Source organism: Magnolia sinica, chromosome 1, assembly GCF_029962835.1.
Source record: "Magnolia sinica isolate HGM2019 chromosome 1, MsV1, whole genome shotgun sequence".
In the NCBI taxonomy this organism is placed as follows: Eukaryota; Viridiplantae; Streptophyta; class Magnoliopsida; order Magnoliales; family Magnoliaceae; genus Magnolia; species Magnolia sinica.
Genome location: NC_080573.1, coordinates 123052387 through 123124475, shown reverse-complemented (window position 1 = coordinate 123124475; position 72089 = coordinate 123052387). Strand labels below are relative to the sequence as shown.

At 40.5% G+C, this 72089-nt stretch overlaps 2 protein-coding genes across 3 annotated transcripts in view; both read right to left on the bottom strand.

Moving 5' to 3' along the window:
• LOC131256583 (glucan endo-1,3-beta-glucosidase 14-like) overlaps positions 1–1721 on the bottom strand; it is an 11186-nt gene extending 9465 nt beyond the window's left edge. The window contains exon 1 of the mRNA XM_058257490.1: positions 1191–1721. Within this exon, the coding sequence (XP_058113473.1) occupies positions 1191–1470 (280 nt within the window). The 5' untranslated portion in view covers positions 1471–1721. The remainder of the gene's footprint in view (positions 1–1190) is intronic.
• Positions 1722–21744: 20023 nt separating this feature from the next.
• Positions 21745–56657, bottom strand: LOC131256573 (methyl-CpG-binding domain-containing protein 11-like). 2 transcript variants are annotated; one of them, XM_058257480.1, is made up of 3 exons: positions 56477–56593; positions 22750–22969; positions 21745–22588 (listed from the first exon to the last, which is right to left on the bottom strand). In XM_058257480.1, the coding sequence occupies exon 3, from the start codon at positions 22583–22585 to the stop codon at positions 21938–21940; it is 648 nt and encodes a 215-aa protein (XP_058113463.1). In that variant the 5' UTR covers positions 22586–22588; positions 22750–22969; positions 56477–56593; the 3' UTR covers positions 21745–21937. The 2 variants fall into 2 exon arrangements, with proteins under 2 accessions (XP_058113463.1, XP_058113454.1); XM_058257471.1 differs by lacking the exon at positions 22750–22969 and having other exon boundaries at positions 56477–56657.
• Positions 56658–72089: the final 15432 nt, after the last annotated feature.

Sequence of the window (72089 nt, the reverse complement as noted above, 5' to 3'; positions counted from 1 at the left end):
ATCCTTCAACCAAGATAAGACTCTAGGATAATGCATTAAACGAAATCGCTATTTAAACATACCATCAAAACAAGGGAATATCATATAAATGTTCCAAAATGAACCCTCCTAATACTTCAAAGTGGCCTGGATTAGAACAAGAAAAGATTTCTCCAAGTGCACTTTTAATTGTTCCAAAAGTATTCATCATGTTTATATGTATTCATGATGCTTAAATGATCAAGTATTTAAAAAATAAAAAATAAAATAAAATAATCCAAAGAGAACATCCATAGGAAGAGACCATAAATGATGGAATGGGGAAAATAAAGCCCTGAATCCTCACGGAATTATTTTATAGCATAAAAAGAGAGAGTTAAAAATGACTCTTTGGGGGTTCTGTTTGGTTATTTTTGGTTTCCATTTCTTTTTGTTCTTTTTCCTTTTAGAAATTGAGTAATGTGAGAACGGTGGTTAGTTTATTCACATCAGCTGATCAATTTGAAAGGGCAAGTTGGAAAGAAGGAATAATCTTTTTTGAAATGATCATACAAGATACAGACTCCTTATCTCTTTCCATCGAATATCAAACTAATCATAGATTCCAAAAAAAAAAAAAAAAAACAATCCCTTATCATAACAGATGCCAGACGCTGAATTGAATCGAAAATTCAGAAATCGGAACTAAATTGATTCCCAATTCGCATATTTCTCTGTTTGTACAAGACGAACAAGATAAAGAACTTACAGCCCACCTCAATTTAGAGACAAGGAGAAATAGAAGAAAAAATTTCCAACATGTGTAACGATGTGTTTCAATTTTCCCAATGGAATCCAACAAAGGCATCAGAACAATTGCCGATCAACAATCCTATTATCAAAATTCAGAGAAAGATCTTTACAGCTATTCTATAAGTCGATCATATGAAGCATCAGATCCACCCATCCATTCAAATTGAAAAACACAAAAACCCGAGGCCAATCAATGCGAGATTCCACAATGATATGTGACAAAGAAAAAGCTACAGAACTACAGACAGCACGAAAAAGAAGGGTGAAAAAGAAAATGAAAGCACACGCATCCAAACACGACTCAAGAAGAAAAAAAATAAATAAATAAATAAAACCCAAAGCAGAATCAAAGCAATCGTAGTTCAAAGCAGAAGCACTGAAGCAACAAGAACGAAGTTAAAAAAAAAAAAAGTAGGTACCTTCGGAGAAGATGATGCAGAGGATAAGGAGAGAGACGGATGCGAAAAGAGAGGGAATTCCCATCCGTTGTAGTTGCAAGGAAAGAGAAAGGGAGGATTCCATCTGTAATAGGGATTCGGGGCCGTAGTAGTTTCGTCGATGCCGGTACAAAGCTTCTTCCATGCCATAGACCAGATTCCAAACTCCAAAAGCAAAGAAAGACAAGTTATTGTACAAAGAAGAGAAGAAGTTGGAAGAAGAGAGAATCGATTCTTTCAAAGATTGAAGAGTACGGCCCATTTTCCTCTTCTTCTTCCATTCCTATTTTATATTTCTACAGTCTCTCACTCTCTGACTTGCGATTGGTGATATGCTTTTCTTGGCTTTGGTGTAGCTAGCGACTGGAAATGAAGAATCGGCAACCGTGTGAGGAAGGAAGAGATCCGACCGCGTTTCGCTGTCCTCTCTGTCGGAGAGAATGAGTTTGAAGTCTGCCGGAGCGTTTGGGGGAATTTCCGGTTATTATTCGCTCGTGGGGGGTTAGCGTTTTGTTTTTTTTCTTTTCAAAAGTGTAATTGTATCATATTCATATATACGGACACTGCCAGTAGCGACTCGCTACTGGATTTGTGGGCCTCACCATGATTTATATGTTTTATCCACACCGTCCATCAATTTTTCCAGCTCATTTTAGAGGACACAATGAAAAATATGTAAAAAAATCTCAAATGGACCACACCAAAGGAAACAGTTTTAATTGAACGCCCACCATTAAAATTTTCTTGAGGGCCACAAAAGTTTTGGATCAAGATTATATTTGTGTTTTTTTTTTCATCCAGGTCTTTGTCACATAATCAACAGGCCGGATGGAAAATAAAGATTACATTGAACCCTGGAAAGTTTGTAATGGTTACCATTCAATCATCACTGTTTTATTATGGTGTGGTCCAATTGAAATTTTTATTTATCTAATTTTTGTAATATTGCCTTAAAATAATGATCCAAAATGGATGGACGGCGTGGATAAAATACATACATCATTTTTGGGTCCACAGAGCACCATGCCAGTACGCAATGTGCCTCCATAGACCAGCAACGATACTGTACCCGTCCCTTGCCTGATTCTGGTGCAGATTCCCAGGTGGGCCAACTAACTATCATGATCACGCTTTTTGGATTTGCATGGATTTCTGATTAAGAGCCTGAAAAATAGACAGCCAGATTCAATCCGATGGCTTTGATCATCCGATCATGATTATTATCGATTCATGTGCAATTGTTTCGGTGGACCACCTATCCAGCGATTGTTGATCGTCACAGGTGGGTCCACCTGGGATCCAAAATCGCACCACAGTACTGGATCACTCGTGGAGTCTTGAGTTCCTACTGTACAAACTCGGAGCTCTGTTAATCCCACACGAGCCTCTAAAAGTGACCGTTTGTCACACGTGTAAGGTATCCCAGCGGTGTAGGAGGTGGGGAAGCACTGTCATTTGGCCCAAAATCAGCGTGGTCAACTCATTAGTTTGACCCATATGAATGTTCGGACCGGATTAGGTGCGGCGCCGGCCTCACCCAACATGTTGTGACCCTGACCACGGGGCCCACCTTGATGTATAGGTAGTATACCCAAGCCGTCCATCCGTTTAGGGCATGAGACAAAAAAAAAAAAAATGAGGGAATTCAAAACTCTGGTGTACCACACTACAGCAGACGGTGGTGATTGAACGCTCACCATTAAAAACTTAGTAAGGCCCACCGTAATGTTTATTTGCCATCCAACCTGTTGATAATGTCATATATACCTAAATGCAGATATAAAATAAATATCACCTTAATCCAAAACTTTGTTGGTCTACAAAAAGTTTTTAATGATCAGCCACCACTTTTTCATGTAGTGTGATCAGCATAAGATTTGGATCTTCTCAATTTTTTTCTTTACCTTAAAATGATCTGGAAAAACGGATGAACGGCGTGGATATATTACATATACATCAAGGTGGGTTCCATCTCAGGGCCGCACTGTGTTGGGTGAAGCCGGGGTCGCACCTAATCCGCTCCCGTTGAGAGTCGGTACGATGGACTAAGACGGACATTCAGCGGTTCACGTCACTGTATGTCCGAAGGTTTGCCAATCCACGCGTACGTAGATCCATCAACGCGCTGCCACGGATGTAAATATTCTGTGACGTCAGGACTTTTCATGGGACGCGGATTGAGTACTAGCCTACTAAACCTAGCTAGAGATAGAGCTGGGCATCGAGTCAGTTGGCCCAGATTGGTCCAACTTGACCCAGTCCGAAATTTTTATAACCTGCCCCGAAATCGGTTCCATTGAGACCTTGTCCTGCTGGCCTGATTTCAACCGAGTCCGACTTAGCCGGGAAACTGAGTTGGATCGGATTGGGGACGGTTCAGATCGGTCCTAATGTTTTTTTACCTCCATTCTTTAGATGGACACTCTTGTAGATGGGATGTCACGTCTTACGGAATTTCGTCTGGCCAGCCTGCCCCTTAGAAAGACTGGTCTCAACGGTAGTGATCGCATGCTCATCCAAGATACCCTGAAGAGTGCCACTGTAGGACAGTGATGAGTATTTTGGTAGGCTACATGCTCGGAAATTAAAGCTGTAACTAGGAGCCTACATAGGGAAAGTCAGAGTAGAAAGAAATTGTAGCATACAGTTCATGGAATTTGTAACTTTTCCCGTGAAAAAAAAAAAAGAAGTAAAAAGGACTTTATATGAGGCGAGGGCCATCGAAAATGCTTCATATACAAACTCGGATAATGGCCGAGTCTACTTAGACGTGTGAATGAAGGTTTATGACCCTATAGCAAACGTATCTAAAGAAGAGGGGCAGCTAGGTTTGAACTCTGCCCGTTCCTTAGAGTTTAAGGATTTAGGGTTTGGGTGAGGGAAGGGCAGCCACTTGGCGAGTACGTAAAAAGTAAAAAATAATAATAGTAATAATAAATCTAAAAAATTATTTATATATACCCGACCGGATCGGATCGGATCAATCTGGATTGACCACTAATTCGAACTCGATCCAATCTACGGTCGGATCTAACTAGGCCAACTCGATCCGACCCAATCCTGACCTTCGATTCAGATAAATCGCTCCGATTTCTGCCCAGCAATAGCCAGAGACCGACAGTCCTGGACAAGGCCTTGCAGAAGGATTCAAAAGTGAGTGTTATTGTCACCACTGTTTTTAATACTGTGGTCCACTCAAGCTTTTGATCAGTCTTCTTTTTAAGCTTATGCATTAAAATGATCTGTCAAACTAGATAAACGGTGTGATTAAAATACATACATCATGGTGGGCTCCTGAGAGCCTCTGCTAGGACCATCCCGTCTCTACCTAGTGTCCAGGTGAAATAATGTTTAGATCAATTTCAAACGACGATTGTCTCGTAACCAGGAACTTTGTACCTTCCAATAAGTTTTGGATTTTAGTAGTTTAATTTTTACTGTTTTCTGTGGATACTAGTCTGGTTTACTTAAGATTTGAATCTACCTCCATTTTAGTAGCATACTTTGATACAATCTTTTAAAATGGATGGATGGCACAGATAAAACATACACTATAGTAAGCCCCACATAGACGGGGTAAGACGCAATCCGCGTCCATCAATTCCAGTCTTCAGGTGGGCCACAGCGTATCAATTCCACTGTTCGTTTTTCTCTACCGTTGTGGCTCACATGGGGTGTGAAATTTCGTGATTTTTATGACAGAAGACCTAAACGGTGTAATCAACCAGATGGAAATTTCATATCTCACACGTGTTGCATTTGGACACATGTGTCTTGGATGTGGGAGCGGATTGCATGTCACTCGGCCCATCTGTTTTGAAAGACCACAAGAAGACAGATCAAAAACATGTGTGGGCCATACCATACGCAGTGGGGATTGAACGCATGTCGGTGATAGAAGTTTTGTATCAGGATGATATTTGGTCCTACAGTTTATCTGATTGTTAATAATTCCATGAACGGTTTGGATGGCATATAAAGATCACGTTCAGCTACGGGAAGGTTTTGACGGTGGACCTTGCTGTTCCCACTCTTTTGTTTGTGTGGCCTACCTGAGTATTGGATCTTCCTGAATTTTATAGTTTTGTCCTATTGAGATATTTCAAAACATATGGACGGAGTGGATTTGTCACGCACATCTCTGTGGACCCACACAGCCCCAGGCACAGAGATATTTCTCTGCCCCGGGTGACAGGCAATCCGCTCGCGGTGGATGCGTACTGCTCCCACGCATGTAGAATTAACGAACCTGGGAGGTTCCGTACAACTCCCTCTTCAAGCGACAAGCCGCCAACGTGCTGTGGTGGTATTAATGTGGTGGGCCAGTTGGTTGACGGACTGGATCCCAAAAGTAAGGTGGCGTATAAAAAAAAATACAAAACAGAGGAACAATCCGATTTTTGAGAATGAAAAAAATCATTCCAAATGAATGGTCAGAGCTGTACACTTGCTTGCACTTCGGTTTGTAGCTTATCTCTGCGATGGCCCGCCTGATCAACAGTCCCCATCACTTCATTTTTGCCATGTGTATGTGAAGAAGAAGCTGCATATAACTCTACAAAACCGACCTCCATACGAGCGTTTTCATATATTACGGCCGCAGAAAACAACGTTCCAGGCCGTTTAATCTGACCAGCAAACAGATGTACCATGCCCTAGATCAGATGCACAATTCTATATCCTCATGTTACACATGGCAAACGGAGGTCGTGATCGGGACTGTTGATTTGGTGGGTCAACGTATGGATAGGCCATATTTCAAAACATATGTAGATTGGACGGGTGTATGCAACGCATATATAACCACAAAGGGAACGTTAGAGCATAATTCATTGACTGAAAAGACTTGCAAGCAGACGTTCTCGCCTACAGACGCCGTAAGTAGCCAGTGACTACTAAACGAACGGTGATCTATGGGCCCCACCATAATGTATGCGTTTTTATCCACGCCGTCCATCCATTTTTTCAGATCATTTTAGGGCATGCGCCCAAAAATGAGGCAGCTCCAAATCTCGTGTGGACTACACCAAAGGAAACAGTAACGAATGATGACCCCCCACTAAAACTTCTAGGGGAAGGCGAGTTTTGTATGAAGCTCGGATTTGTTTTTTTCCTTTTACTAGGTCTATGTGACCTAATTAATATATAGGTTAAATGGTAAATGAACATTACATTGGGCCTTAAAAAAGTTGTTAATGTTGGACATTCAATCGCCACTATTTTCTCGTAGCATGGTGATATTTAGAGCTGGACATAGGACAACTCCACTCGGTGGACTTGACTCGGTTAGACCCAACTCGACCCGAACCAAATAGATGAGTTGGTTTGAACCAAATAGGCTTAGCCAATGCGAAAGCAAACCGAGTCAAGTTCAAGTTACGCAGTAACTCAACTCAACTCAACCCAAAACTCGATCTAGTCAGACTCAACCCGATCCGAAACCCGCCTCGACTCAGGATGTCGAGTATATTAAAAAAAAAAAACCCTAATTCCTAAGTCTTCTTTACCTCTACCCCTACCCGTCGCACGCCCGCACCCGACCAAACCCACCCAATCCAAAAACTCATGCGGTAACTCTCTCTCTCTCTCTCTCTCTCTCTCTCTCTCTCTCTCTCAAGCTCGGGCCCCATCAGCCGCTCGATAGACAATCGTCACAATCCCATCCACCCGACCACCCACCCACAGCAGCTCGATCAGCTGTCCGAACCTTTTATTGTCTTTTAAAGGTAATTTTTAAGTCATTATTTTTAATTCTTAATTGTTAATTTGGTCGGACTGGCTCTGGTGCGGCTTAGGCTCGCTATGATGCATTTGGGATGGCTCAAGTGCTGCCTGGGCCCGCTGTGGTGCACCCGAACTGAACCCTAAACCCTAAACATAACCCTAAGCCTAACCCTAATCCCTAATCCCTAAACCCTAAAACCTAATCCATAAAATGTAAACCTTAACCCTAAACCTAACCTTAAACCCTAATCCCTAAACATAAACCATAAATTCTAAAACTTAACCCTAACCCTAATCCCTAAACCCTAAAACCTAACCCTAAACCCCAAAACTTAATCCATAAAATCTAAAACCTAATCCCTAAACCTAAACCTAAACCTAAACCCTAATCCCTAATCCCTAAACCCTAAAACCTAAAACCTAAACCCTAAACCTAAACTCTAAACCCTAAATGGTTAATTCTAATTCATAAACCCTAAATCTTAAACGGCTAATGTGTTTTATTTATTTGAATTAAATAACTAGTTGATTGTTTTTGTGAATTATGGATTACATTGCATATTGCTTAGCTTATTATTGTGCATTAGATAGTTAACTTCATATGTATGGATTACATTGCTTATTCATTAGCTTATTATTGCAAGTTAGATAATTAATTGTCCATTTTAGAATTTTTATGTGGCCAAACATAAATATAGTGTGTTTTTGATGGCATATAAATTGCTCGAATTGTCTCATTTTGAATAGTTCAAGGTTAGATAGATAATATGCTTTCATGTAATATATTTAAATGCTCACGCCTGATCTGCGCTCCATCTTTCAATTTTTCTCTGGATACGTTTCTTCCTTTTCATTTTTCATGTCAAATATCTTCACATTACTTAGATATTTGGCATCGGAATAAATGGAATATCAACTTATTTGGAGAGACATGGGGAGATGCTGCCGAATTTTCGGCGTGAATGTTTAAATAGGAATATGAAAATATTACAATCTATCTATCCTTAGATGGGTGATTAATTTAGGGTTTAGTATAAACTTTTAAGGCATTATAGTGTTAATTTGATTTAATATCTTTCAATTAGTAGATTACTAGTGATGAAATTTTCAATACCCCTGGCGATTTATCACATCGCTGATGATCTTGGATGAAGGATTAATTATAGAATATGAAGAGGTGCCCATTGATATTAATACCTCATAGTCATGCATAGATTTCAGGAAAAACAAGCATACATACATACATACATATATATATATATATATATATATATATATATATATATATATGTATGTATGTATGTATGTATGTATATAATATGAGAAGATATTGAAGAAGTAACCCTGAAAAACGGCACGGTGAAGATACAATATTGCAAGTACTGCAAGGCTCAATATGTTTAACAAGTAGATGAGTCGATCACAACTCTGAAAAAACACATTTTAAAGTGTCATAAAAAAGTGAGAAGTCAGACCTCAGGCTAACAGATACTTTCATTTATCCAATCTTTGGTGGGTCCGTCGTAAGGTACATTGTCCTTCTATAAGTATAACAAAGACCATGTGAATGAGTTGTTGGACAGATTTATTATTGCCAATGAAAGACCATTTCAGATGGTAGAAAGTCATTCTTTTGTCGAATTATCAAGAGGCCTTAACCCTAGATATGAAAAGGTCTCCCATACAACAATAAAGAGAGTGTACATGAATATGTATGCAAGTGAGAAGGTAAAGTTGAAAGGACAGTTGGTGGTTTCTCGAATCAGCTTAAAATTAGATTTATAGATGACATCTAATCAACGAAAGGGGTATATGTCACTAATTGCCCATTACATTGATGCCGAATGGAGAGGCTCTATAAAAGAGTTATAAACTTTTGTTATCTTGCGCTTCCTCACACTAGATTGATAATTTCATAATATATCTACAGATGCCTTGTGAAGTGGGGCATTGAGAAGAAAATCTCCTTAATAACTTTAGACAATGTCTCTGCAAACAATAGCGTGTAATTGTTCACACCCCAAGTATAGGGTTACGATGCAGTAATAATCTCAGTAAGACCGAGGTCGAATCCACAAGAACTGAACTAGAACTAGAACTAGGCAAAAATGTAATCTAAATTAGGGAGAATTAAGAGAATAATGATGAAATCTTAAACTAAAACTTGTAAAATTCAAAGGTAGGAAACTAGGGTGCCAAGGATCCACTTGTAGCAATTAGGGAGATCTATGCTCGATTCATAAACACAACTGGATTTAAAGTCCCCTCTTCATCCAATTGAAAGATAATTCATTAAAATCCATAGCTGAACTTCCTTCGATCCAGTTTTCAAGAGATGAGAGGTACGGGAATTAGAATTGATTCCATCACAAAACCATACTCATGAGACAAAGTAAACAACAGAATTTAACCAATCTACATCCAATCTAAGGGAATTATGAACGTTAGGAAAGGTTCCACCACCCAACCATGCCCGTGAGACGATGGTGAACAACAAGGCTCCCACGTTCATAATCCTTATAATGATCAAAACATGCTCAGATCCATCGCAGATCCATTGTAACTTAAGTCACAATAAACCATTAAAGACTAAAAACATTCCATATAATCAAACTATAATCAAAGAGAGTTCATAAACATGAATCAAAGTCATAGAAACTACCCCATCACGCTACAAGCTTACCTCTTAGCCCTAGCTAAGAGGTTTAACTGATCATAGATATGATCAAACTAAAATATCTTAGAAAAATCATAAAAACAATTAGAAAAGGGAAGAAAACTCTTAGCCGACCGACGTTCTCTTTCTTTCTCCTCTTCCTATGCCCTACATGCCTCCACGACTGCACTGGATCTGATTTGATGCCCTTCTCCACGCTCTCTCCTCCTTTTTATAGACTAAGGTGGTCAGTGGAGTGGCTGTTTACGCACAGCAGTGTGCGCAACCGCGAAAATGAAAGTCGAGTTGCGTTCTGACGAAATTTTCAGACGGTGGACGATCCAAGAATCAATTTTGCCTCTATAGTTAGGGTAAATACCCCCCTCTGAAGATTCTGGATGTTTCAGATCATCCAACAGACCACAAACGGTGGTCCACAATGCCCCACAACGTTTGAAAAAATTGGACGTGCGTACGGTGCGAAATTTCCCGCACTAAGATGCTCAGTGGGCCCCATAGTAATGTTTTAAGCGAAATCCACCTGGTAATTGGATTCCTAACGAAATTTAAGTTGGAAACGAGTGGTTTTGGTCGAGTTTTAGTGCAGTCCACAGTATTAAATCAACTCGCCATTTATCGTACATTTTTCGACGATCCACGTGTATAAGAGAAGCTAAAGCTACACTCTTACTTCTGTCACTGCCAGAAGAGAAGCTAAAGTTGCTGACAAACACGACCATAATTACAATACAATATGAAGAACAGTTCTTTTCAATGGGCACCCAGCGAGCTGAAAAACTATATTGGGAAAGTGTCTTCAGAATTTCTTTTGGAGGCCGTTGATATTCAGGAAGATCGTCAACATCCCTGAGGAAAGAGAATGGATCACCCATAAAGGAAGAACGCGAGAAGGACTTGATTGGCTTGTGAAAGTAATTTGAAACCCAAGTACCACTTTTATAAGCTGGTCAAACATTTTGAAGGGTCGCGCTGATTCTGAAGGGATTATGGGGAAGTAGCGACATTAATACGATTTCCTGAAAGAGTGTGGCATCGTGCTCATTCCGAAGGGAAGGGTCGTAGATATGACGAACAATGGGTCGTGTTTGTCATACACATGGGGTCGTGGTTCCCAACCACGACCTAATGTGTATGACAACTACGACCCTGTCATGTGATCGTGGTTTTTATCTACATTGGATCGTGGTTGTCATCCAATGTTGGATCGTGGATTGGGGGAAAATGGAATGGCAACCATGACCCGTGTAACATGAAAATCATGACCCATATCACATTACAACCACGACCCTCGTGGTTGTCATGTTATATGGGTCATGGTTCTCATTTTCTGCTCATAGATTCCATCATGTTATATGGGTCGTGGTTCTCATGTTATATGGGTCGTGGTTTGCATGGGTCGTAGTTGCCATGTTGCATGGGTCGTGGTTATCATGTTATATGGGTCGTGGTTCTCATTTCCTGCTCCCAGATTGCATCATATTATATGGGTCGTGGTTCTCATTTATTTCTCCCAAATTGCATGACAACCTCAACCCACACATGCACATAAGATCTTTACCATCCATCAAAGTTAGAAAAGTAACGTGCCCTTCCATACCAAAGCTAGCCTGCCATTTTTCGAATATAAGTTGTCATGTTATATGGACAGCATGAATTATGGACAGCATGGATGGGTGACATGAATTATGAACGACAAAAAGGATGGGCAGCATGAATTATAGATGGCATAATCCATTGGTCGTGGTTATCATGTTATATGGGTCGTAGTTGTTATGTTATATGGGTCATGGTGTCATGGATCGTAGTTCTCATGTGATATGGGTCGTGGTTGTCATGTTATATAGGTCGTAGTTGTTATCTTATGGGTTGTGGTGTCATGAATCGTAGTTCTCATGTGATATGAGTCGTGGTTATCATATGATATGGGTCGTGGTTGTTATATTATATAGGTTGTGGTTGTGATTATGGACGGCGTGAATTATGGATGGCATGGATGGGTGGCATGACCCATTGTTAGCCTTAGGGTATTATACCAATGGCTATCCTGTCATTTGGTAACTGCGGCCCATATCACGTGAGAACCACGACCCATATAACATGATAACTACGACCCATGACAACCATGACTCATATAACATGACAACCACGACCCGTATAATATGATCATCACAACCCATATAGTGTGCATTTTCTACTCCTGTAGTCTATCAATAGTCATCTCATATTTGAAAACGTTAGGCTAGCTTTGGTACAGATGGACACGTTACTTTTTTAACTTTGTACGGTATAACTTCATGAGGATAAGATCCACACCGCCTGTTAGATGCCTCACCTTATATTTAGATTGAGACCCAAAGACGAGAATGATTCAACGGGCAGGTGGGCTATTCCATGGGAAACAATTGAGATTGGAATTTTATTCAGAATTCTACTCCATTTTCTACATTATGGTCCATTTAAGATTTATATTTGAATGAAATTTAGTATCTACGGTGTAAATAGATCGTTTCATCTGATGGACGATAAAGATCTTATGTATGTTTATCCCATGTAGTCACCAAGTTAGTGCAAGTCATGTCATAGTCGTGCAAACAATATTTGTATAGTAACATAGGTCACATTAGGTGGTTGTAATGCAGTAAGGGTCGTGCTTGTAGTGTCGTAAGGGTCGTAGTTGTCATAGGTCGTGGTTGTCATAATATATGAGTCGTGGTTGTCATGAGGTAAGGGTCGTAGTCTTCATTTTATAGGCCTTGGCCCTAAAATGAGAACCATGACCCATATAACATGACAACCACAACCCATATAATATGACAACTACGACCCACATAACATAACAACCACGACCCATATAGCCTGCATTTTCTGCTTCTGTAGTAGTCATCTCATATTCCAGGCTAGCTCTGCACGATATTTGTATAGTTGCATAGGTCGCATCAGGTGGTTGTAATGCAATAAGGGTCGTGGTTGTCATGAGGTATGGGTCGTGGTTGTCATATTATATGGGTCGTGGTTGTCATGGGTCGTCATTGTTATGTTATATGGGTCGTGGTGAACATGTAATAACCGCAACCCATATAACATGACAACCGCGACCCATATAACATGATAATTACGATCCATGACCACCACAACCTATATAACATAACAACCACGACTCATATCTTATGACAACCATGACCCTTGCAACATGGAAACTACGATCATGCAAACCACAACCTATTTACAGGAAAACCCCGACCCTTATAACATGACAACCACGACTCATGACAACTGCAATCCATATAACATGACAACCACGATGCATATAAAAACCCCGACCCCCATAACATGAAAACCACGATCCATAACAACTACAATCCAAATAACATGACAACCATAACCCATATAACATGACAACCACGACCCATATAGCACGATAACTACAATCCATGACAACCACGACTCATATACTTTCAAAGAGTTTTTTTTTTAAAAAAAAAAGTTGTAAAGGATGGTGTAAAACTCTCCTTGCAACTACTATCATTTTCTAAAGTTGCACTCTCACTTCTCTGGTCAGAATACCGTTCATCTGTTTTTTATAGATCATTTTAGGGCTTGATCCCAAAAATGAGACGGATATAAATCTAAGGTGGAACACACCACAGGATATCTCTGGTTCTCATGTTATATGGATCGTGGTTCTCGTGTTATATGGGTCATTGTTCTAATGTTTTATGGGTCGTGGTTTTTGTGTGATATGGGTTGTAGTTTTCATGTTACACGGGTCGTGGTTGCCAATCTGTTTTCCCCCGATTCACGATCCAATGTTAGATGATAACCACGATCTAACGTGGATAAAAACCATAATCCATTGCGGATGACAACCACAACTCATTATTCGTCATATCCACAACCATTTCTTTCAGAATCAGCGTGACCCTTTGGGATCAATGTCACATTCTTTTTCAGAAAATCGCATTAATGTTGCTACTTCTCCGTAATCCCTTCGGAATCTGCGCCTTAACCATTGGTTGACTAGCTTATAAAAGTGGTACTTGGGTTTCAAATTACTTTCACAAGCCAATCCGAACCAGAAGTCCTTCTCGCGTTCTTCCTTTATGGGTGATCCATTCCCTTTCCTCAGTGATGTTGACGATCTTCCTAAAGATCAACGGCCTCCACAGAAAATTCTGAAGACCGTTGGGTGCCCGTTGAAGATCAAATACCCATGTTATATGGACCTTCTCAACAGAGTTTTTCAGCTCGCTGGGTCCCCGTCGAAGAGAACTATTCTTCATATTGTATTGGGTCGTGGTTGTCAGCGCTAAAAATGATTTGTAAAAAAACAGATGAACAGTATTCTGACTAGAGAAGTGAGGGTGCAGCTTTAGCTTTTCTTCTGGCTTATAGTTGTCACTGGTACAATAGCCTAAGGCCCATAATGGGGTGATCCGTTCCGTCCACCTTGTCGGCCAGCTCGTCGTGGGCCCAAAAAGTCCTAACTTGGGTAGTGTCCAAGTTAGCATACAAGTTCTAGATAAGGCTGATATTTGGGCCCTAGCCTTAAAATGACATGGCAAAAAGGATGGGCAGCATGGATTATATACATACATCAATGTGCGCCCCACGAGTTTGGACAAGGGCATTTTGGTCCAAGTAATTTTCGAAAGCTTGTCAGAAGGTCACTCTTAGGATATATGGAATGTCGTAACTTTCTAGGTAATTGGCCCAAACTTCGAGGTCAGTACAGTTAATTTCCCTTTTGAATTCTCCGTCCTGTCGTATTTTTGTCTAAATAGGTTCGTCCTGCTGTGTTTTTGTCTAAATAAGTTCCTATAGCAACTTTTTTTTTTCACCACCACACACTCACGCCGTAGTGGGATTTCACCACTTATCGGTACTCGAACCCTTGACCAGGTGTTGAAACTCCTGGGAGTCTACCACCAGAGCAAGAGTAAGGACCCGGTTCTTATGGCAACTTGGTAATGCAAGAGTCCATCCTTTTTAAACTTAAAATTTTCTAGTCTTTTTTATTTTTTTTTTTATTTTTTTTATTTAGGCGATGATAATGTCCCTCTACTTTAGTTGCCTCTCGTACAGCGTGCTCTCATTTTAAAATGAGAGTTTTTTTTAAAAAAAAGAGATGTGGGTCCTACCAAAAATAAGGATTTGGAGCACCCTTTGGCCGATCTAATATGTTTATTTTAATCGAAAAACTGTGAACCCGCAGAAGGGCTTTTATAGTTTTTTTTATTTGAAGATATTTGTGGCGTACAACTATACTAAATGATGAACTTTAGACCCATTTTTGGACAATCAAATGGTATCAAAATGAGATGATTTTAAAACCATTTAAAATTTCATCAAATTACCTTGTAAATGAGCACAAGATCACCTAAATCAGACTTGTAACGAGGGAGTTGTGGCCATTTTCGTGGGATCAGCATTCCAGAGTGAAAATATCAATGGTCCACAGTGAAAATCAACGGTCCATAGTGAATATCAATGGTTCATTATTAATTTAGGCGATTCATAGTAAAAATATCGGCGATTTACAATGAATATCAACAATCCACATTGAACATCAATGATTCATAGTAAATATCAGTAATTCACACTGAATATCGATGATCCACAATAAATATCGGTTATCCACCATACAACATTCATCCATTATAATATATTCTCATCTAAATATTTTTCCATTACAAAATTTGTTCATTAAAACATTCATCCATTCTAACATTCATTACATTCATCTATTATAATATTATTCAATTACAACATTATTTCATTATAAATTTCATCCATTATAACATTCTTCTATTGCAAATTTAATCTATTATAGCATTCTTCCACACTCCAATCCCTTTCACAAACTTCCACCATTCATATAAAAAAAACAACTATAAAATAAACCAATGAATGAAGAGGGAAGGAAGAAGAAAGGAAGGAAACCAAAAAATATTATCATCCCTTTCACACTCTCCTCCCCTTCCGTGAAAAAAAAAAAAACCAAGGAAAGAAGAAGAAAACGGTCAAATGACTCTTATGCGGCAAGAGCCCCGTATTTTAAATCCATCCACATCTTATATGAGACCCATTGGAGTTATATTGAAGCAAATCCATCCCTTCTACACGTAAAGGATTTTAATTCCATGTCATTGGCCCAAGTATAAAGCAAAACTCATCATAAATGGATAACATGGGAGAAAACAGTTTAGAATTAATACATAATGTTAGTGTAGTTGTGGGTCACAAAGAAGGATAAGGCACATACATCACAGTAGGCCCCACAGACCCTGGTGACCCACTAGACAATCTGCGTCTCGACAAGGGGTCGAATTGTTCGCACCTGAGTGAGCATCGTCCACGGGCAATGCCGCCCACTGGACCACTGGTGCCAATAGTCTAACGAAGGGCCCCACTTACGTGAAGACGACGCGTGAGCACCATACAGGACGCCGTTTGGCTAGTTACCCCAACACCTGCCAACTAGCTGTGTCAAAGATCTGTGACTCCACCATAATGTATGTGTTCTATCTACGCCGTCCATCCATTTTTCCATATCATTTCAGGTGCTCAAAAATGAGACAGATCCAAATCTCAAGTGGACCACACCACAGGAAAACAGTGGGGGATTGAACCTCCACCATTAAAACTTCTTGGGCCCACCGCAATGTTATTTGCCATCCAATCTGTTGATAAGGTCATGTGACCTGAATTAAGGTAAGTAAAATATCTTGTGACTCCCTGTAAGTGTTCAATCAGGTAAGTCCTTGCCTTGGTGGTGGTTTACCATAAGGTATTAGGTTCGAATAACCATAGGTGGTGAAATCCCAAAGCGTGACTGAAAGTGTGGATAAAACCCGCACATCATGGTGAGGCCCATGGAGTTTTTACACCATACACCATATGGCTGGCTGGTGTGCCTTATCGTGGATGGACCGTGCCCCCCAAAAGATCCTCGGTAGAACACCCTAACATCTTTGTAGTACGCAAATAGTCGGTTTAGGAGAGAACAGCATTAAGGGTGCACATTCAACTGAAGTCCCAATTGATGGCTATGATCATCTGATATGAAGATCTTTTGTGGAATAAACAATCCCACAGCGGGGCTCTGCAGGCCAATGGTCTGGATCACTTAAAAATGGCATCTGTATCGTTAAAAACAGCCCCTTGGATACAAACTCGAACCAAGTAAAGTATATGAATCCTCGGGCTGAGAATTCTATCATTCCTCCTTCGAGGATGCTCAGAGAGGTTGTTTGCTCACTGCAAGCGCGTGTAGATCCGTATACATCCGTACATGAACATATGTGTAAATATAAAAGACGTGCATGAGATCTAAGCTTCCCATGAGGTTGTAAATAACGAATAGATATTTCTCCTAGAAATTCAGATAATTTAATCCTTCATGTGTGACACAAATTACGACGTACTTGGACGGTTAAAATTGATTTTTTATCCATTTATTTGTTTTAATATGATACCTCGGTACTTTATCCATCTGAATTGTGGTTTTTCAATAATCCAAACCGTTTATGTGATACGATACCCCATCGGACGGAGATGGATGCCCGAGAAAGTTTATATCGAGACCGTCCAATTTCAATATGCGAATTTCAAATCGTTTAGATAATGCAACTTAATAGATTTTAGTTGCATTTATTGACCATAGAAATTGAGACTAGGTTGGATTATTAGAAGACTATGTAGATTCAAAGGCTCAAGCCATGATGTATCACTTTACAATACGTCGGAAGGCGATCGAGATATAAATGAGTAATTATGGTATCTGGACGCAATTATTTTGTAAAACCGGGCCCACATTTAGATGATCTAGACCGTTTAAATGATGATTCTAAGTAGGATGAACAATGCCTGAAAACCTTTCCAGATTCATCCTCTGTGACAGTTGTTTGGACTGTTGAGTTTTCGCCCCAACCGCTTATCTGGAGGCTACTGATTATAAAGGGCTAGAATCATTTGATTTGGAATACCTTTTTTATATGCATTACCCAACCATGTCGCTTCTTTCAGATCAACGGTCTAGATCCCCAAACCATAGGCACTGCATGTACGACTGGCGCATCAGGACACTAATTTGTGATTCGCCAATCGCCATAGGTCATTCAACAGTACTATAGTAACTTTTCAGTTTACATAAGAGGAGGTCTGCTGGCCCACCTTGGATGGAAAAATGCCCAGAAAATCTCCTGGATAGGGCAATCCTAACCTTTTGATTTGTGGCCTGAGCAATAAACGGTTGAAAAGCTATATATATATATATAGATAGCAAAGGGCCACATTCAACTGAAAAAGCACAGACATGGGTAGCTACTATCTTTCAACACACCAATGGTCTGGATTTCTAAACCATTGGTGTAAGTTGAGTACAACATGAAATGCCCCAATCAACGGCCCTATAATTTCTCATTATTGTTTTGTTGTCCACGAGTTGGTTGTTGGTTGATCAGGTACGTCGGTTGGGATGTTGGGTTTGCTTTCTCATTTTCTATGATGGCTAGCACCGTGTGGGGCCCAATGAAAGACTCCATGTTAACATTGATGGAAAGAAAGAAATATGTGGCCATGATTAGGATAATACCCAACTAATCAAATACAATAAATGCCAAAGCATACAAGGATAGGTGTTAAAATTTTACAATATGAGTTGAATTTTAAGTAAAATTATTGGAACTCCACCTTAATTCCCTTTTCATATAAACCATTCGATCATATGACAATTTACTCTTCAAATTTGGATTTATAATTCAAATTATACTTGTTCTTTTTTATTTTAAACTTCACTTGATTTTTATTTTATATTTTAAAACTGTTGGAAGCTTTATAAAAGAAAATTTATTTTATTTTATTTTATATAAGAGACTAAATGATATATATATATATATATATATATGAAATGTTTTCATTGATGGTTATCATTATGGTATTATAATGGTTGGAAATCAAAATATCACTTTTTTTTGTTAATCTACATAATTAAATACTAGTTTACATAATTAAATAGTGCATTTCAATGCGATTCTACAATCAAGTAAGGCAATAAAAATATTAATTATTAAAAGATTCTTGTATTTTCAAAGAAAAAATCTTGAAAGACAAGTAGAGAGAATAAAAATCTTTCAAACTATCATGAGATACTATTATTACTTGATGTATACTGATGGCAAGAGGATGATGGGCGAGTTTCTGTTTTTTTTTTTAATTCTTCTGATATATATATATATATTTTTAAAACGTTTTTCAAATTATTTTTTTTTAAGTCATTAAAAAATTATAATATTTTATAATACAATTTACTATTCAATCCTTATTGTGATTTGCGATGCAATAAGGACTTTGACAATATCGATTCTAGGTTTAATTTTTAAGAGAAGAATCTGTTTGAAGATGGTTATAAAGAAACGGAAGTCAGCTAAGCTCACGTGCATATAGATTCCTTCTCTTCTACGTGGAAGCACACGTGCCAGAACACATGCACGAAATATGGGATTTTCTTACATTGTTTAGATCTTCTACCTCACTGTTTTGGTGGGCCACGATGTGCAATACAAACGGAAAGCTAAAATACAATTTTCCAGCCGTCCATTAATTGCTTCGTACAGTTTGGCCATATTGACGAGTGAAACAGTCCAATATCTAAAAGGTGTGGACAATCTGACGTTAAGTTCGGATCTCTCACACGTGTAAATATTGTTTCGTGCTCTCACATATATGAGCAGGGCTCCACACGTGCGCTGGCTTAGCAAACTTGTCTGGATACCATGAAGTGCTGTCACCCCATCCATTCTTTTCACAAAGAGGTGGACCACTTGATGAGCGTTCCTTTACTAAAAGTAGAACGGTTTACATAAAAGCTTGCCATGCATGGCCTGCGTAATGAGTGGAATGAAGTCTGGTCATTAGCATGGGCCCACATCAAGCACGGCTAGGATTTCCCTACGAACATTCAAGGATGGATTGGTGAGGAAAACCATGTTTGCTTGAGGACAAGAGAGTCTACCTGAGTTTCATTTAACTATTCGTTTTGGGGCATTACCTTGGACTTTCTTTAGATTCTTCAATACCAAAACCTACTCATCTTCCTTTCTTTTTGTATCAAGGTGATGTGGCATGGTCTTTTGCCATGACGAATACGGTAGTGCTCCCACCGAAAGGTTGTTAAGTACCATCCGTATCATCATTCTGTAAAAGTGGTCCCACATACAAGTCATCCAAACCGTTGATATGATGGGCCTCACTGGACCTATCCACCACACAATCTCCCATATTGGAAGATCCTAATTCCTTACAGGTTGAATGTGAGACATTGCTGTATTTAAGTTCTTAACTGTCTATTTGATAACCATCTATTTTAGGGTTGGGATTCTTCTAATCTGGTGTAATTTTCTGTGCGTCGGCTGGTCACATTGGGCCCATAATATCAACTGTCTGGATCATTGAACAATGGGCCCGGTTTGCTGAAAACTCGAACTGGACTGTACAATCTTTTGGCTCGAGTGTTGTATAATTCCTAGTTTGCTTCGTGTGTAGGAGAAGAATTGTTTTTGGTTTTTTTTTTTTTTTTAAACAAAAAGAAAATTCTTTTTTAAACAAAAAGAAAAAAAGAAGAAAAGAAAAGATAGAAAAGATGGGGTGAATGGAAAACCACCCAAATGAAAAGGTTGGGAGATTGATCTGTCCAAAAGGTATCCTCCCAACTTTCCTTTTGGGAAATTTTATTAGTAATGGCACCTCGTAGACGTCCGATTATTTGATTTCCCCACCATACACGTGGAAAACATGTATAGTGATCCGGACAGTTGATCTGGTGGGCCACCATGCGAGTAGGCCATAACTCAAAAAGAGAAACCATTGAACATTCCAGACCATCCGGTTGTTGTGAATTTTCACCATTACCAACTAGCGATTGGATGGCTAACATAGTTTGGTAGCCTTTATTTTTGGGCAATAGCCAAGCATATCAACGGCCCAAATCAGTGCGCACAAAGCGTGACGTGGACCGTCCATTAAGGACGGAAAACGCTTGTATTAGTGGGAGCATTTATTTGATGATGTGTGGGAAAAGCATGTGAAGACATCGGTCTACAGATGTTAATGGATTCTTAAATGAAAGTTAAAATGAAAAGATGTGATAATTCTCTTTTAGAAAAGGGTCCAGAAAGAAAGCGTTCTTCGTAAGGTTGAGGAATTATATGATGCGGCTTGAGATCTTTACACGGGTTTTTCCATTCTGACATGTGGGGCCCACTGTTAGAAGATCCAAACCATTGGTCTGTTGCTTCCCATAGTGGATGGAGGAAGACCTCAGAATCTCCAAAAGTCATCACCTTCTTGCGGGACTTTCTTTTTCACTTAAATATGACCGTTGTTACATTTCTTTTCTTAGTGGAATATAGACCACTGATCTGTTGCATCTCACAATGGATAGACAATACTCCAAATATCTTCTTAATAAGGCAAGGCTAGCATTTTGATATGTGGTCTATAGATAGATGGTCAATATTACAAAGAGAACAACAAGGTCTGGGAGTGTCTCAAACTATGGCGGTCCATCCATCCATGGTAGGATGCAATGGATCATACTCTGGATTATTGAAGTATGGTACCCACTTATCAGAATTGAAAGCCCCCCCATGGCAAAACCCAAAGACACAATATAATTCCTTCAAATTCCTATACAGAAGATCTTTAGGCATGGTCCATTCACGGTGGGGTGCAACAGATCAATGGTCCTGATTATCAGACCATGCCAAAACCAAAAACTCATGTGAACTATGTAGAGAAGCAGGTGGCATAATCATAATATTTCTCTCTAAGATTTTTATAGAACTGACTAAGCTAAAGGTACACTTGGCTTTATCTCTTGGGTCCCACTATTGATTGAGAAAAACACTCCTTGATGAGCAATCCATTCTTCCAATTTGTGGTCTGCGAATGAATGGTCAAAAAAAGTAGAACAAATGGATTAGTGTCTTTTGAGCAAGGTCCCAAGTCGTTTCATCAGACCAACGGTCTGGATCACTCGACCATGTGCACAGGCCAAATCAAACAATCAGCCAAGTGGACCAGTCAAATCCCTACTTCTACAAAAGAGAAGATATGCATGGCATCTAGAACAGAAAGTGTAGAAGATCAGTGACTGCATACATAGCTAAGACATACATATATTAGCAGCGATTCAACATCCTACAGTTACAACGCAATCTACAAACTAGATCGACATACACAGAACAATTAGAACATCAACTGCCTGTGAATTACAGTCATCCAAAGGAACCCACATGAGCGTAAGGAATGGAAACGAGGTCTGATGCATTCAGCAGCTCACCAAAGAGGGTGCTGGAGGTTTCTGTGACTCTACATGCTCTGATTGATGAATCTCTTGGGACCCATTTTCGGTTTCTTTTTTCTCATTTTCCGCTCCCTCTTCAACTGGCAAGCTGGGTTTCTCAACACCATCTGTCTCCTTATTCTTTCCAACCGTTGATGTTGGTGCATCTCCGTTACGTTTCTCCCCTTCCTCTACTCCATGCTTTCTTTCACCATCGACAGCTTTGTCTGTCTTTGACACATCCTGCATTTTAACTTCTTTATCAACTTCAGTTTCTACAGGTGCATTAGCATCCTTCTTTGGTGTCTGTTCATCTTGCATCTGATCTTCTTTCCTCTCCTGGGTTTCTTGAGCAGCTTCCATTTCCACATCACCCTTCTTTGAACCTGTTGATTTCCGACTTCGCTTCTTCTTTGGCTCGCTTTCCTGAGGTGGGGCTGCCTTTAACTTTTCACTGATCCTTGCTGATCGCCTCGGGGTATCACCAGTCCCCCAGTCAAATTCAGATACTGGAGGATTTCCAGGGTGGGATTTCAGGTACTGCTCCAACTGCCTTCTGTTACTCATCTCCTCCCCTGTGGGTGCGATGAAAATGATCTCGTTTTTCTTTGGCGTCCCACCTTTGCTAGGCATGAACTGTATATGAGGTGAATCAAGGATAGAAGCAGCAAGTTACAGCAACGAACATCAAAGGTTGCTCAGAGCATAATTAAATAATGGATGGACTGATTACAGAATCACAAAAATCAAATTCAGATGCAGTTGCAAATAATTTCTGGCTGTCAGATTCAATTCACCTTTGTGTTCTGATACAAGCAACTCGCTTCTAGCTAGAACCTTTGAAGTGATTCTTGCAAACCCACAAAACCAATCTAAAGAGCCTAAACTTCTTTGAATCATTGCATTGCATTGCATTGCCAATCTCTGAAGACAGTGAAATAAATGCCACGCTACGAAAATATAGTAACACATGCACATCATGATTGCTTTGTAGAGGGCGGACATCTTCTCAAACCCCTAAAAGAACACCAACAAGCAACCATCTAGAGCATCAAAACTAGACACCACTACTTTAATATCCTCAGAAAAAAGTTCTGTCAAACAGAAGACGTCTGCCTAAACAGAAGATGTCTGCCTATCTTGATTATATAACATTCTACAAATACCAATTTACACTCGTATCTATGGGTGTCTTTGACTGCAACCAAAATTCATGAAATATCATGAAATTTTGCACCAAGTTAGACTGATTAATCATGTAATATGATGAAATTTCATGACATTTGTTGCAACCAAACACACCCTATATTATTTGTTTTGTTAATATTGTATACTGTGTACAGACATTTCAACACATTTGGATTCATGGTTGGCCATGTGCATGTGCATACATTTGTTCACCATTGAAATCCACTAGAAGCACAGACACCAAGGAAACCTTTCATAGTTTGAGCAAAGAATCAAGATATTGCAAAATTGAAAAAAAAGTCAATCCAAAATGTTCTGAAGGGGAAAGGTTAACAAAAACTAAGCCTAGAAGCAATTCCTTAATTTCTCTGCGGAAGCTGAAGCTGAACCAGTGATGCCAAAATGGTTAAATGACAGCATTTGATAAAATGGAATCTTAACTAGGATCCCTTTATTACACCCATCAAACTATTAACCTCCGGTCATGTCATTATCCTATGCACATTTAGGGGTCATTGTAGCCAATGTTCAAAATATCAGTATTGGAGCATGTATAGGTTGGCTCCATACCTGAAACACATTCATCCATATTTGTGTGAACTTCGATTTTTTTGGTCCTGTATTGGCAATACATAATATGCATTGTATAGGGATATATATATATATAGAGAGAGAGAGAGAGAGAGATTAACCATGTATTGGTCAATATTCTGCAGAAATGGAAACGGCATTTCTATCATACACATTGTAGTGAATGTCCACCATGTATTGGTCAATATTCTGCAGAAATGGAAACGGCATTTCTATCATACACATTGTAGTGAATGTCCAAGGGCATACTTTGGGCACTGGTCCTCAAAGGCACCGGAAAAAAATCTTTGAAATGATGAAATGAAATGGAATAGTTCAAATAAATGTTATAAAGGAGTTGTGACTACTGGATTAGTATGGCACCTACCATACAAAAGACATTGTATGACATATAAAGCTTCTTGTAAAGAGAAACAGTGCATCCTTCACTAAGAATCTGTAACACCCCCTTAGTTTTAGCAAAGGTGACCAAGAGTGAGAGTGCATATTAGGTGAGGGTTGAGGCTCTTCTTGGGCATCTGTCCCAAACATGATTCTCACGATGGATAATCTTCAAACGAGAATCTGGGCTCTCCTCAAGATAGGGGGGAAAAAGATTTGGAATCTATGGATCATTTTTCACAAGGTGCAGCAAGGCATGGAACATTTGGCCTAGCTTCTTCCTTTTCCAAATTGAGTGGGTACTACCATGAATCACAATCGGTACAAAGTTGGAGCAATGGGCCTTTCAAAATTCAAGGGAAGGTTTCATGAAGAATGCCACTACTTGCAATCATGTGTGGAATAAGGAAAGAAAAAAAAAAGGCGATATGTCATCCAGCAGGGTCAATCTTATAACAAATATAAAGCAATCCTTAACAGATGTGGATACCACACATCAGTAATTGACAACTTCCATCAGACAAATATCACCATGATCTCCTGAAAGCTACTCCCGAGGAATGACGGAAACTAAACGTGGAAGATAGCTCTCTGGGGAATCCAGGTTGTCTTAAAAGGACAACAGGAAAGTCATCAAAGCTAATCTTCTCAGGGCCGGTAGGAAATGGCAACTCGAACTGAGCAGAGTTGATGGCCATTAGAGTTGTGGTGGATATTTTTGCGAGCCGAGTATGTGGAAACTTAATTGTGGAAGGGGTTCTTCCACAGAAATAGCACTGGCCATGGGGAAATGCACTCCACCATGGAAATTAGCTTTCGCCCTGAATGCCTTAAAATTATGGATCCGAGCCATAATCAAGTACCTAGAGAGACAAATTGTATGTTGGATTCTCTAGCAAAGGAGGGTTTCATAGATATTCTTTGTCTATAGAGGATTCTTATCCATTGCCTTGATGGATTGGGAGAGAGAGTAAGGCGATCTCCAAAAATTAGAATCCATCGGCCAAATATCACCATCTCTCTTTAAATGTCCCAAGGCGCTTCTCCAAAAAATAAAATCCCTTAGAAGAAACTTCCTCTGGCAAGGTGTGGCTCCGGATTGTAAATTCCACCTGATTGATTGGAAGGAAGTCTGTATAGAGAAGGTGGGGCTGGTATCAAAAGTTTGGAGGACATGAATGAAGCTCTTCTATGCAAGTGGATCTGGAGATTTTCTGCTGAAGATCTTAGTCTCTGGAGCTCGATTATTAAGGGTAAATATGGTGTTTCCCATTTAGGCCGGTGGACCAATCCCTCTTCCCTTTGGAAAGCAGTAGTCCAGATTGAAAACAAGGTGTGGGAGAGTATTAGTTTCTCCCTAGGTAGTGGAAAGAGAATAAGTTTTCGGGACGATATTTGAGTGGGTGACCATTCATGAGAACATCCAACCATTTAAAGTGTACCAAAGGAGGAGGAGGTCAACCCAGCCTTCACTTTGGCTCGATGACTTGTACATGGGCCGAGGTAAGCTGCACTGTGGCCTTGACGACTCCACATGCATGATCGTGCATTTTCGAAGACCCTACACTATGAAGATGCATGTGGGTTGTTTCATTGGGAGATTTGAACTGTTAGATCGCAACAATATGATGATCGGACCGTTGGATCGCATTGACATCTTGATCGGACTGTTGATCATGGGCATCATCGTCACCGAACATCATTGGATTTTATTTACTTTAGGATTTTATTTTTATTTTAGATTAAATTAGGTGTTTTTTCAATTTATTTCATATTCGGTGCATTCATTTAATGTTTTGTGAGGTTTGGGACATGGTGGGAACAAAAAAGAACTGAAAGGGCATTTTTGTAATTTGGCAGTCTAAAGCCTATATAGGCTTGGACACCAGCCCTTACTGTTTTGTTTAGGCATGAGGTTTTGTAAAAAAGAAAAAAAAAAAAAAGAAATCTTTTTCTTCCCATGTGCGATGCATGGAAATCTCTTATGAAAAGAGATGGTTTTGGTGTGATCCAAGGGTATGAAGCCCATTATCTTCTTTTTCTCTCTCATTCTTTACAAGCAAGGTATCTTCTTCACTTTCTCTTTCTCCATCTCTCTCAACCCCTCTTTATTTCTCTTCATCTCTTCTTTTCCCTTTTACTTTCACCCAAAACCAATTCCTATCACATCTTAGACCGACCCAAGCCCAACCCCATAAGCCGTACAACTGTACGGATTAACCCAAGACCGTACATCCATATGGACATGCGGGTGTGCTATACGGCCATCCATATGGCCCACCCCTCCCTTCTCTCTTTCCCTCTTGATTCTTATTCATTTCCCCTTTAAAACCTCTAGTCTTAAGCCTAAAACCTCAAACCAAACTATAGCCCCCAAAACCCTATTTCCCTACAAACACTAATTCCCAAATCCCCATATTTCCTAATCCTACTTTCAAACCCTCATTCCTAAATCTCCAAATTTCCTACCCTAGAAGTTCGCCAAATCTACACATTGATTTAGAACCTTGCCTATGCCTATGTTGGGGTTCCAATCTCTCATTGGGCCCAGTGTTCAAATTATCTCCAATATTATCTTTATCTCCAGCTCAGCGATACCAATAACGCTGGTAGTATCAAAAATTCCAAGTACTAGCAATGTATCACTAAGTATTGCGAACGTATTAATATCACTAATGTAATCGCCAATATTTTCAACTATGTAAATTCTAGGTGTCGCTTGTATTGCCAATGCATCAATATCGTTACTGTATCGCCAATATTTTCGACTATGTAAATTCTAGGTAATGCTTGTATCATAAGTGTATCAAGGATATTTCAATAGTATATCCAACATATTGATATCATCAAAATTTTGTTTATTAGAAATTTCTTTATTTCATTTTTTCTTTTCATGGGCACATGGTTGTATGCAGTGTTCAATTGTCATTAATAATGTTGATAATATTGATAATATCTCGATATTATCAACATCGCAACATACGCGATATTGAGACCACAATCTTTTGTTTCCTTTCCAATTGTTGATGATTTCTTGGTGAAATATCATATGTTGTTAATATTTTGCAATATCGATGGATGTTTGGATGGTAGGCTGGATGGGATGGTTAGACTGATTTCTTACAACATCACATGCTTTTAAGGCCCCAATAAATGGAAACTTGTTATGTATGCATTTTAAAAATTTTAATTTCTAAATATGCAAATATGTAACATTTTAACATATCTTGAAGTTTCGCTGAAAATTACACCGCTTTTCCCATGTTTCCTCGCATTCCCGGTTATTAGCAAAATTATCGGCGATATCGATATTGTTTCCTTATCCCTGGCTAGCGAAACTTCTAGCGATACCAATACTTCAAACATTGATTGGGCCTTGGGTTTTCATGTTTACATGATTCTTACTCATGTGGGATTGTGATTTTATCATAAATCTAAATTTTATTGGCTCTTTGGTACACTTTAGATCATGGTTGGATAACATGTTATTATATTTTCTTTAATGTGGTTAATTCGTTAATAATCTACCGCATTCAAGTAGTTATATTACATGTCCTGCACCAAATTTTGGTATCAGAGCTTAGGATTTTAGCATAGGTTTACTTAGGGTTAGCACATTCGTCACACCTAGGGCCTTGTTAGTGCATTCATTGCATATAGAGTTTCGGTTTACATATTTCGGCGTCTAGGTTAGCCATTTTCCTTTATCATAACATAGAACTTGGAGTCTTTAAGTTTTAGGCCCCTTAATTTGTCCCTTGTTTATGCCCATGCGTTCTGGGCAAGGTTTTGGTCTGCACCCTACCACTATGAGCCAAGATTAGATTATTGAAACTTTTAATGCCATAACTAGACGACTGGAGGCTCTTGAGGCTCAAAGCAGAACCACCACCAACCAATTGACAACGACTAACAATCGTATAGCTCAATTAGAGACTTCCCTTAAGGCAAATCCCGATAATGGGGAAGATGGCTAGTCTCAAGTGGGAGGTGCAAAGGAAGTTCAAGTGAGAGGTCACGTTGGAGGACGTGGAAGAGGCCGAGGCCGAGGTGTTGGCCATAATGGGGTGCGTGCCCAACCACCCCATGGAGAGTATCTAGACCACCATGATCCTAATGATTATGTGATGAAAAAGCATCAAGATTGAGACCCCCTAGCTTTAATGGTCATCTAGACTCGAACACTTTCCTCGACTGGCTTGTGGACATGGACCACTACTTTGAGTGGTATGAGATATCTGATCGCCGTCGTGTGGGGTTCACCAAGATGAAGTTGGTGGGCCGAGCTAAATTGTTTTGGACCAATCTTGAGCGCAAGTTAAAAAGGTATGGACAAGACCCGAAGGAAACACTAAAGGAAAAATATTTGCCTCTTTCTTATCGTCACAAATTAGTGGATCAATGGCAATCCCTTCGCCAGGGAACAATGCCTGTGAATGATTACATCACCCAATAGTGACTCTTTCGCAGTTTAGGATAGGCCTCCGATTTGATAGTCAGTGTGAGTTGCTCTCTCACAACATTGGCACCCTTGAGCATGCCTATTAGTTGGTGTAAGAACTTGAGCAATACTTAAAACCGCAATTTGGAAGACGGTTTGACTCATTTGAGTCCAATGTTAAGACTACCTCCTAGGTAGCTAAGTCTAACTTTGGGAGTCTACCAAAATCCTTTGTTGGCACTCAAAGTAACCAAAAGGACTTTAAGGGTTAAGAGTCACCAGTACTAGTTCGCGAGGTGGTGAACTCAAGTGGTGTTATAATTGCCAAGGATTTGGCTATTTCGTTTATGAGTGTCCGCAAAGTACCGACCTAAGGTCCTTGTGATTGGAGAGCATGAGAAAGATAAAGATGACCAGGGTGACTGTGAATAAGAAGAATATCACCCTATAATTGGTGCTAGTGATGAAGAAGAAGAGAAAACTGTACCACTTATAGTTGTCAAGTGCGCCTTAACTTAGACTAGGGGAATTGATGATTTGCACATGAATACCATTTTCTATACTTGGGCCAAATGTGGCGAGAAAAATTGAATAGTGATTGTTGATAATGACAGTTGTACAAATGTGATCTTCGAAAGCACCATTTCTCGTTTGGGCTTGAAGCCCAGTCCTATAGAGTTTCATGAGTTGATGCATCCTCCATGCCAATCTCTCGGCGTTATCTTATTCCCATCTAGTTTGCATTATATAAAGACTCGTTGTGGTGTGATGTTTTGCTTATGAATGTAGGCCACATCATCTTGGGCAGGCCTTGGCTCTTTGATCATGATGTAACAATATTCGGTCATTCAAATATTTGTTCCTTCATGCATGAGGGTAAGAAGGTAAAGTTAAATTCCCTTCTACCCAAGAACACCTCAGAAATTATTTTTTTTAAAAAAAGATAAGAACACCCTAAAAGTTAAGAAGGATGGCGTTAAAAAGGGTGGACAAAAGGATGTGAGGAAATTGCAGCCCAAGTCTCTACACATATTAAACGCTAAAGAGTTCGAGCAGGAGACTAAGGCGGATTCGATGGTGTATGCCCTCGTGGCTAGAGAGGCTACAACCGAGGTTAGAGTAGAGTTGTCACCCATGGTGAGTCCGGTATTGGAGGAGTTTAGTGATGTTTTTCCTGAGGATTTACCGAATGAGCTTCTACCCAAGAGGGACAAACAACGTGCCATTGATTTTCTTCCTAGGTTGACTCTACCAAACCTTCATCATTATCGATGAACCCTAGGGAGCATGCGGAGTTGAAGAAGCAGGTACATGGGCTCCTTAGGAAGGGTTTCATTCAGGAAAGTATTTGAGTCCGCGTGTTGTGCCAACGCTTCTTACGCCTAAGAAAGATGGCACTTGGCGCATGTGCGTGGACAGTCGGTCCATCAATAAAATCATGATCAAGTATTGATCTCCCATACCATGACTTGATGATATGTTAGACATGATGGCAGGTGCAACGATTTTCTCAAAGATAGATCTCAAGAGTGGGTATCACCAGATACGTATTCGCCCAAGGGATGAATGGAAAACGACATTCAAAATGAAGGATGGGCTCTACGAGTGGTTGGTCATGCCTTTTGGTTTGACTAATGCTCCGAGTACGTTCATGCGTGTGATGACCAAGGTATTGAGGCCCTTTATAGGGAAGTTCTTGGTGGTGTACTTTAACGATATCCTCATTTATAGTACCTCAAGAGAGCTACACCTCCATCATTTGAGGCAAGTTTGAGGGATCCTTAGGGAAGAGAAGTTATATGCAAACGTAAAGAAGTGTTCGTTCATGTTAGATATAGTTATCTTCTTAGGTTTCATAGTTTCATAAGAAGGCATGTCTACGGATCCCAAGAAAATCAAGGCAATTGTGAGTTGGCCTGAACCGCAGAACATTCATGATGTACGTAGCTTTCACGGCTTAACTACTTTTTATATGCGGTTCATCAGAGGCTTTAGTTCCATTATGGCCCCCATCACAGATTGCATAAAGAAAGGGGAGTTCAAATGGACTAACGCCGCGTCAAAAGAGTTTAAGAGATTAAGGATAAGATGGTCGAGGCTCTTATCATGCGCCTTACCTGACTCCTCTAAAGTTTTCAAGGTTGCTTGTGACGAGTTTGGGGTAGGTATAGGTGAAGTACTTAGCCAAGAGGGACACCTTGTTTTCTTTAGTGAGAAGTTGAATGAAGCAAAGCAATGATACTCTACTTATGACAATGAATATTACGCGGGAGCCCAATCCTAACGTCATTGGCGACATTATTTACTACTGTAAGAGTTCGTCTTGTTCTCAACCTTACGTTATCTTGACTCCCAAAAGAAATTAAACCCAAAGCATGCCAAGTGGGTTGAGTTTCTTCAAGAGTACTCATTTGTTCTAAAACACAAGATTGTGGCCGTGAACAAACTTGTTGATGCCCTTAGCCGTAGAGTGACTTTACTTCAATCTATAATCATTGAAGTCACTAGATTCGAGAGTTTGAAGGATGAATATCCCACATGTCCAGACTTCAGGAAAGTATATACATCACTTTTAGATGATAAGAGGAATGATAGTGGGTTTGTCCTAATTGATAGCTTTCTATTCAAAGGAGATAAAATCTACGTTCCCCGTACATCCCTACGGGATTTCCTTATTTGGGAGCTTCATGTCGGTCATTTTGGTCGTGACAAGACTATTGCCCTTGTAGAGGACATGTTTTATTAGCCAAGTCTCAAGTGAGATGTAGCCAAAATTATAGGACAATGTTGAACATGTCAGCTGACAAAGTAGAAGAAGCAGAACACGAGTTTATATACACCGTTGCTAGTAGCACACGCTCCGTGGCAAGACCTCATTATGGACTTTATGCTTGGGCTTCCCAAGACAATCAAGAAGCACGATTCCATCATGGTAGTGGACTGTTTTTCTAAAATGGCTCATTCTTAACCATGCTCTAAATCGTCTGATGCCTCTAATATCACGAAGTTATTCTCTATAGAGGTGGTTCGTTTACATGGTTTGCCGAAAACCATCGGGTATGACAAGATGTTAGGTTTATAATTTGGAAGACACTTTGGCAGATGATGGGCACGAGATTACAATTTTCATTGGCATACCATCTCCAGACTGACGATCAGACAGAAGTGGTCAATAGGAGTTTAGGGAACCTGTTATAGTGTCTTGTGAGTGACCATACCAGGACTTAGGATGCAGTATTACCTACAGCATGAGTCAATAGGTCAATAGGCATGAGTCCCTTTGAAGTCGTGTCTGATTATAAGCCTAAAAAACCTATAGACCTTATTCCCATGTCAGTCTCCTACAGAACATCAGAGTCTGCAGAAGCATTTGCATGCCACATTTATGACTTGCATACGGAGATTAGAAAATGGATTAACGCAAGTAATGAAAAATATAAGAAACTTGCTGACTCTCATCGTATGTTTAAAGAATATCAAGTAGGCGATAAAGTGATGATAAGGATAAAACCTTAACGGTTTCCACAGGGAACCTTCAAAAAATTACAAGCTCGCAATGCTGAGCCATATAAGATTTTAAAACGTTTAGGTCCCAATACGTACTTGGTAGATCTTCCACCTGGTATGGGAATTAGTGCTACATTCAATGTGGAGGATCTTCTGCCTTTCCCGAACCCTTCTCCTAACCTAGATGATGACATACTCGACCTGTCCCATCACCCATGGACCTTACCTAACCCATCTTCTCAGCCTCTACCACATTTACCATCCATACCTACGAGCAGAGAGGAGATATATGATATTTTGGCCAAGCAGGTGCTTTCCACTCGACATTGGGGCTTTCAGAAAAATTTAGTCAAGCGGAAACATCGACTAGTTTCATATTGCACACGTATCACATGCAAATCTTCAACAACTTGACCTGGATCTTCTAGAGGAGCATCGCAGCTTTATTTCGTCAAAGGAGAAATTTTCTCAATCGGGGAGAGTTGATGAGGACGTCCGACCATTTAGAGTATAACAGAGGAGGTCGGCCTAGCCTTCACTTTGGCTCGATGACTTGTACATGGGCCCGGGTAGGCCGCACTATGGCCTTGAAGACTCTACATGCATAATCGTGCATCTTCGAAGACCCTACACTATGAAGATGCATGTGGGTTGCTTCATTGGGAGTTTTGAACTATTAGATCACAACAATATAATGATTGGATCATCGTATCGCATGGACAACTTGATCGGACCGTTGATCATGGGCTATCATCGTCACCGAACATCATCGTATGTTATTTACTTTAGGATTTTATTTTGTTAGCTTTGATTAAGTGTTTTTTAAATTTATTTCATATTTGGTGCATTTATTTGATGTTTTGTGAGGTTTGGGACATGGTGGGAACAAAAAAGAATTGAAAGGGCATTTTCATAATTTGGCGGTCCAAAGCCTATTTAGGCTTGGATACCAACCCTTATGAGTTTTTTTTAGGCATGAAGTTTTGTAAAATAGAAAAAAGAAAAATTCTTTTTCTTCCCACGTACGATGCATGGAAATCTTCTATGAAAAGAGACTATTTTGGTGTGAATCCAAGGGTTTGAAACCCATTGTCTTCTTTTTCTCCCTCATTCTCTACAAGCAAGGTATCTTCTTCATTTTCTCTTTCTCTATCTCTCTCAACCCCTCTTTATTTTTCTCCATCTCTTCTTTTCCCTTTTGCTTTCACCCAAAACTCATTCCCATCACATCTTAGACCCACCTAAGCCCAACCCCATTCAAGCCATACAATTGTACGAATTAACACAAGACTGTCCATACAGGTGTGCCTATAGCCATTCGTACAGCTAACCCCGCCCTTTTCTCTTTCCCTCTTGATTCTTATTCCATTCCCATTTAAAACCCCTAGCCTTAAGCCTAAAACCAAACCATAGCCCTCAAAACCCTAATTCCCAAATCCCCAAATTTCCTAATCTTACTTTCAAACCCTACTTCCTAAATCCCCAGATTTCTTACCCTAGAAGTGCACCAAATCAGCCATTGATTTGGATAGCATGTTATTATATTTCTTTTATTGTGGTTAATTTGTTAATAATCTCCCGCATTCAAGTAGTTACATCACACATCCTAAGTCAACCATCCCCTGAGATTAGATTATCCTCATTTGGTGGCCATATGTCCCTCTAAAAATATTTCGGTTGCTCCTTGCTTTAACGGCAAGGGCGACTTTGAAGTTTGGATCCCTCCTTGCAGGCGGGACTTGAACGAGATCGAAGAAGAGGAATGCATCCAGCTATTGCAAGGGCTTCGAGGCATATCCCATCGCCGGAAACTGTTGATTCCTTAGTCTAGCGTAAAGACAAGTCCAGAACACTTCTCTGTAAAATCTATACAACAGTCTCACAATAGGCCCTACCCCTGTGCCTATCGGCAAGGTTATTAAGCTCCTCCCAAGGTTATCGCCTTCGCTTGGCTCATGGGAAGAAATACAGTCCTCACTGTCGACAACCTACGCAAGAGAGGTTTGATCATTCTGAACGTTTGTCTCCTTTGTATGAAGGATGCAAAATCGGTTAACCACCCTTTCCTTTTTTGCCCCTTCTCTTATGGGATAGTATCCTTAACTTCTTCAATATGAGTTGGATCATGCCATGCTTAGTTCATGAGTTTTTTGTTTCATGGCACGAGGGAACACCGATTGCATCAGGGAGAGATGAGAAAGGTCATGTTGGCAACTCTTTGGACCATTTGGGGGGAGAAGTACGATCGTTGCTTTAGGAACGTGGCCAGGATTGTTCCGAAAGCAACCAGCAAGGTGTTCTCACTTTTAAGGGACTGGGACCCTAGATAGGGCTGTATTTGGGCGTTTTCTTCTTTCCTGTTTTGCTGTTTTCTTTCTTCTTTCTTTTTAATATAATTTTTTTACCTTTCAAAAAAAAGAAAAGAAGGGGAGAGAGTGACATCTTGGGTAGAAGGTTCCTAAAAACCAAATTGGCACTTCTGTTTTAGGACAAATCCTTCAAAAAAATCTCCGAGAAGTTTAACCAACAATGAACAAGTCAATTTGATTGCCTCTGAAGTCCATCTTTGAACCATGTCAAAATAACAAAGAAAGACTGAGAGCAGAATGGATTCATTGTGTTGTGGGATTTAAATTGTACATTATATACAAATCTATGACTAGAGGTGGGCACGGGACGACTCGATCCGGCTAACCTGACTCGACCCAAACTGAATGGGTGAGTCGGTCCAAATTGAGTAAGCTTCGCCCAATTCGAACTCAAACCGAGTCGAGTTCGAGTTACCCTTGTAACTTGACCCAAAACTCGATCCGGTTAGACTCGACTCGTTCCGAAACCCGACTCTCTAATCCTACCCCAACCCAATCCCAACCTCTCTCTCTCCCTCCCTCATCCTACTCCTTTTCCAAGCCCGGCAACCACCCACCACCATCACCCTCACCCTCCTCCTCCTCCTCCTCCTCCTCCTCCTCTCTCTCCTCTCCACTCACTCCCTCATCCTCCTCTTCCTCTTCCAAGCCCGGCAACCACCCACCACCATCACCCTCCTCCTCCTCCTCTCTCTCTCCTCTCCACTCCCTCCCTCCCTCATCTCTCAATCCTACTCAGTGCCAACTCGACCCGACTCGGTACTTCTGACTGGATCGGACTTGGTCCGGATCAGTCCAAGCCAGACCGAACTCGGATCAAGTTAGGCATGCTGGACTCGGTATCGAGTTGTATCGAGTTTGGGTCAGGCCTATTTCAAAACCAGATCGAGTCGAGTCAGCCCTAACTTGGTCCGACTCGACTCGATGCCCAGCTCTATCCATGACGCTTGACTTCCAAAAAAAAAAAACCTGACATCTTGCACTATCACTTGAACAAGCTATCAATAGCAATAGCTGAAAATGTAATCGAGCAAATCACCTGCTGAGGGAACTTTTTAAGAAAGACCTCAGTTTGCAAGCTAAGAAGGCTGTGGAACTGAAACATGTTCTTGAAATTATGAACATGCTCTCTGTGAAGTGCTGGGTGATAATGTTAGGGAATGTGGTCTAACTGAACCTGATAACGACCCCTACCTTTCAATTTTAAAACTTCAACACTTCCATCTGGCTTTAGCTATGGGTAAGAATCTTCACATTGCACCAATTTAGTGATTGCTCTTGGAGAGTTTGTCTTGCATTGCATGTTAGGTAATCTTACCTCTTTGCAAATTTCCCTTTCTAGATAATGGACAATAATTTGGCTAAAGTGAATTGTTGGCCATTGATCATGTTATAATGCGAGTGGCGACAGGTACACTTGTATCAGTGGGTCCCCAGCTATTCCTTGCAACCAACTACTTGAGCATGTCATTTTCACTTTTGTTCTAATGTGGTAATCATGTATTGGTGGGTTCCCTGCTATTTTGCAGAGATAGTTACTCATGCATAAACTATGGGTGCTTTTAGCTTTAAGGTTTTCCTTGTAAAAGCCCTCCAAAACCATAGCTTGCTTGGTTACCTTTAGGGTCCGCATCCATAGGCTACCCCACTCGAGCCTGGTATGAAATGCACATTAATCACCCCCGGCGAGGAGTCTCGAACACGAGACCTCCCCCGTGGGCCCCGCCCACCCCGAGTGTGCCCTTGCATCCCACAAGTGACCCCACTCGAGCCCAGTGTGAAAATGCCCCTGCATTAATCACCCCCGGTGAAGAGTCTCGAACACGAGACCTCCCCCGTGGGCCCCGCCCACCTCGAGTGTGCCCCTGCATCCCACAGGCTACCCCACTCGAGCCCAGTGTGAAATACACATTAATCACCCCGGGTGAGGAGTCTCGAACACGAGACCTCCCTCGTGGGCCTCGCCCACCCAGAGTGTGCCCCTGCATCCCACAGGCGACCCCACTTGAGCCCAGTGTGAAAATGCCCCTGCATTAACAGTGCTGACAAGTGAGTGGTGTCAAGGTGGGTCTTTGCCATGGCTGGTTCTAACAGCCTGGGCAAAAAGGAAGATTATGTCTAGTCGGTAGCTAATCAGAGATTTTTTGCGAATTTATCATTTAAAAGCCACTCAAAATGCTACTAGTAAGGCTAAGATGATGATGATGATGATGCCGACGATGATGACAAAGACAATGATATTCTCGAGATATAGTACACGAGGTATTACTTGGTTCTTGGAGTAAGAGAATGTATAGTTTGTTTGGGTTTTCATTTTGTAAAACTTGGCCGTTATTTATTGACCCAAACTATTGATATTGCAGACCCTATATTGGAAGGCTACAACGAAAAATATCCGAGAATGGAAAATCCTAATGCTTTTTGTTGGCAGCTAGAGAATGGATGGTTAAGAAAGAAAACACAATGACAATCCAGTTTTATTTTCTTTGATCCATGAGAAGGTTTTATTAAGAGACCAAGATCCTTGGGGGAAGTACAAACCTTCAAGAGGAGGCAGCTATGATGTTTCATAACTCATAAGCACTTCTCCTAAGCAGCCTTGTCAAATCTGCCACTGCCAATATATTTCATGTCTCTCTTTCAATGCCCAAAGTCGGTTTTGGCAAGGTTAGAGGAGCTGAGGAGAGACTTCCTTTCGCAAGGGGCCGTGGAGAATCATAAGTTCCATTTGATGGATTAGGGCAATGTTTGTAACCCCTACGAAGAAAGGGGTGCAAGTATTAGGAAGTTGGAGGCTGCAAACCTTGCCTTGCTCTGGAAGTGGCTACAAAGATTTGGTATAGAGGAGGGGAGCTTGTGGAGAGCGGTAGTTGCAAGTATGGTACAGGCAAAGGGGGTGGTGGGTTAAGGAATCATCTCTTTATAGCATCCCCAACATGTGGAAATTGGTTGCTAGTTTGGAATGTAAGCTCAAGGCAAGAGTTTTATTCTTTGTTGGGGATTGGGGAAAGGGTTCAGTTTTGGGAGGATGCATGACTTGGAGATGCTTAACTTAGTGAAGTTTACCCAAGGCTAGCTAGACTTCCTCCGACAAAGGATATCCCTATAGCTTGATGTTGCTGGGTTGTCGGGGCAGGAGCTATATCATCTGCCCCTTGTAGAAGGGATTTGTCGGACACGGAGGTGATGATCTTACCAGCTTCTAGCTCGAATTCATAATATTTGTCTCTCGCTTGGTGAGAAGCATTTCCTTCTACGAGATGATCACTCATTCTTCGGCTAGTGTGTTGTCTCTCTCTTGATGAGAAGCATTTCATTCTACAAGATGATTAGTCATTCTTCAGCTAGTGTGTTTAGTAGAGCCGCACCACCACTTTGTAGCATTATGGTGCCCCTCTCAAGGTTACAACCTTCGCTTAGATAGTTGGAAGAAACATAGTGCTCATCATCGACATCTACGAAGAAGGTCGAGGACCATCATCAACATTTGTAGCTTGCGCCTTTAAGATGAGGAGACTGTGGATCACTTGTTCATTCACTGTACCTTCGCCAAAAAGGTCTAGGAAGGTTTCTTTGGTTTCTTTGATGTCACTTGGGTCGTTCGGTGCAATATAGAGGACTTCTTCCTCTCATGGCACGAGGGTGGAGTTGGGAAGGAAGAAAGACATAAGTGGAGGCTAGGGCCTTTCATCCCTTTGGGGAGAACAAAACAAACAATATTTTAGGAATTTAAGTAGGTCGACTCTGAAGGTCTTAAGGAAAGAAAAAACTGATATGTCGTAGTGAGCTTCCCGATTGCTAGGATTCGTAGTGTTTTCATTTTCCCCGGGTTCTTGTATAGCTTTCGGGTCTTTTCTTGGATTTGTATAGTCGTCAAGGTCCTTGTTGGGGCTGTTGGGCCTTGGCATAATGATGGTTGGTCTCTACTTTGTAGACTTGGGCTTGCTCTCTTTAATAAATTATTATTTTTGAAAAAAATCCCTAATGTAATGTTTCCTACATCCTAAAAATTCCTTTTAGGGCATGTTTGGATTCATGGAAAGGAAAAAACAAAAAACAAAAACAAAATGCTTCTAACAAAGTGGTGGTGGTGGTTTGGATCAGAGAAAATTCTCTATGGAGAAATCGTTTGCTTTTAAATATGGTTGCGAGGAAGGGGGTTGGTGGACAAGAGATACTTCCCTTTACAAAGCGTCTGGTTTCTGGAGAGGTGTCTCTAGTGTGAAAGAAAAATTTGAGGGGATAGGCTTTTTGGTTGAAAATGACGATTACATCAAGTTCTATAAGGATGTCTGTGTGAAGGAGTCCCCTTCAATTAATAAGCTTCCAAGTTTGACGCAGTTAGTGACGGATGATGATATCTCATTTGCCAATTGTTGGTCAGCTAGTAGATCCTCAAAGGTGTGGTCACCCCCTTGTCATTAGAATTTGTTAGATGAAGAAATAGAAGACTTTTGTCTTGCTCCTTCAAAAAATCCACTTGGTTAGCTTATTGACTGAGGAGCAAGATAGTATTGTGTGGGAAAAGGAAAACTTTGATCATTTTCAGTTAGCACCTTCTATAAGCTGCTTTGCCGCCACTCATTTGACAACTGAGTACCGATAGTTATGTTTTGGTGTTATGGGCTCCTCTAAAAGTGGTGGCCTTTGTGTGGTTAGTTGGTAGGAAGACGGCGTTGACCATCGACAAGCTCCGTAAAAGAGGAATGGGAATCCCAAACATTCGCGCTTTGTGCATGGGTAATGTAGAATCAATAGATCATTTGATCATTCATTGTCCCTTCGCTTGAGGGATTTCGGATTGTATCCTCTCTTCGTTCAAGGTGCAGTGGACCATGCCTGCCTTGGGGAAGAGTATACTGGAGGTGGGGCATGGGGGCTATCTCGAAAAGCAAGCTCCGACGGAGTGGAGGATGACGCTATTAATGGCTCTCTAGTCAGTGTGAGGGGGAAAGAAATGGGAGATGTTTAATACGGTAAGATCTTTCTTTTGTCATTCATAGGGCAAAATCTTATGTAGCCTAGTAAGCTTCTTGTAGTGCTATTTTGAAAGATCGTATTTTGCATTTTGCTTGAAGGGGTTGTAAGCTTTTGGGTGCCACCTTAGCGCCTATTTAATAATAGTTCTTTTATCTTCCAAAAAAAATAAAAAAAGAAGTTACAAAAACATTGTTTCCCCATGAAACTTACTTTCCACTGTTTGCCAAGCCTTTCTTTGTGGGAATTTACAGGAAACACCATTTCCTGTTTTTTGTCTTTGTTGGAAAATAAACAAATTCATTTTCCCGCCTCCACCCCTAAGGGCTTGTTTGATTTTCAAATTACAATGTAAATATATTGTAAAATAGTCATCATTATTTGCACTTGTAATTACAACTCTTACCCCTAGGCTGATGTCAACAAGTCTAGTGTTTTGGCACAAAACGGAGGTCGAAAAACATTTGGGTGCAAAAACTGTGGGGCCCACCATGATGTATATGTCATATCCATGCCATTCTTCCGTTATGCCAGCTCAGTTTAGGGCATGAGCCCAAAAATGAGGCAGATCCAAAGCTCAAGTGAACCATCCCACAGTAAACCATGGAAATTGAACGCCCACCATTAATAACCTCTTGGAGGCCTCAAAAGTTTTTGATGAAGCTGATTTTTCTCCTTTATCCATGTCTTTATGACCTTATGAACGGGTTGGATGACAAATAAACATCATTGTGGGTCCTAGGAAGGTTTTAGCTTTCAACAGTTGAGGTCCGTTAGGATCACTATTTCATGTGGTGTGGTCCACTTGAGCTTTGAATTTGCCTCATTTTTTGACTCATGCCCTAAAATGAGCTTGTGGAATAGATGGATGGCATGGATATGACATATTCATCACGGTAAGCCCCACACTTTTTGAGTGTGTAGAAACACATGGAATTCACATGGTTTTTGAGGCAGCAATTCCTTGTTCGACCAAACAGTGGTGAGAAATAATGATGACCCATTTGCAGCCATTTACAACATAATTAGGGAAATCTACGATGCCCTAAGAAAGGCATTTTCCCATAATGGAAGGAAAATAGGTTTCTTAAGGGTTATGCCTAAATGTGATACCATCCATCTTCAATCGCCTCATATGTGCCACATGCGACTATATGACAAATGAGCCATTATCCATATTTGGTTATGCCCCCCACACATGCCACGATGCCATGTTTCATTCACCTCGTGCGCCCCACGTGTGCTAATGTGCCACATGTGACACATCCATCTTCTCTTGCACCCTACGTGCTAATGTGCAATGTTTACTACCATTCATCTTCTCTTGTGACCCACATTGCAAAGCACTCCACTGGCGCCAATGTGCCACGTGCCATTGGCCTTCTTTAATTCCTCCAAATATACCACCAGCCAATGGTGCCAATGTGCACAAGTGTTGCTATCAAGCTTCGAAGTGCCCATGTGTCAAATGTACCAATGCTTGTCTTTTGTCACATGCCATCGTATAGCTTCAAGCACCTCACATGTACTATGTGTGCCACAATTCAAATTCAAGCTCCCACATAATACCACACATGCCTAATGTGCTACTATACATCTTCAAGGATCCCACGTGTCACATGTCCTAATTTGGCACATGCCAATGACTACCTAGAATTTTCTTCCCAAGATTTTTATATTTTTATTTTGCCAAACAACAAATTTGAAAATAGATCCTAAATTTTTAAGGAAGTCTTGTTGAAAAACAAACACGGAAAATAATGTTTCTTTATCCAACATTTTCTGGAAATAAAGTTTCCCAAGAAATGGTATTTCCTTTCCTATGCTTTCCATGAATCCAAACAAGCCCTTAAGGACAATGCCTAGGAGTTGACGTGACGTCTCAGTTTATCAATCACCTGGGTAACTAATCTTTTATTGTATAAAAAAATAAATAAAATAAATAAAACGTTATCCCTTTCCTTATAGATGGCCCATAGACCTGCTAGTAGTAAAAGATACCGCATCAATTTGCACTTACAACCTCTATGACCAAGCATCCATTCCTCTAGAAGCATTGCCATAAAGCTCAACCATGCAATATAAATTGGTTATAACAACACCCCCATAGGCCAAAAGCGAACATGTGATTCACAAATTTTGCATCCTTGGACACATGCAACTTCCATTCACAATAATCATTTTCTTCTTATGAAGGTGATCAATCATCAACACCTTACCGCCGTTGACCAACCATCCAAATGTGATGATCCTATGACCTTTTACATCCCTTGACCACGTTGATGGGGCAACCCCACCCCTCCATAAGCTCTCTTAGAGAGATTCAACAGAGAAATGCAATTATCAAGAGTTGCACCCCCTAGTAGCCTTGTCATTCTGATAAGCACCTTGTGTCCTCTCAACTTCCTTCGAAAGACAAGAGGCCGGATAATTTGAGTGCTCATCTACTCATAGCAATTGATTATTTTGACATTTTTGCACATTGTTAGTCTGTAAAAGTCAACAGATGAAATGCTCATTCAATCATCAGACTACTGACCCTCCCAAAATCTAACTAAGGTTTTACTTTCTAACTCAAGCCCAATGCCTTGGGTTACCATGTTATCCATCTGGTGAATTGATTTTAGTGCCCTTTGAGTTACTATACCTTGGTATGCTTGGAGTGCAGCAACATCTTCCCACACGCCATACTTACCACCATGACCTTTTTCTAGAGCATATCATCTTCCTCTCCAAACCTCAGTAACCAACTTTCCAAGTAGGGTTTGGTTCATAGATTTCATAGACTTGGTGCTAGTACCTCCCCACTTTACCAGTTTTTACACCACTTTCTAACCACACATGAACTTTTATGTTTTTCTTCCACCCCTTGCAACAAGAAGTCCCTTTTCAACTATTCCACTCTACTAATGAGGCTCATCAGACACTGAGAGTGAGACATGAAGTACACCAACATTGCCGATAGAGCTGCCTTGATGACAGTAATCTGATCACCTAGGGAAAGATATCTGCCTACTCTCCATTCTCTTGATCACTAGGTCCCATTGCCTTTTGAAGGTTCTCCCACCAATAGTAGGAAAGAAAAGAGTCTGCCTTGCAACCCAAGATTATTGCAAGATCTTTCACCTCTCCATCATCCATCCTCACCCACCATAGCTAATTCATGGATAAATTCACTTTATACCCCGAGACTACTTGAGGCACCTTAGGATACATCTCGGATTCGAGAGTTGCTTCCTACTCACATGAAAGAATCAGAGTATTGTCCACAAATTGCAAGTGAAACATTTGGGACTTAGTTAAAGCCACCTTGAAGTCCTCAACCAGACCTTCCTCTGCCCCTTCCAATACTTTACTAAGGCCTTTTGCAATCACCATGAATATGAATGGGTAGAGAGGACTAAGGACCCTCCCTAACCAATCCCCTTAGATCTACCAAACAACCCCTTCAGGGATCCATTTACAAGCACTGAGTGGTTTATTGACCATACACATTCATGCATCCATCCTCTCCAACATATCATGAAGACCATCCTTTGAAGCAAGTAATCTAAAAGTCTAGATTCACTTTACCAAATGCCTTCTCTTAGTCAATTTTGCACACAAAAACTCATTCACCTAATCTATACTTGAGCCAATGCACTCATGAGCTACTAGTGCCCTGCCCCTGATCTTTACCCCTCACAAACACACCTTAGAAACGGAAATGATTTGATCCAACACTTGTTGAAGACTTGAAGTCAACAACTTCATTAGGATCTTGTGTGGGCCTCCAGTAAGACTAAAGGGCCTATACTTTGTCAAGTTATTAGATCATTTCTTAGGAATTAATGTGATGAATAACACCCCTATGTTATTAGCAAGTTTCCTTCTTTCGTGAAACTCTACCATGAAATTCATCATTCCGCCCTTCACTTCTTCCCAGACACCAATAAGAGCATGCCAAGATAGTTGTTTGGCCTCAAGGCCTTATTTGGTCCCAATTGAAATAGAGCCCCCTCCCCCTCCTCCCTTTTAACAAGATTGACCCCTTCTTGATTGATTTGGTTAAACTAAGTTTCTGAAATCTGCTTGTCCTTCACTTGTCATTCATTTCTACATTTTAATAGAAATCCAAAATCGCCAGACAAACCTCTTGCGGGTTCTCAACCTTCACGCCACTGACTTTAAGGTTTTGATGCAGCTAACTCTTCGAGTAATATCCATTTTGTGAGAAAGACTTGGAATTCTTGTCTATGTTGATAGCATTATATCCTTGCTAGCAATCACCACTATTTTTTGTATTAGATCATCCAAATCATTCCCATCACTATATTGAAGATCCAGGGCACTTTTTGCCTCGACAATCCATTGGAACTGACTCTTCTTCATCAGTTCAAAGAGTGGCAATAGCTTCTCCACTAACCGAAGTAAAAATTGTTGGATATACAAGAGACGTCCAATAAAACCTTGTAGTTCTCTCAAGTTCTTGGGGGAACGCATATCGATGGATGGTCTTTGGTCTTTCGACGAACAAAACTAATGCCCCCCTCCTTAAGCCATCACAACTAAGATCTTTGCCACGACATAATTTTGTTCATCTTGTCTTTCTCTTGAAGTCATCTGTAAGAAGATACCTCCTTGAGTAAGGTAAACATCCCTTCTTCCCATCTATCCTAATTTTTCCCAAGAATAAACATCCATTCCTCCCATCTATCCTAAAATTTCCCTAGGATCTTCAACATCATTTCCTTGATCCTCCTAAATTCTTCTTGTTGCATTCTTTTTTCTTTTTTCTTTTTTTTTTAGGGGGGGTTGTGTTCTACCGTGGAAATAAAATTGTATTCCCTACATGTGATGTTTTCCTCCGTTTGTAGAAACAAAGTCAGTAGTGGAAATCGATTTCCATTTCCATGGTTTTCTTCAAGAAAGGGTGATTACCTTTTCTAGAAAAAAAAAAAAACCTAGTGCATGGAAATCTCCACATTTTTTAGAGACAACTCTTACTTTTTGACTATTGACCTTTCTATATTTCCACAAAAATCACGTGCTAAAACAATTTTGGATTCTTTTCCACATGTTTATTTCCATATATTTCCTCAAATGTGTTTTAGTTTTTGAGCCAATCGTCTACCTTCTTCTCCCCTTCCACCTTAAAAGATCCCCACCAATCTTTGACTACTTGAAAACCTTATCTTCTAATTACATCAGTTCAAAGAGATCTTTGCCACAATAGGATTCATAGATCTTGTCGTTATCCTCAAGTCATTTGAAAGTGGCCTCTTTGGATGGATTCCTCCACAACTAAACATTCCTCCTTCCCATCTATATCCTAAATCTTGCCAAGGATCTTCAATGTCGCATCCTCAATCCTCATAAATCCTTGTTCCATTCTTTAAGTTTTTCAATTGGTGGAATCTTCTTTTCTATGATGGAAATGAAATCATTTTCCTCATATGTGACGTTTTCAATTGTTTGAGGAAACAAAGTCAGCTGTGGAAAATCAATTTCCTTTCCCATGGTTTTCCTGAGAAAAGGGCAATTTACATTTCCTTAAAAAAAAGGGTTACATGGAGATCTCCACCTTTTTTAGAGACAACTTTCACTTTTTGACCATTGACCTTTTCACATTTCCGTGGAAATCACATGTGCTAAAACAAACAAGGTTTTTAAAAAATAATAATAATAACAATAAAATAATAAAATAATTCTTTTCCTCCATATTTTTATTTATGCATATTTCTTCAAATGTGATGTTATCCTTTCCAAATCCAATTTCTGGATTCCACCAATCCAAACAAGTTATTTTTAGTTGTAGGGCCTGTTTGGTTTTCCAAATTCCTATGAAATGCAAAGTAAATGAGTCATCATTATTATTTTCAAGTGTTTGTTTAAAAGGAATTATGGCTAGTAAATCGAGAGTCAAATACACTTGTAAAGGAAGTAGGAAAAGTAAAATGTAATCATTACATTTTCACACTATAAAACTATTACTTTTACAGTGATTTGCAGATGAAACAAACAATATAACAAAATCATCACTGCAGTCAAATGTAAGTGATTTCACCGCACAATTACAATAGTCAATAATCATTATCCATTTACAGCCATTTACCATTGGAATTGGAAAACTTCAAACAGGCCCTTCGAGCAAATCTTCTACCTTCTCCCTCCACCTCAAAAGATTCCCAGCAATCTTTGACCATTTGAAGAAAATGTTCTTCTTCTAATTACATCGGTTCAAAGAGAAAAATAATAATAATAATTGGACACCAAGGATCAAATTCAAGGAAGAGAGGATGGGGCAATGATTGGATATGGGCCACAATGCCACTGGTTGAGAGACCTTTGGTTATCAAGACTCCCAATCCCCTCGATACAGAAATTAATCTAGCCCTGTCATAATCATGTCTACTAGTCAGTGATCCATGCGAAAGAAGCATCCGCAAGAGGAACATCAACCAGAGCATGTATATGAATATAGTTTGAGAAGCCTCTCATGATCTATGTTACCCTAGTAGCAACTCTCTTTTTAAAAGAGAAGAATCAAGTTACATTTAAGTCACCCCCTATTCTTATGCTCTCAATGTGACCCTGCTAGCACCTCTCTTTTCAAAAGAGAGAGAATCAAATAACATTAAAGTCACTCCCTAAGCATCACAGTAAGTTCCACATGCTCACAGTAAAATCCAGCTCATTTCCTACCATAGTTTTGGGTCATTGGGACAATAGACCAACATAAACACCCATATGAAAACCTGGAAAGACACAAACACTATCGATTCCTCCTTGGCAAGCACTTCTTCATCCCAAATAATCACAAATTGACTCACTAAATTTGGGAACTACCGAGGAACTAAAAATTTAACTGTAAATGACAAATTACCACTGGATGAGAACAACACTGGAAATATCCATCTATGATAATAGAAGAATAGAACTACATCAAGTGTGTTTTCGACTATATTATATAGACCAATTATACATCCCTTGAAGTTTGAAGATTACAATAGGCCAAGTGAAACCTAAGATAGATCCATGCTCCCCATTCAACAAAATCAACTTGGGAATGAAAGCTCAAGGACAACATATAATGCCTATACACAAGTACCACGGATATCAGGTATGATAAGGACTGTGTACATGGATCCTCTAGATCCAAATTGATATTGGTACCACAATTTTTTACCTCGGTGTATTATTTTCATATTGCTACATTACAATGTAATAGTTCGAGTCCTCTAATTAAGTTACATAGAAGTAGGATAAAAATGTAGAAATAATTACAGAACTGATTATAAAACTTTTTTCTTTACCTTATATTGAAGTGTATTTTCACCGGAAAGCTTTTGAATATACTAGTTGTCACCACCTTAAACAAATGGTAAGTTGACACAGTACACTTATAAGTTGGGAAACAAATTCTCCAACCTTGCTGTATGATTGTGGCTACTTTCAAAACAAAAGGCACCACAAACCCGTAATAACATACCATTTTGCAGTTTGGACACGTTGTAAGTGTAACCAAACTAGACAAATTGATGCAAACCATTCCATGTTTAATGCAGGGGCATTTTCACACTGGGCTCGAGTGGGGTCGCCTGTTGGATGCAGGGGCACACCGGGGTGGGTGACCCATGCGATTTGGGGCCCACGGGGGAGGTCTCGTGTTCGAGACTCCTTACCAGGGGTGAGTAATGTGCATTTACACCGGGCTCGAGTGGGGTAGCCCGTGGGATGCGCGGACACACTCGGGGTGGACGACCCATGTGATTTGGGGCCCACGAAGGGGGTTCGGCCGAGGTCCTAACCCATGAGATGTGGGGCCTGGGCTATGAGATAAAAGGATTAATTCGTCATACTTTAACAGTTCGAGCTTTTAGAGCAAGTGGTTAATTGTCTTGCATCAATGTTCCTATTTTGCAATGAGCTACCATGAACATTCCTTCCCTTTCTCATCACAGCTTACGGAATCATTTGAACATTAATAGAAACTAGAAGATAAGAGACTAGAACTGCAATTGCTAATCCACTAACCCACTACAAAACCCCTTTAATGAAAAACGAGAGTGGGGCGAGGAGTATGGGGGGCTCTAGACTGGCATTCGGAATCCACAAAATATAAAGAGCATCAACATAAAAGAAAAGGGGGAAAAAAAAACAACGAGTACTGGAATTTTGAAAGGGAAACATTGTTAACAATCTTCCTTTCAACAAACCTAGCAACCAATTGTTCCTCCACAAGCAAAGTGTATAGCAACAACTCACAAACAAAGAAAATTCTGCAGATAGAAGCTAACAGCAAAACTTGCAGAGAAAAACAATACAATTCATTATTTTCTATACAAAGACAACTTCCTCTATTGAACATTCTGTCGCAAAACATTAACATTCGAGCAATTTCTGTAAGAAAAGAACGCAAGAAGAAGAGCCCAACAGATGATTAATGGAAGAAAGAAAATAAAAGAATAAAAAAGTAGAAGAAATTTGCAAAAGATGCTATAGTCAAATTCAAGAAATTTACAAAAGAAGCCAAGCCTCACAAGGACTACACACAAGATGGAGAAAAGTGGAAACAGAAAACCAAGAAAGATTCACAAGAATAAAAAATAAGATCCATTTACTCCTACAAGTATTCAATAAAAAAATGAATAAAAAAACAGTAGAACTCATCATTTTCTATGCAGGCAATACAAAAATCATCTCCATTCAAGCAATTTCCACAACAGAAGTGCTGAAGATATGGAAACAGACAAGTACTGAAATCTTCACAAAAAAAAAAAAAAAAAAACGCTTATTCCAACATCTTCTATTCATTGTTCCTCAATAAAAGGGAGGGGTTTTTCTACAGCCCAACCATTCATTCTGATGCCTACAATAGAACACAGAGAGAAGCATTAAACTGTAAAAGAGAGAAAGACACAAAATAAAAGAAAACCAGGGTATTTCTGTTGGTACCAAAACCATCGTCATTCGAGCAGATTCTCTGGCACAACTTCCTCCCTCCCTCATCATGTGAATCCAAGAGGAAATCAACACAAAATGGGCCTCTCACAATAGCCCTCTTGTCCTACCTCCCTACACTATTGTGTGAATCCAATGGGAACATCAACACAAAACAGGTCCCTTGAGACGATCCCTTCGCCTCTCCTCCATAAAATTCATGAGCATCACCACTTTTCAAGGCATCAAGCAAACATCAACAAATCCTACATTAGCAATCACTACAAGCATTCCTTAAATTTGTGTTTATCAAATCCAAAAAAAAAAAAAAACTCCTCTTTTAAGACCCCTCTCCAGTCATCAACACACCCCTTATCTCCCTCAAAAAGACCTCTATCAACACTAGTCCTCACAAAATCTCACTGAAAACCATCATTCAAGCACCATCCTTTCACAAATATCCCATTTTCCTTGATTCTACGGCTACTTTTCACAATTCCGACTTCACCCAAGCAACATGGCATACATAGGCATTCTCGCAACTACCTAATATCACATTGCATTCACATTCACGCTGATTTCAACAGAAGACCATCCACAGGAAAAGAGCTTCTTGCCATTGCCTACCCGAGTCACGAGTCACGGTGACCAGCAATCTGAATGGACCCCAGGAGGAAATCTGAACCTTTCTTTTTTATTTTCTGTTATTCCGTCTGTAGTCATAATTTCAGATCTGTTTGATGAGGCAGTTTTTTGGATTCAGTTGATTGTTTTGATTAATTAAAGATCCCTATAGCTACTGGCTATTTATTTCAATTGTTGTGATCATATATTTGAGTATCACCTTCAGATTTTCGTACGCCATTACTCCCAATTTTATTTTGGTATATTGATTCAGTTTCTCTAGTTCAATACTGTTTAATTTCACTATCTTCCTTTAATATTATAATTTCAAAGTCAGTTTTCGATTAACATTCTGTTCTAGTTCTCGCAAATACCAACATCACACCAACAGGAAAAACTAGAACTTGAATTATGTTCAAATCCTCATCCAATCTATCCTCTTTTAACTATTTTCTGTGTCTCTTAAATTGCAAATAATAAGAAATTATGTTGACTCTTGTTCATTAATCTAACATTCAGGCTCAAATTCTGTGTACTCGCACTCAATTTTGAGTGTGCTTTGATTCATCGAAGTGCACTTCAACCCATTATAACTTTGATCTGTTTCAACTCTCTTTTTTTTATGCATCGTCATCCTTTTATTTTCTTATACCAGCTGGCACTGATTGATTCAGATTTATTGACACTGTGGTATAAGAAGGTAGTGTGCAATGATCCACAGAATGCTTGTACAGTAAATTCCGGCTTTCATCTTGTATAAAGAAGGGGAACATGATTCAATAACCCGAATCGTTGGTCTGATAGGTCTCATTGTGGATGGCCCATGCATCAAAAATCCCCTGGATCGAGATATCCTAGCCACAGAATGTTAAGCCATTCCTCGATTGAATGTGAACGGTTGCTGTCTTTTTCTTCTTAATTATCTATTTCTTGGCCCCCTGACGCAGGGGGAGGACGTGAGGTCGAGCACCGTCTTCCTCAAGAGGATAACTATTCCGAATCCACGGAACTTCTCTGGACTCCTCACAAAGACTTCTCGAATCCACGAGGAAAGAAAGAAGAAAATAGAAATAAATTCTAATAAATTCGAAATTGATTGATGAATGCTTAAAATCGAGTTCACAACCCTTTAAATAAGGGTATCAAGCAATGGGAAAGAAATCATAATCAAACTACAACTCAAACTCCTAGAATCTGCGACTTACTATAAATAGTAAACTTACTATTTATAGACGGTCGTGATGTCTACTAGTGCGCAAGGTTTTCGGCCAAAAATAGTAAGTGTCCTATTTGGCTTCACCAAACCGTTCCCCTAATTATTCTAAGCTCTTTTCACGTTGGGCGCAACTCCTAAAGCCCAACGGATGAAGAGTTATAATCAAACTAAAACTTACTATTTATAGTAAAAACGAAATTAAAATAGGGAAACGACCTTCCGGATTGCGCAACCCAGCGTAGCGGGGTTGGTTGGCTAAAGTAGCTCGTTCTACCCCAAAATCATTTTTTTTTTACGCCCGATAACTCATTCCGGATTGTGAGATACGCCCGATCTAAGGTCCGATGGTCCGGATCACTTCTGTCGTCGACCGGGCCTTTTCTGATCCATCTTGGCCATGAAACTGTCCGTGACCCGCTCTACATCAGTCCCCTCCACTTCAAAAGAACTCGTCCTCGAGTTCTCATCATGCGTTGGTTCATGATACTCGAACAAGTCCGCGACGTTAAAAGTCCGTGAGATCGCCATGTCATCTGAAAGATCAACAACATAAGCGTTGTCATTGATCTTTCGGATGATTGGTACCGGTCCAATCTTTTTATTCTTCAACTTGTTGTACGTTCCGGTCGGAAATCGTTCTTTGCGCAAATGGACCATTACTTGGTCACCCACCTCGAACACTTTTTGTCGCCGATGCTTGTCGGCTTGCTCCTTGTATTTTTCGTTCGAGACATGTAACTTGGTTTGTACTTCCGCATGAATGCCCATGATCTTGTCAGCCATATGTTCCGCTGCAATGCTCATGCCTGGGAGCTTGAGCAGAGGGACCAAGTCTAGTGTGTGGCGAGGGACTCGTCCATAAATAACTTGGAACGGGGATTTCTATCAGGCGGTTCACCATGTTGTTGAATGCAAACTCCGCTGAGACAAAGCCAAATCCCACTTCCGGTTTTTCTCCTGAAATACATCGAAGGAGGTTTCCCAACGTGCGATTCACAACCTCGGTTTGCCCATCAGTCGCTGCTGACCTGAAGTCGTGTATCAAATCGAGTCCACAAAGTTCACCAAAAGTGGCTTATGAACTTCGTGTCACGGTCAGAAGTAATAGTCTTGGGAACCCCGTGTAGTCGTACAATTTCTCTAAAGAATAGATTCACCACGTGTGTTGCATTGAGAGTCTTCTTGCAAGGAATAAAGTGCGCCATCTTGGAGAAATTATCTACTACCACGAACACCGAATCCATGCTGCATTGTGTTCGTGGAAGACCAAGCACGAAGTCCATAGATAAATCTTCCTAAGGACCATCAAGCACAGATAACGAAGTGTAGAGGTCCGTATTATGAGATTGCCCCTTGGGGGGTCTGACAAATATAATAACGTTGAACTGTCTTTCCCACATCACGTACCAATTATGGCCTGTAATATCATTCTTTCACAAGAGCTCACGTCTTGTCTTGCCCCAGGTGTCCACTGAGGCCACCTCCATGTAGCTCTTGGATTATCTGTTCCCTTAGCGAACTGTTTGGGATGCATAGTCGATTTTCCTTGAAAAGGAACCCGTCTTGCATTTGTAAGTCACCGGGTGACCTTCTTGTCACCTAACTCATGCGTCCTTGAAGTCATCGTCATCAGCATATATGTCTTTGAGGCGCTCGAACCCGACAACCTCATTACTCATAGTGACTAACAAAGTTGTACGGTGACTCAGTGCATCAGCTACTTTGTTCTGTTGCCCTGACTTATGTTTTAGTACGAACGTGAATTCTTGCAAAAACGAGATCCATCTAGCATGCACACGGTTAATGTTAGCTTGACTATTAATGAATTTGAGAGCTTGATGGTCCGTGTAAAGTATGAATTCCCTTTGAATCAAATAATGTCGCCAGTGCCGCAGTGCCTGGACCACCGCGTATAACTCGATCTCATATGTAGACCACTTCTTACGTGCATCGCTAAGTTTCTCACTGTAGAAGGCTACCGGCCTACCTTCTTGAGACAAAACTCCCCCAATTCCGACATATGAGGCATCACATTCGACTTCAAACAGTTTGTCGAAGTTGGGAAGTACAAGAACCGGGGTCGTGGATAATCTGCGCTTGATTTCGGCAAAGCTCCTGTCGGCTTCGTCAGTCCACTGAAACTGCCCTTTCTTCATGCAATCTGTGATTGGTGACACAATGGTACTGAAATTTTTCACGAACCGACGATAGAATGTCGCCAGTCCATGAAAACTTCGCACTTCGTGAATATTTGTAGGAACCGGCCATTCTCTGATTGCCTTCACCTTTTCCTCATCCACCCGAATGCCCGTGGATGTGACGACAAAACCCAGAAACAATAGGCTATCAGTCATGAAGCTGCACTTTTTTAAATTGAGGTACAGTTTATTTTTAGTGAGCACTTGAAGGACCTTCTTGAGGTGTTCCATATGGGTAATTTCGTCTTGACTGTATATCAAAATATCATCGAAGTAAACCACAACGAACCGCCCAATGAAAGGTTTCAGAACTTGGTTCATCAATCTCATAAATGTGCTAGGCGCATTCGAAAGACCGAAGGGCATGACCATCCATTCATATAATCCTTCCTTGGTCTTAAAGGCCGTTTTCCACTCATCACCCGACCGTATTCGAATCTGATGGTAGCCGCTCCTTAAGTCCAATTTAGAGAATATTTTTGCACCCTCTAGCATGTCTAACATATCGTCCAACCGTGGTATAGGAAACCTGTATTTTATGATGATTTTGTTGATGGCTCAGCTGTCGACACACATGCGCCAACTCCCATCTTTCTTTGGAGTTAATAGATCTGGTACCGCACATGGACTCATGCTCTCTCGAATAAGACCCTTACGGATCAACTCCTCTACTTGTCCCTACAGAATCTCACACTCATTCGAACTCATTCGATAATGGGGACGATTAGGTAAACTGGACCCAGGGATAAAGTCGATATGGTGTTGGATATCTCGCATGGGGGGTAACCCATCGGGAAGGTCATCAGGCCAGATTTTTTTGAATTCATCTAGCAGGGGCCTTAGTCTTTCAGGGATGTTGGTAGGCTTGATTTCTTTCCCTTTTATAATTAATGCATAAGTCTGTCCTGCTTCCTTTGATTCTTACATGAAGTTCCGTATGGTTAAGAGAAAACGTCCCTCCACTTTAGAAGTTTCAGGTGGTCCCTCTGGATCCATAGGGGCCAATATGGTCTTCCAGCCGTCCTTAACGAAGATATATATATTATCTCGCCCTTTATGAGTGGCATCACAGTCAGATTGCCAGGGCCGACCGAGTAGTATGTGACATGCTTCCATGTCGACCACATTGCATACTACTTCATCCTTATAATGTTTGCCAATTGAAAAGGATATGGTGCACCGTTCAGTTACCTTTGTTTCGCTGACCTTCTTGATCCAACCGATTGTATATGGAGAGGGATGACGCTCCGTTTTCAATTGCAATTTTTCCACCATAACCTTGGAGACGATGTTCTCGCTGCTCCCACTATCAATGATCACGTCACAAACCTTTCGATTCACCGTACACCTAGTGCGGAAGATGTTATGCCGCTGTGGATGCACTTCTTTTCTTGGCGCATATAATAGTCACCTCACGACAAGCGACTCGCCGTGATCTTGCTGAATCCAACCTGAATCATCTGCCTCGTCCTCGGTGGTATGCTCCTGTTCTTCAATATCTGGATCTTCATAAGCGTTATCAGCACTACCATCATTGATGGCAAGGTTTGCTACTTTTCGCTGGGGACAAGTATTTGATAGGTGACCCGGTTGGCCACAACGATAGCAGTTATTGGGCCTTGGCCGAGCATAGGGGTTCGGGATTCTACTTGGACCAGCAGCAGTTGATACGCCCCTTTGGGGTCTAGCTTGCCCACTTCCCTGATCTCGGTTCTCAAACGTAGGAGGTTGAGTGCGTGCTCCTACGGGCTCCTTTCCCTTAGGCTGTGCAGTTCCCTGGGGCAGACCTGCCACAGGAATCCTTGCAGTAGGATAGGTCCGTGTGTTAGGACGTTCAAGTTGCACTTCTGCACGAGTAGCGAACTTGATCGCATCATTCATCGTCCAGACTGACTGCATCTGGACCCGATCCTGAATAGCCATACGCAATCCACCGTTGAATCGGGCGACTTGCTGCGATTCAGTCTCGACCAAATCGTTACGCGCCGCCAGGCGGTAAAATTCTTCTGCGTATTCTCTCACCGACCGACTACCCTGTCGACAATTTTGGTATTGTTGGAATAATACCTGATCGTAATCGCTAGGGAGGAATCGGGCACGTAGTAGCTGCTTCATCCGCTGCCAGGTGCGGATTGGTGCTTTCGTCTGCCTGGTTCGCGCGAGTTGCAGTTGTTCCCACCAAGCTGAAGCTCCTCCTTTCAACTTGTAGGCCACAAGCTTGACCTTCTTTACTTCAGGGATGTCCATATAGTCAAAAAATCGCTCAACTTCAGAAAGCCAATCGAGGAAATCCTCAATGTGTAGTTGGCCATTGAAGCTAGGAATATCAACCCTCATCTTGAATTCTCGATCTGTTCGATCTAATCGATCGCCGCTATGTCTAGGGTGTTGGAAGAGTATGTCGTCGATTTTCTCCTCACTGGAGCCCCATTCCTTAGGAATGACCCTTGGATGCACTGTCGGTACTATCCTGCGATCAGGGCGATTAATTGGGGGTGGAGGATTGCCACAAGGAATACGGAGTTGCCTTAGGTTTTCCGCCAAGAGATCCGCTATGCAGTTGATGGCTTATAACTCTTGCATGGCTTCTCGATTCTCTCGTTGCGCTACTTCGAAAGGTGCCGCCGTTAAAGGTAAATTCCCTGAAGCACCGCCCATGGGATTGTTGCCCGACCCGTCGTTAGAAGCTATCAATCTGAGGAGAAACCTCGCTTTGATACCAAACCGACGCAGGGGGAGGACGTGAGGTCGAGCACCGTCTTCCTCAAGAGGATAACTATTCCGAATCCACGGAACTTCTCTGGACTCCTCACAGAGACTACTCGAATCCACGAGGAAAGAAAGAAGAAAATAGAAATAAATTCTAATAAATTCGAAATTGATTGATGAATGCTTAAAATCGAGTTCACAACCCTTTAAATAAGGGTATCAAGCAATAGGAAAGAAATCATAATCAAACTACAACTCAAACTCCTAGAATCCGCGACTTACTATAAATAGTAAACTTACTATTTATAGACGGTCGTGATGTCTACTAGTGCGCAAGGTTTTCGGCCAAAAATAGTAAGTGTCCTATTTGGCTTCACCAAACCGTTCCCCTAATTATTCTAAGCTCTTTTCACGTTGGGCGCAACTCCTAAAGCCCAACGGATGAAGAGTTATAATCAAACTAAAACTTACTATTTATAGTAAAAACGGAATTAAAACAGGGAAATGACCATCAATCTGGGGGGGTATTTTGCAAATTTGGCGTAGCGGGGTTGGTTGGCTAAAGTAGCTCGTTCTACCCCAAAATCATATATTTTACGTCAGCTAACTCTTTCCGGATTGCGAGATACGCCCGATCTAAGGTCCGATGGTCCGGATCACTTCTGTCGTCGACCGGGCCTTTTCTGATCCATCTTGGCCTTAATTATCTATTTCTTGGCCCCCCCAATTGAAGGTTTATAAATTTTCTAAAAGGGAGGATTTTCAGTTCATGGGCCATCTGTGGTGGGACCCATCATATCAACAGTTCGAATGACTGAACCATGGGCCCCACGTGTACCAACTGAAAGCCCACAATACTGTATGGACATTCAGCCTGAGCATTGTATGATAATTCATATATAAATCCTTCAATTTCCTTCATTTACAACTTTCTTTCATTTTCACAAAAAAAAAAAAAAACAAAAAACAAAACCAATCAACACAGAAAAAATCATATATAAAAAAAAAATAACACCAATTTATTCCAACCACTACAAGAAGTGATTTTTCAACAAACCGCATCTCCACATCCCCAAAACAAACAAAAACTACAGAAATTCCATATAAAAGAAAAAAGAACAGAAGAAGAAGACAATTAAAACCAACACAATCAAAGAAAGGTCGAATTCGTTTCAATTGTTATTCGTATTGCTACTAGCCGTTTCCAATGAAATGGGATTTTTCTTGAAAACCCCAACTAAAAAACTACCCCAATTCAAGCAATTTCAACAACAGAAGTGCAGAATAAAAGAAAACGAAGCAAACCCAGAAATTTTCAGTACAAAATAAGAAGTTTGTTATCGTAGTAATCAAGAAGAGAAACGAAAGAAAGGTTCAAAGCGCTAAAACAGAGAGACATACCTTTTTCTTCCAGCCAGGAGGAGCAGGAAGCTCTATAGAGACGACTTCAGGGCTGTCACTCGCCATGCTACAATCTGTAGAAAAACAAAGAAGAAGAAGAAGAAGAAGAAAAGAGGAAGAAATTGAAAGAAAGGTTCTTCCTTTTCCCTTTCTTTTTTCTTCTCACTCCTTCGAACAACGACAGCGGAGAAGTGGATAAGACGGTTGGAGAAGTGGAGAGGGGATTCGCTGCACACGTGTTGACGTCGCATACGTGTACGATATTCTCGCACTGGTGGGCCGACCGTGAGCAAGCCCTCGTGGCAAAATCAGGTCCCCTCATCAGGTGGGCTGCTACGTGTGCATGTCGAATGCGGACAGTTGCCCGCCGTTCTGGGACGCAGACAGTGCAGCGAGGCGCACACCAACCTTCAATGTGGTGCGAAGACCGTGGGGCCCACCGCGGTGTATGCGTTTTATCCACCCCGTCCATCCGTTTTTCTAGCTCATTTTAGGCGTGAAACGAGAATTGAAGTTTATCGAAAGCTCAAGTGGGCCATACCATATATAATAGTGGGAATTGAATGACTACCATTGAAAACTTCTCGGGGCCCACGGAAGTTTCGGGTCAAGCTAGATTTGTGTTTTTCCCTCCATCTAGGTTTGTGTAACCGTATAAACAGGTTAGATGACGAATAAATATTACCATGATTCTCGAAATGTTTCAACGGTGGACATCATCATACCCGCTGTTTTCTGTGGTGTAGTCTATCTAAGCTTTGTACAAGCTTTAGTTTTTAGCTCATGTTGTAAAACGCACTTGAAAAACGGATGGACAGAGCGGATAAAATGCATATATTACGATGGGCCCGCAGAGTCTTTACAGTACCGTAAAGGGTGGTGTGCGCCTCACCACACATCGTCGATCGTCATCGTTTATCTCCTGCGCTGGGAACTTAGGTTGGGCCCGCTGTGATGTTTGTGAGAAATCATCCCCGTCCATCATTTCTTGAGTTCATTTTAAGAGTTGTTGCCAAAAATGAACCGTATCCAAAGTGAGCCGTAGTGAAGGAAAATGTGGTCAGGGAAATTCCTACAGTTGTAACCAACTGTAACCCTCATGGGGTTCAACAGTGATGTTTAGATGCCATCCATACCGTTAATAACGCCATTCCTGTTGGGATGAACTGAAAATAAAAATATTATCATAAATCAAAACTTCTGTGGCCCCATGAATATTTCAACTGTGGACGTTTAATTATTATCATTTTGGCTCACTTGAGCTTTCGATATGGTTCATTCTTGACAACATGACTTAAAATAAACTCACAGAACAGATGAACAGGGAGGATTTTTCACGAACATCACAGTTGGCCCCACCTGAATTCCAGTGCAGGAACTTCGTGCCTTTCGCAGGAAATCCGCTTTCGTCTGCCTCTCCATTTTGCTTGGAGTATTGATTGGATGGGGAACGGATTGGCTACCCCCCCCTGACACCAGCCATTGGCTGATGGTCGGTGCTCTGTGGGGCCCACCATAATATATGTGTGTCATCCATGCTGTCCATCTTTTTTTATATATCATTTTATGACATATTGAAAAAATGAAAAAATGAAAAATATCTCAACTCAAGTGGACCACATTACAGGAAAAGATGTTAAATGAATTTTGACCATTAAAAACGTTTTGGGGGCCATAAAGGTTTTGGATCAAGCTGATATTTATTTATTCCTCTTCATCTGGGTCTTTATGACCAAATAATTGGATGTCAAATAAACAGTAAAGAGGGCCTTAGGAGGATTTTAATTATGAATATCCATTCATTATTTTTGTCCTATGGTGTGGCCCACCTAAGATTTATATCCCTATCATTTTTTGTATCAAGCCTAAAATGATCTGTAAAAATGGATGAACGGAATCGATGAAACACGTACATCATGGTGGGGCCCACAAAGCCCCGACCACCAGCCGCTGGTGTCACGGGGAGTAGCCAATCCGTTCCTGATTGGATGTGTGGTTCACACGTGTACGAGATATGGTCCATGTACTAGGTGGACTTATGACCATAACATTTCTACGGAACCAGGCTGGTCAACGCATCAGGTCGGCTGCTCCTCTGTATGGGCCACCTGATGAGTCATTGGTTTAATCATGTGTCAGGGCATGCCAGCCCCGTCTAATTGTCGGTCTTTATCTATAACACGTGTGTAATATTGGCATTTGATATGCGATTCACCACTTCAATCTCTCGACTCACCGAACTCTCTTTTCCCTCTGTACTCAGGTGGAGGGGGACGCGGATTAGCTACTGCCAAGTTGATTAGCGAGACTTGCTACTCAAGTGACGCCACCAAGTTATGTGAGTCCTATCATTATCTTTGTGTTGTTGTATCCACACCGATCCATCCATTTGAAGAGATCATTTTGCGGCATGATCCAAAGAATGAGTCAGATCCAAAGCTATAATGGACCCCACCATAGAAAACAGTGGAGAGAGTGATGCCCACCGTTGAAACCTTTCTAAGGCCCACCGTGATGTTTATTTGAGATCCAATCTGTTAATAAGTTAACACAGACATTAAAGAAAGTAAAAAAAACAAATATCAGCTTCATAAAAAATTTTTGTGGCCCTTAGAAGTTTTTAATGGTGTGCGTCACTCTCTCCACTTCTTTCTATGGTGGGGTCCACTCGAGATTTGGATCTTAATCGTTCTTTGGATCATGCCCAAAAATGGTCTCTAAAAATAGATGAATGGTGTGGATACAAAACATACATCATGATGGGACCCACAGAACTTGGTGATGTCACTTCAGTAGCAAGTTTGGCTACTCAACCTGTCAGCAGTGAATCCGCGCCCGGTAGAGGGGAACGGATTGGCTACTCCCCCTGACACCAGCCCTGGGGCTAGTGGTCGGTGTGTTGTGGACCCCACTATGATGTATGTGTTTCATCCATTCTGTTAATTCATTTTTAAAGATGATTTTAGGGCTTCATCCCAAAAATGAGAGGTATATACATCTCAGGTGGACCACACCACATGAAAACAATAGAGATTGGATATCCACCATTAAAATCCTCCTAAGGCCTACTGTACTGTTTATTTGACATCCAATCTGTCGATTAGGTTATACAGGCCTAGATGAAGGGAAAAAACAAAAATCATCTTGATCCAAAACTTTTATGGCCCCCAAAATGTTTTTAATGATCAGCACTCATTCAACACTGTTTCCTGTCATGTGGTCCAATTGACATTGGGATATATCTTATTTTTGGTCTCATACCGTAAAATTATCTTTAAAAATAGATGGACGGAATGGATGAAGCACATACATCATGGAGGGCCCCACAAAGCACCGACCACCAGCCATTGGTTGGTGTCAGGGGGAGTAGCCAATCCGTTTCCCCGGTAGAGGTGTTCTTTGCTTGAGCACTTTTGCACTTCGCCTCAACGTGGCGACGAAATACACATGTTCGAGAACCGACTCATGCCTCGAAATGCCACTTGTGTAGGAAGTTCCCCTGTGCAAATGGCTGGTCACATAAAAATCAGTCAGATTTATGGTTATTAGAACTCTCTTTCAAACGGACGGGGGTTGTACATATTCTTTCAGTAACTATTGGACAATGGTTTGTGGGGCCGACCACGATGCATGTGTTTTATCCATGCTGTCCATCCATTTTTAGAGATTATTTTAGGGCATGAGCCCATAAAATAAACCAAATCCAAAACTCATGTGAACCACATCACATGAAACAGTGGTAACTGAATACCCATCATTAAAAACTTCTTGGCGGCCACAAGATGAAGCTTACATTTGTGTTCCCCTTCATCCAGGTCTCTATGACCTAATTAACAGGTTAAGTTAGATGGCAAATAAAATTTATGGTGAGTATTATTTAGTTTTTAAGGTAGGTGTTTAATTATTACAATCTTCTTGTGGTGTGGTTCAATACTTAGATATTTGGATCTATCTTATTTTTTGAGTTATTACTTTAAATGATGTGGAAAAATACATTGATGACATGGATAAAACACATACATTATAGTGGGGCCAATTGAGCACCCCTTTGTAGCAGCTAGTGAGCAATTCAAGTCCTTTTTAAACTCCATGTTAAAAGTAAAAAAACAAAAAACAAAAAATGCATACACATATAAGTAATCTCAAGGAGTAAATGATGTAGTAAGAGTAAGACTAGGTACATACGAATTTCTAATGTAACAAGATCCAGAATTCTAACAAGCTACAAAGCATACGTCCGAAGATGTGTCTAGAAAAGCGTATGTGATGATGATTATGTAAATGTAAAGAAAAAACAGACTAGATTATTATGAGTTTCTGATGTGATAGGATCTGATATACAGCAAGTCACGAAGCATACATTCGCTAGCGATCAAGAGTAGCAAGGGGGTTGAGAAGAGAGAAGATTATATGGTGAATGCTTAAATAGAAAGATGATCTTTGGCTTGCTCTTGAGATGACTATAATATGAAATACACCATAACCAATCTGTGCTAGACTGTGGGATTGAGATGGCTAGGAGGCTAAGGGATAGCTAAAAGATTGGATCTTGGAGGCTTGGAGCTCCTTCTTACCCTCACTCTCTTCCTCTTTCCCTCACTCCCTCACTTAAAATTTTTTGGAATGAGATAGTTGTTGTATATTGTTGTGTGAAATGAGGAGAGGTGAAGGCTATTTATAGCATTTTGTGATGGCATTTTGGTAATTGTTGGGTTTGTAAAGGGTAAAAGCTCACATGGTAGCTTGGTATCGGTTGAAGAGTGAGAAATGCCATGTGGCATGCTCTTATAGGCTCTTGGGGTTAGGTAATAGGGTAAATAGGTTGAACTTCAAGGGTAATTCCATATGAAAGTTAACTTTGGGACGGGGGACAGTTGTGTACTCAGAGGGCACACTTGTTGGATAGGGAGCAGCAATCCGATTACCACCAGTGGAAGTCCGACTACCACTTAGGCTGGGTTCCCTCTGGGCTTTGGCTGGTAGGCTTGCTTCGGTGTTTTGGCTCGGCCTAAAGTCTGTTTTTGAAAGTTTAGGTCAAAATGGTTGGGTGTATTTTAGGAAATTGTGCCGATTTGCATGTAAGCATTGGCTCGGATGGTGGTCAGGGTTTAGATCAGGGTTTAGGCTAGGGTTAGGGTTCAGGCTGGGTCTAGGCTAGGGTTAGGGTTCAGGCTGGGTTTAGGCTAGGGTTAGGATTCGGTCAGGGTTTCTCGGTTGTCTTTGCCTTCTCAAGATGCTCTCCTGGGTGAGGTGTCTACAAGATGGTATGGCCCACCTGAGTTCTATATACGGCTGATTTTTGGGATATCCCATAATTTAAAGGGGACCCATCAAATGCACGATGTTGATGTTAGACACGCATCACGATGGGGCCCACATAGCTCGACTCATGGGAAGTTTCCATGAGCTCGACACATAAAACCATTCCCTTGCACACAACATGGTGTTATGACAATTTGGCACAGCTCAGTGCTCGATGCACCTCAAGCCACGAGTTGAGGCGAGAGGATGGATTGGCTACTCCCCTTGCTAGTCGGTGCTCTGTGGACCCCACCATGACGTATTTATTTCATCCATGCCATTTATCTATTTTTCTATATCATTTTATGGTATTAAACCAAAAATAAAGTATATCCCAATCTCAAGTGGATAACATTACATGAAATAATATTGAATGAACATTGTGCGGATCGCGTTGGATCGGATTGGATTTCGATTCAGATTGGTCCGGATTGACCATAATCCGAACTCGATCCAATGTACGATCGGATCTGATTGATCCTGCTCGAACCGCACCGATTCAGGCCTTTGGTTTGGTTCGAATCGGATCAGTTTCTGCCCAACTCTAATTCCGACAACAAACAAGCAATTCAATCCTTTATATTGATTCAAACTCATTAAAGAAACTTGGGCTGAAATGACATGATATCACTGGAATCCGACGAGTGGCTAGTCGGGATGGTGTCTGGAATTGGATGGCAAAGCACCAATCGTTTATGTTTTGACAATCCCGAAGCCTGTTCACCAGCAGCCCTAGACTCTAAAGATCTATAGCCATGACTTTATAGGTTAACCCTAACAGCTTTAAAGATAGAGTAGTTTACCTTTCATCAGCGGCCAAAGCAATGGGAGAGATCCATGACCATCAGACCTTATCAACATATCTATCAGAGTCAGCAACCACAATCGAATGGAATACAACTTTTGATTGACGATTGTGACAACTGCTTGGATTGTGATAGGGTGGGGGTTTTTTTTTTCTCGAATGAAGCTACCATGGATTTTAGTGTCCCTTTCCCTCTCATGTTCTAATAATAATAATAAAAGGGGGTAATTACTATCGAAAATCCATGTCACCATTGATGGGGTCCTCTTCTGCGACGGTGGCAGATGCTTCTCTTGCCTTTCTTCTCCTTTTTTGGTCACCTTAGTGGCAATAGAGTGGGCTGCCATTATCACCAACAACTAGAAAACCTCTAGATCTAGTGCCCTCTTCCCCTTCCCGCTTAGCTACGATGAAGGTTGTCTCCATGCCCTCTAGTCATTGCCTGAAACTATTAAAAATGGGTGGCGGTGATTGTGGATTGACAATGTCTGGCCACAACCTCGGGGTGGAAATCATCGAGAGGGAGCCCCTTTGCATAATTGTGAGGTGTGGTGGTGTTAGCACCTAGAGAGGACAGTGGCTATTACGTTTTCATTGGGAATGCCTTGTGGCTGTCGCGCTAGAGGAAGAAAGGGAGATGTGGATAGGGTTAGTGATTTTTTCCTTTCCGTTTTTTGCTTCAAATGAAGCCCTAAAAAGGCTGTTTTACTTTAGAATTGAGCCAGGGGCCTAGACAATTGTTAGACCCATATCAGTTGGGTCATTTGCTGCTTAAAGGGTCGTGCACCCTTGCAGCCTTAATGGGTTTTTGGTACGACATTGAGCACAATTTAAATTTGCAGTGGACCTTCTCTTTAGGCTTGGTTTTGGGCCTAATTTTAGTTTTGATTTAGGCTAATTTTAGCCTATTTTTGGGCTTGATTTTAGACAATTTTTAGGTTGGTTTTAGTCCTAGTTTTGGGCCTCCTTAAACCATTATTATTTGGGCTAGGCTATGAGCATGTATTTGAGCCAATTTTTAATAACTAATTGAGAGCTAGTTGTAAGCCCTGTTTAGGTCTAATTCTATGAGCCTATTTAAAGAGCTTTTAAGAACCAATTTTTTATAATTGAATCCTTGTTTAACCACCTCATTTATGGGTTGAAATACATAGTTTTGATTCTTTCTTGTTGAATTGAGTAAATGGGTTATAAAATTTTCTTTTGAATTATTGGCATAGGTCATTTATGCCTAATCTTAACCATTCTGGTCTAAAGGGTATTGGACAAAGTTTATAGGCACTATGCTCGCCAGTCTGTGAGGGTCCATGCATTTCTAGTAGCTAGGTGGACAGACTACAGACAGTGACCCATATGGTTAAGTTCACTTATATCTGTGTCTATGAAGCATTAAAGATATTAATTAGGGGTGATTGGATAGGGTAGGTTCTATTTTCTACAACTTAGTAGAGACTCTTAGTTGCGTGTTCCACCAAAGTGGTCGTGACTAATGATGTCTATTGGGTCTTAGACTCGAGGACATGATATAAGCATCATGCATTAAAGACCAATGAGGTGATGTTTGTCTCTAAATAGGCGGTGTTTGATTCAAATAAGTTACAGGTCTAGCTGGACCCAAACGGGGTGGGGTAGATGGTGTTAACCATGTAGGATTAGATGGTTCATCTTACCACAAAGTTGTTGGACTATTTGGGCCTATGTTGGTGATATTGGTCTATTGTGAATACTGCTTGCATGTTGCAATCTTAGCCCAAAGGAAGGGGCAGTAATAATGCATTGGGTTTTCACATAAGGATTTGATGATTATGCCTGTCATCCCAAATAATCTAATCGACTACCCCATTGATTCGATAAAGTTTAGAATAATAAAGTGTCTTTTATTGATGCCTAAGGTTTAATGGGGTATTTTCTCTTATGTGAATTGTTGCACCTTTTATATTGTAGTCATGGATATTGAATCAATTCTCTCCCAAATTAAAGTCATCCCTATCCTTAATGGCTATAACTTCTTTAAATAGAAAGATGTATTAAAAATAACTCTAAGTTATATACAATTAAACTTGGCCTTAAATGAGAATCAACCTCTAAAACTAACTGAATCCAGTCCTATTTGTGATATTGCCAAATATAATAGGTGGAAACGGATGAATACGCCAAGTATAAAGGTAAAAATAATATCCATTCCTAAGTTTTTTCATGGGGGTATACCTAAGAAAGAAAACGCAAGAGAATTCATCGAAGAAATTTGAAAGAGGCTTACTATTTTCGATAAGGCAAAGGCTATAACAATTTTTTATGAACTCTTATATCTGAAATATATTGACAATAGAATTATGCGGCACATTATAAAGATGGCCAACCTTACAGGTAAGTTAAGGGTACTCTAGTTCAACATTCCAGAAGACCTAATGGTCTATTTAGTGATGATTTATCCTCCTTCCAGATTCAACACTTTTAAGGTCAATTATAATATTCAAAAAGAAAAATGGACATTCACTGAATTGATATCGCACTGTATGCGAAAGGAAGAGAGACTTATGCGGAAACAACTAGAAAGTGCTCATCTCGCTTACTCCTCTCACGATAGTAACTCAAATAAAAGAAATAAAAAAGGTTTTAGGAATAAGGGTAAGGGCAAAGGAAATGTGATAGGCCATGGTGTAGAGTCCGATGATTAAAACTAAATGGTTAGAATCTGCTACTTTTGTTATCATGAAGGTCACATAAATAAACAATGTCATATGTATACTTGGTTCAAGAAGAATATGAACAAAAAATAAAGATAAAGATTTTTTTTGATAATTTTTGAAGTTTTAATTGATATACATTTGTCATGATGTGAATCAATTTCAAGCCAACACTTATATCTTAAATCACATGCAATGACACGTAAGGAACTATAGCCCCAATGATGTGCAGCGTTATGTCTTCAATGTGTGATTTTTCAGTAGGAGAATCATGATTGATGGTTTTGTTTTGTTTTGTTTTGTTTATTTATTTATTTATTTTAATTTTATTTTTTTAATTTTAATTTTAATTTTAATTTTTTATTTTTTAAATACATAAATAGGTTTGTCTTTATTTATTTATTTATTTTTTTGAAACTTTTACATTTATTATATGTTGTTTTTAAATAAAATAGTTTCTTTGATTTTCTTTTAAATTTGAATGTTAGTTTAAGTCTTGATACTCGAATCGTGCTTGAGATGTGGATGTGAATGAAGGCAATATTATTTATAGACAAGAATAAAAGTAATAATCATTAATATATTCGATCCCTAAAATCGATATGCATACATATTTCTAGTTCGATAGACTACATGCTACCATCAAAATTGCATCGGCATTTACATCAAAATGGCTAAAATTTTCTACATGCTACCATCAAAATTGCATTGGCATTTGCATCAAAATGGCTAAAATTTTCTCGGCGGCTTGGGCTTGGGCCTGATTATTTTTGGACTAGTCAGGGTTGGGCTTGCCTTCGAAAACCCTAGGCATATGGGCACGCATTTTTTGATGCACTATCCAATTGAATGGCAATAATTAGTCTAACATGGCCGAAGTCCAAATTGCAATTGTCTTTGTTCTAATTCATAACTGATGGGCTGGCACAAAATTTAATTCACTTGTGCACCCAAACGGGGCCTCTGTCCGCTATGATTGTTTCGGGATATGGATTGAGCTCAAACGACTGTAAGGATGGGAACGGGTTAGGACCAGCCTGACAGTTAAGACCTAAGGCCTTTGCCTAACCCTAGCCTAGCATTGACCTATCACAGCAGGCCCAAGTCTGAACCCAAACATTTTTTTTCAGCCTGAAAATTAATAAAATCACTTTTCCCACTTCACTCTTCTTAATCTATCCATTGATCAAGTGGGACACACATGCATAAGAAATAAACATTTTAGAGGAATGAAACCAATGCTGGATTGGGATTGCCTAACAGAGGATTGGAATGACACATTCATGAAATATAACATGTATGTATAAAGTCGGGCCTGGTAGGGCTAAAATGAATTGTACCCAAGCCCAACCTAAATTGATCGGGCCATGCATACGAGGCCCAAGCCGGCCCACAGGACAAGCTAGTCAGGCTTGTCGGGTCTGGTTGCCACCCATAACTGTAAGCATTGGTGTTTCTGAGTCTCCACATTAGGATTCAGAAACCAAAGTGAAAATCTATGACACTACATTTGACAAAATACTAAAATGGATATCGGAGCCGTGCCTAAGGTGGGCCCCACCACCGGCTTATCTGGCCTTAAAATCAGCAGGTCAGCTGAACAGATGCTCCAGACATATAGAAACAATAGATGGTTTAAAAGAATCTGTGAATGGTCCACATTCAGAAAATATGTCAAGGGCTGATTATTGGGCCACATGAGACATGGCCTCAGTTTCCATGCACATGCCAGTTCAGGACATGGCAGCATGTATGGGTGCGTGCTTCAACTCATTAAGATCTGGCCGTTGTTGTGCAATGAAGTAGTGTTTGCCTGCTGGCCCAGAGGAATGCTTGCTGGGCCCATGGTTGCACTTGGACCGTTGGATGTGATGCAGGCAACGTTTTCTTAGCCAGTTCGACTGCACTGTGCTTAAACGGCCAGACTAGCCCATTGCCTAATCAACTATGGGCCGTGATTGTCCAAAACGTTAGGCTCGTGGGTTCGGTTGGGCCTAATTTTTAGGACCCACAGTTAAATAATGGTGAAACTGGGTTGGTCCAGCTCGTCAGCTCTTAGGCATGAACAGTCTGTTGGCCCACACAAGGGTCAGGCTCAACTCTAGGTTCCTATGCTTCCCAGGTCGTCTTGGGTCTAAGAGATCAGGCCCAACTAGCAATCGGGCCGAATGAAGGTCAAGGTCATTGATCCGTTGGGCTGGGTGGGACCGAATGGGCCTCATACACTACTTAAAAAAATATTGGTCACATCAGTGATAACGTTCTGATCTTGCTCAATGATGCATAAGGAACGCGTCCCATGATATCATTAGTGGTCCATTTCATGCTCCCATTTCTCATTTCATGCTATTTGTACGGTGGATGAGTCACTACGATCTTATGAATGGTAAATGGCCCACTATATTACTGTTCTACATTGTTATGTGAAGCAGTCGAACGGGAAGAAGTGATGGGGACTTCTTGACTGATAGTTTGAACTTTGTCTGTCATTTCATGTACGCGGAAACTTTGGGGAATACGTGCATGCGATCCAAGCCTCTCATGGGAGCAATTCACCGTTTGAGTCAGGTTGATTTGGCCCAACTCACCCGACTTGAGGGTAACTTTGGGTGTTATACATTTTCCCCGTTTGGCTGGTTTTGGTTTGGTGTGGTCCAGCACCTTTGGCAGCCCTTGTGTATGTTTGCATATAAGAGATGGCTTGTGTCATATGATCTGTGAGCCCTGTTTCTTTTTGTGGAGCCCGTCTAAATATATTGCACAGTCTTACTTTTGGTATTCAACAGACTGATAGATGGGGTGCTCCCTTCTTTCTTCTCTTTCAGGAGAAAAAAAAAAAGGAAAAAAGAAAAAAATTAGTAGTATCACATTACAGTTTCACCTGTGTTAGTGCACTTATCAACACTACAGTTATGACAATGGTTGCGGGTTAACTGGCACAACCTGCATATGAGATGGGTTTTGGGCCAACTAAGATGGGTAGTGTGTTGGGCTCTGGCTAGAAATTTAGCCCAATCGAGTAAATGGGTCTGTTCCAGTTTGAATTAAACCCTACCCAACACAAAATAATAGAAGATAAGAGCCAATATATACATATGCGAATATGTACCCACTAATTTGGTTGGCTCATGTAACCCTTAACCTCATATTCTATTCTTAAACCTGAATTAGGTGTGAAGGTCAGGTTGGGTAGGGTTGAGCAAGCCTGACCTGATTATATTTAAATAGGTCAGGTTAGGATGGATTTGGGCCTGATGAATTTCAAGTAGGTTGGGTTTGGCCATAGGGTAATGGGTTTATGGGCCGTGTGTGGATCAGAATTCTCGGCTCGTTTAGAAAATGAGTCAGGTTAAACCATACAAATGCACTGACTTAATCAGGCCACCCTCACATTTCATCTTTTAGGCCATTAAAGTTTAAACGTTATTTATTACATCTCACAAAAAATGATTTGTGAGCTCCAACAACTCTTCATGGGGTCCACTCCGTCTTTATCATCTTTCACCTCCATTAAAAGGGAAGCTTGGATTTCATCATCCACATCATTCCAAACAAACATCCAATTCTGAACGCAACAAGGTCAAATCCACATTATTGATTAAAACTTCCAATCTAGGCCCACCCTGTAGTGGAGTGTCTACAGTTCCCATCCGTAGACTCTCCCAAATGGCAATATATAAAAGGAAATAGTATCTGGCCAGGGATTAATGGGCTGTCTGTGGATGCTGGATTTTAGATCTTCAGGAAGGTCAAGGGTTGTCCATTTTGAAAGTGGTCGATGACATCCTTGATAGAATGGGAGTCTTCAATCTTGAAATTTGTCATTTTTGTTTGGTTGGTATCTGCTAGGAGTTATACATCTTAGGATTTTCTTAGCCATAGCATGGCAAGAGAAAACAATATTTTTAGAGAAGCATTGTGGCCTAAGAGTGCGTGGATGAAAGAAGAGATCACCATCTTCTTCTCATGAAATAGCACTTCAATTCATAGGGAGAGAATGTTGTGTAGCACGCTAACAACGCAGTGAACCGAGATCCAATCTTCGGTCTTACCCATTAACGATAAACAGAAAGAAATATAATCTGGAAGTAGAATCAAGGCATACCAAACAAACCACAAGACAATATATACGTGGAAAAAATTCCAAACAAGGGTAAAAAACCACGGGTGCAAACTTTCACTATGAAGAAAATGAGATTACAAGCAATATACTAACCATTTTCCTTAGATGTATAGAGAAAACCCTTTGTCCACACTTTAGAATAACTCGCATAATCCTAGAAAAGCCCTAGAGACCTCTATTTATAGTTTAGGCAACTTCCTTTTTACACCTCTTGCGAAACCGTTTCAAAAATTCATAGTCCGTGCAAAATCTGGAAACGAATCTGCGTAACCTCGACTGATCGAGCACCGTGGATTCAAAAAATCACAACTTGTTGGACTTTGAATCGAGCCAGCACTTAACCGGTCGAGTGGGCCCCTCGACCGGTCGAGCAGCCCACTCGACCGAGTGAGTGGTGCTGACCAGATGTGACTCTACATCTCACCAGAGAAAAATCTCAAAAACAAAAATAAAAGCAATATCATTATGAAATTCTAAAGAAAGTCCTTTTGCCAAACTATTGACATAGCTTATATAAGTTGTTTAAACCTTAAATTCATTACTTTCTCAAAATATTTAACCTTTTAAAATAGTAAAATTTTAAAAATTAGTAAGATTTTTAAACTAATTGAAACTCTTCATGATTCAAATAAAAACTTTAAGCTATTCCATAACTTTTAAACTTTAAAACACTAAAAATATTCAAAACCATACTTATTAAAAACAACAAATTCTGACTAAAATTCAGAATCAACCCCCCTAAAATGGCTTGTTTTTTAAAAACCATTCAAGAGCAAGTGGCCGCGGGCATTCGCCTGCAGGTAGAGTTCATTGATAACTTTTCAATGATATACTATATGTGCAAAATGAATAGGTCAAAAAATTATTGCCCTAGATGCTATAGTGCCTGCTAGACCCTGAGCTGAACTTTCTTAACCTAATTTCTTAGATTTTGGCCATCCAAGGGATTTTTCTCGAGTTGTTTTACATCACTTTGCTAGGCAACACGTGTGTACAAGTCAGTTAATGTGCATTGGGCCATGTATGTCAGCGACAGGTGTAATATCATAGCCATCCATCAAGTGGGCCTCGCTGTGTAAAGGTTATTACCAATAGATAAAGTTGGTCTACTCAACCAGTATGCCCTGTTATTAGAATTATGCGGATGGGTTAATAACCTTTTGGGGATCTTTTGACAACTACACATTTGTTCAGTTAATCATGGCCCACCTGACTGACCGACCTGATTCTTATGCCAGGGAATCTAACATATCTGTAGTACCCCTCTTTTCGATGGATTGGGTCTCACACCAATGAGCCATGGCGGCACATGTGTGGCCTGTACATGAGTTACCTTGTATAGGCGTGTGGGCTTAGCAAATCCTATAGGAATGTGAAATATATAAAGGTAGGCACGACTATTAATCCATTAGCGCCAACATCCCACGTGTGTGATATACAAGCCACACAAAAGGTCTGAATCCCCAACATGTAACATGTGGAATACGTGGAAGCAATGCAAACGGTAGGCTAGCTTATAAAGTTTGCCTGGTGCAAAAATTGCTCGTTTTGATAGTTGATCATCGGCCATTGCCAGATTTGCCTATTGATTAATATCCATTACTGTTGGGAGCGGATTAGGTGCGGCCCTGGCTTCACCCTAGATCGATGGTGCGTCCCTCACCGGGGCCCACCTTAATGTATGTATTCTATATCGCCGTCCATCGCTAGATTGTTTTAAGGCGTGAGCTCAAAAATGACACAGATCCAAATCTCAGGTGGATCATATCATAGAAAACAGTGGCGGTTGACCATTAAATACTTGTTGTGGGCCACAAATTTGTTTTTTTATTTATCAAGCTGATATTTGTTTACTCCATTCAGTTTTCTATGACCTTATCAATAGGTTGAATGGAAAATAAATGTCACAGAAACATTACGGTGGGCCCTAGGAAAATTCTAATGGTAGGGCATTCAATCACCACTGTTTCTTATGGTATGGTCCACTTGAGATTTGGTTCTGTTTCATTTTTGGGTTCATGCCCTAAAATGATCTGTAAAAAAGGAATGACGGCATGGATATAGAATACATACATCAAGTTGGGCCCCACAGTGAGGGCCACACCGTCTTGAGCGAGGCCAGGGTGGCACCTAATCTGCTCCCATTATTGTTATATCCACCATTGGGCGTAAACTATAATGTGATCAGACCATTGGTCACTCATTATCATTAAATTCAAACATTGATCGTCCATTATCACTATATGTGACCACTGGTCTTGCATCTTTGCTAGATCTGACCATTGGTCATTCATCATAACTAGATCCAAGCACTGATCTTCCATTATTATTAGATCCGACCATTGATATATCTTTTATCACCATGAATATCTGCTTGTCGATTATCCATTACTGGTGAAATTGACCACTAACTTTCATCATTGCTTGATCAGACCGTTGATCTTCAATCAAAGCTGAATCCTACCGTGATTATCCATAACCTCCGGATCCAATTGTTGATAGTCCATTATTGGTAAATCTGATCATTCTTCGTCTCTTATTTACCACTGATATTTAATCCGGGCCTCTTTTTTATCCACCCATGGTGGAATAACCGTTGATTATAAATTCTCATCATCCGATCATCATCATGCACCCGCGAACAACTTTACAAAATCACACGTCATCGAGAGAAATTTGGGTGTGGAATCTTATTTG

Coding starts and splice junctions, on each gene's coding strand:
- LOC131256573 (XM_058257471.1), bottom strand. CDS start 56,542: ATGGCGAGTGACAGCCCTGAAGTCGTCTCTATAGAGCTTCCTGCTCCT. Junction 22,589..56,476: donor CTCCTGGCTGGAAGAAAAAG/GTATGTCTCTCT, acceptor CCTCATATACAG/TTCATGCCTAGCAAAGGTGG.